This window comes from Numida meleagris, chromosome 2 (genome assembly GCF_002078875.1).
Source record: "Numida meleagris isolate 19003 breed g44 Domestic line chromosome 2, NumMel1.0, whole genome shotgun sequence".
Classification (NCBI taxonomy): domain Eukaryota; kingdom Metazoa; phylum Chordata; class Aves; order Galliformes; family Numididae; genus Numida; species Numida meleagris.
This window is the reverse complement of record NC_034410.1, coordinates 106,855,133-106,927,221: the sequence shown is the minus strand read 5'-3', so window position 1 is coordinate 106,927,221 and position 72,089 is coordinate 106,855,133. Positions and strand designations below refer to the sequence as shown.

The window sequence follows — 72,089 nt, the reverse complement described above, 5'->3', positions numbered from 1 at the left end:
AGGACAGTAAAACCTATCAACCTAGATGGTTTCTGGAGGCTGGTTGGCTACTGGATCTCCTAGATCTCACTCTTCTAATGTTGTACCAGCACCAGCTGAATCTGCTGTTTTCTGATACGCTAATAGCACAGCAGATGCCACCATCAAATTCAGTTTTGCCAAGTCTTAATAGCTCTGGGCATGGATCACAAGATCCTCCTGGTGATTTACATTTATATGTAGCTAATTTCTGAGTGCAAAAGATTAACTTAATGGACCAGTCTCAGAAACTGCACCATGCTGGTGATGCATCACACCTTTCTGTGTCCCCTTTCCCAGTCTGAAAATGTATGGGCATTTCTTCTTGGAAGCTGTTCCTGCCAGACTCCTACAGATACATGGCACAGCACTCTGGTGTTAGTAAATCTGTTGTGGCTGTAGATGTAATGAAAGTCAGCAGGCCACCGCCATCTGCTCCATTCCTGTCTGGTGAAAATCTACACCATCCTGGACATTTTTGCTATATTCAAGTGAAACAGTATGCTCAACTGTGCTAAGATGTCAAGATGACCTATTTTTCTGGATGGTGCTCCCTGGGTGGGACCAGTACTTAATACACCTACAAGAGCTGTCGATCCATCAAATTCCACAGTTGCTGAGAACCCACAGGCAATTCATACACACACAAGTCATTCACGTGCATATCTACTTCAGGTTTCTTCTCAAAAAGAGAGAACACATTCATCTCAGTAAAAATGATAGACACAATGTGTATGTGGTCAGGCACAAGGTATAAATGGTAATATCTTCTGCTGGCTCTATGCAACACAGTCCACATGACATCAGTGTCCATGGGGGTTTAGCTACATACCTAAATCCGAATGGCAATTGAGGTTCTGGCAAGCCTGATATGCCCTTCCTTTGAAATTCCCTTTCCATGAAATCATCTCAGTGTTAGGTCTGGAAATGGCTGTCACATTCACTGTGATCTAATGAGCGTTCTAGAGTCTGTGCAATTAAGATAAGAATTGCTTTTCTAGCCTGAGTGGCTGCAGCACTAGAAATATTTAGCTAGTTCTTTTGCAGATCCTGATCATAATCATGCAGGTTCATCTTTTCTCATTATGCAGCCTTATCCAGGAGCATTCTTTAGTTCATCTATAACTCAGTTTGACTTTCTTGTTAGCAGTCCTCAAATACATTTCTAAGTCATGAGCATTTTAAGTGGGGAAAGTCCAGGTGGTGGGATATTCAGATTTTGTGTAGGAGTGCCTCCAGAGTTTTCTCCTCCAGTGGGTGCACTCAGTTCACCCTCAGGAGCATTTCACAGATTGTGCAACATGGAAAATTAGGTTTTGTCCTCTAGAGTGCTGCAAGAGGTAGAATTTTGTAAATACAAGCAGATGTCTGCCCGGTGGTGTAGAGCTCTTCCTGTTGTGAAGCTCAGTGTTCATAGTATTGCTGTGATTCAAAGTGAGTGCAGTAGAAGTGCTTCTGATCAGTGTCTGAAAAGCTGTTGTTATTCAGTGGCTTCTCTCATTGTGGCAGGTCACAGCCCTCTATGCCGTAGCAGTTTACACAGAGACTGTCTGATATGTCGGGAAGTAGTTTTCTTCCCATTTTAATACTCCGCTCAGTGTTTAATATATCCACTTTGGTGATGCATTTGATTTGCAACTTCTACATTTTGCAAGACAAAGAAAAATGTGAAGTGCTCAGTAAAATAAATTGCTTTCTTGAGGTTGAATTTTCAGATATTTCTCAGGCTTCCTTCTGTTGATCCGTATTACCTCCAGTTACCTTGATCCTCCATCTGGTGGCTAGATTTTCCTGCTCAAACATTCTTCATGCTCTCCAACAAATGCTTGGAGAAGAATTGTAATTCCACACAGATTTTCACCTTGATTTTCAAATTTTTTTTCTTGATTTTTTTGCATAGGCATTAAATCATAGCTCTGGGGAATCTTCCAGATTTCAAATTTGAAGATCGACGAAGAGTTTCATAAGACTTTTCTTGGACTCCAAAAGCAAAAATCAGGGTGGAAATCATAGTTTAAAAATGAGCATTACATATTTTATTTATTTTCTTTTTTTTTTCTTGCTTCTCAGTTCTGCATACATTAAAAAAAGCAGGTGCATTTGTTTCTGTACGCTCTATTTAATTCCTTTGCCAAAACTTCAGCTGTAACAGGGAACAATAACAGTTTTAAAAGTTTTTTAATACAGTTTGACAGGTAAGACTACTAAAGCCTTTGTTCATTATTTTATATTTATGAATCAAGCTGAGATTCTACAATATCCTGTTCTAACCTGATCTATTGTTGTACTCTTATTTCCTGCTCCTGTTATCTGACTGCTGCTGGAAATTTTGCCCATAGTTGCTGATGTGTTGCCTTTGAATATAATCATGTATTGCTGACTGTTCACTCAGTTTGATTCATTTGGCGTGATAAATGGACATCTCGAGGCAGTCATCAGACTTTAATTTGACTGTAGAGATCATATCTGAAAATGACAATTTTCCTAGAGTGCCATTGGAGAGAAGCTGTAATTTCACATTTAGCTATACATTGTTGGCTGTTTATCGGTTTCTTGCAATATGAACTACCATGCTTCTTCTGGTACTTATGGCACTACTCACGTACATTATGTACTATCAGTGCTTCACAAGCTACTGAGAAAAACAGAAATGCAATGCTACGATCTGTACATGTCAAGCAATAAAATAAGTTGCTTTATATACTATTAAAACTAAAAACTCCTTTATGAGTGTTTTTCTTCTAGCATTTTTTTCCCCAAGACTCTGGAGAGCCTCAAATTTGAGAAGCTTCAAATTTACCCTTGCAAGTCTTTTCAACACAGTTACATGTAGGTCTTGTTCTGCTGTTACACTGATGAGAGAATTGTCACCAACATCTCACTTCTGATTTATAAGAGTGGAAATGTTCCATCTCCTTCCTTTTCCTATTCCTATTACTCTGCTTGGTCTTTGCTTTCCCTTGTTCCTCTTTCAGTTCATAAAACCCATCCTGATTGAGCCTTCCTGTTCTGCTTCATAGATTTGCTGGGACTAGAAAATAAGTCCATCCAAGCTGCTATATAATAGAGGCCACAGGATACTGGACTCTGCTGAGCCCAATACCTCTCATCTAGCTGAAATATACCTTTAAAGAAGCAGTTGTTTTCTTTATGAAGGCAGCAAAACAGGGACGCTCTTATTTCTCTTTCCAACCTGCCTACATTTTTCCATATTCTGTTTTCTACCTCATAGAAAATGTACTCAAAAATGATACTTTTGTTTACTGAGTATATCTGGTATATAAGAACCTTTCTTTCTGCATCTCAAAAGCCTTTCTTATTGTAAAAATCCCATAAACGAGAGCAACATCTGAATTTACTTAATTTAAAAGTGCAAAGTTTTCTTGCAGTGTTCTAACATGACAGAACAAACATGGTCGACTTTAATAAAAAAATTTCAAAAGGCCAGAATCTCTTTGCTGTTTACAAGGAAATACCTCCAGAGTACTCTTGCCTCCACTGTAAGTAAGCCCAAAAGTTCCATAGTCTACACTCTGAATAACATGGGAATGCATCATCCACTCCTCTGCTGGGACATGTAGGACTACTAGAGGACAGGAAGGAGCATACGTTTATTCTCTAACTCTACCAATCAGCACAGCAAGGCATCTTTTGTGCCATTTGATTTGTCTTAGAAATGATGTGTGTGAACTGAGACAATGCTTTGCGTGGTAATCCAACTATACTGTTGAAACTACAAGCTAGTCTCTACACAGGATATTTAAAACTTGTACCACTTCTATGAAGGTTTTGAGCCCTAAAAACATGAGCCTTTGAAATTTCACCTACCAAGTACAGTTTCTAGTACTGTAGTCCTCAAAAGTCAAAATTCTTTCCTAGGTCCACTCTACAGTACATAATGCTTCACATAGTCTTCCATTCACATGCTTATGAACCATTTTTCTGTTAAAAACATTTAGTGTTACTGATGTGAGAGAAACTTCTAGTATTTTCTATCACATTCAAAGGAATGTTCTTACAACAAATAGTTTTTTGAGTTTTTGTATATGATACCATACTCTGAAGAAAACCTTGGAATGCTCAAAATCCATAAACCTCTAGATCCACTAAGTTAATTGAAAACTACATAAATAAATAAACCAATTGTATGACCTGCTGCCACAAGCAGACAGATCTTCAGACAAAGACATGCATGGCCATACCCTTCTTTAAAAAATACGCAGTGCTGTTGGGAACTTTCACTACTCATGCTTGCCTGTCAGAAAAGCAAGGTAAAAAGAATAAATGATAATAACCAGGTACTGTATGTATTACAAGCCTCTTTAGGTAAATAACTTTCAAAGATACATACAGAACAAATTTTCTGTTGAAAACATGTTAAAGTATTTTGTAAAAGTCTTTTAAAATCATACCTCCTTTGTGAAATGTGGACTGTATTTCACAGTCGTTCAGGCCCTTACTGCAATCCCTTCTTCAGCTGTCTTGTCAGGTGGTTTAGATTTAGATATAGCGTTGAGAGACATGGTTTAGTGGGGTTATTGGTGGTAGGTGAATGGTTGGACTGGATGATCTTGTAGGTTTTTTCCAACGTTGCTAATTCTATGATTCTGTGATTCTATGGTGTGACTGAAAAGTACATGATGTGGTTATAAGAAAATCTGGAAGACAAACTGGCTCTCCATTCAGCTGGACATGTCAGAAATCCCTCTGCTAACTTGTTATAACATGTTCTTACAAAACTGCCTTGTACGTGTAGGACAAATTACTCATTTTATATTTCTTACAGCTTCTTGTGGAAAATATTTGTATTTTATTTGGAACAAAAACTCAAACACTGGTTCTGTTGTATGAAGGACTGCTGATGTCAGCGACTGGCAGTAATTCAGTCGAAGTGAGCCTGGACTGGTGAGAAAATTCCAGAATATTGTTCCAGCTACCAAAAAATGCGTTCAAAACAACATCATGTACTTTTCAGCTGCAACCTCTCCTGCCTCTCTTCCCAGTGTCAGGTAAAGGCGATAGAGAGGGTTTTTGGAAGACACAGAGTAAATATGCACTAGAGCTCCTGATAGCTCAGCTTGCCAAGTTACATACTGCACTGGTAAAAGTCCAATGATGTTCTGAGAAATAGGAAACAACACTAACTTTACCTCTGTTCTTTGGAAGTAAACAAAGATTAACTAGCTATCTGTGAACAACATGTATTTAAGTACTCTTTAAGGAAATCTTAGCTTGACTTAAATATTGCCTCTGGTGAATATCAGTCTGAGAATGAGAGCACTTTCCCTTGTGTTATTTTAATTTCTTGTTTAATTCACTTGCAGTGAATTTCCTCACCCCATAGACTGAGCACAAACTGGGCTGCTGGGCTCGCACCTGCCTCAAGCCTGGTTTGTGCAGTAGGCAGGAGGAGAGGCCTACCCTTGTGGTGATATCCCCAGGACTGAAGGCCCATCCAGGCAGCAGGATTAGCCCAGAGCACAAGGCCAGCTCACTGTCTAACTGAATATTCAGCCACATTGGCAAAGCCTTCCAGTTCAAACTGAGCCATACCCAAGGCAAAGCTTATACTGTCAGACCGAGGAACAGTTTGAAAACTCCATGCCGTTGGTGCTAGTATGGAGTGAGAATATTCATCAAGCCCCTCTGCTAATAGTTACGCTTTCTCTACTCCTCTTTTGCCCATCTCTCTCTCTCTGCTCATTTGTTAAACCCTATGGATATTGTTCAAGTGTGGTAACTTAAGCTAACCAGTGCAGTGAAGTCAAGCCCTAAAGAAGATAACCCAACTTCTGAACCACATTTAGGTGGAGCACAGCAACAACAGTAAATTTGTTCGTCCTACTTTATGTTTCCATCAACTGCCTTGATACGTAATAGCTCAAAAGTGAATTTCATTCATTGAAATGTAATGCTTGAGCTGTCTTCAAAAGATCTGTGTCAGCAGCTCCTTGTTTCAAGCCAACCTATTAAAAAGCGTTATGAATGCAATTTAATGCTTGTATGTTCAAGCCAAGCGTTTTATGGTGTTTAAAAATTAATGTGAATTGAAAAGCCTTTGATAGTGCAAACCTCAGCATTCTGGATTTCCTTTTTCTCTCCTTTACATGCACTGCCAAAATATTTGTTAACCAGCTGCAACCTTTACCCTCATTTCACTGAGTACTAAAATAGTCTGTTGTGCTGCAGACATGTTTCTCTGCTTTTAATTTGCTGTTCACGTAGAGTACAGCATGTAGTAACCAACAGCTTTTTGTGGGGCAAAGGTAACCTGTGGTCTACAGCAGAAACAGCACGAGGAAAATGTTGAGCTCATAATCCTGGGTCTAAGCAACCTCCTCTGACATTTAGGTAAACGTGACTTCAGAGTTCTGAACAACTCCTTATCATTAGTAATGTGTGGAGCTTTTTCTATCCAATCTACTTGTGTTCCCTATAAATTCTCCATACTCTTATTTAATGTATAAGCAAGTAATTTTAATGTGTCTTAAGCTAAACTGCTTCAGGCCCTCCACACAGGTATGAGAAAATGAGTTATTCTGATTTTGCCTTTGTTAGTACCACTTGGAACTTTCAAAATCCTTCCAAAAACAAGAAAAATGAGGTAGAATAATTTTCATACTATTCATTAAAAACAATGATCAGGACAAACACTAATCCAACCAAAATCCTACTGAACAGGCAAACTGCAAAAGAAAGACTTCAGGACTTAATTCTGTGACTGTAATTTGCAGTATGCAGCATCTTTTGTTTAAGGCTTTCATAAATATTAACAGCAGGACTGTAACAGGTCTTTGTGGATTAGAGGAAAACAAGAACTTCTATACCTTCCTACAAAGAGTCAAGGTCACAGCCAGAGTTTCAGAATTCAGGACAATTCCTGTATTCAACTGCCACATCCCAAAAGATCAGTAAGAAAAAAGAGCAATTGCAGTCAGGCCAAGGTTAGCCAAAGGAAACAAAAATAGGCTGCAGAATAAGAGATCTGCACCATCCTGATTAGCTTGTAGATTGGGAAGGCATTGAGCATCAGTGTACAGCAAATTCCTAATGACATTGTGTGCAAGGCTCTGCGTGGCTGAAAGCCATATTCTAGGATTTTTGTTTCAGTCTTTTTTATCTATTTTTCATAGAAAAGAAAGATAGGATACGTCTCTAAAAATATTGTCTTAAGGATATTCTGGCATTCCTAGCAAAGTGAAGAATCCCAAACCTCTGTGGATTTTAATGGCTTAACCAAGTCTGTTGATACTGGATTTAAACCTGAGGCAGAACACATCTCTGCTGCTAGAAGCACTGGAAGAGATCTGTTCTTAATCTATTTTCTGTTGTACTGAAACTTTCCATTTCCCTTGTACCTATATGCATGTGTCATTAAAAATACAATGCAGTACAGAAAATTATTTCTCTTGATGTATGCTCTCTGTGTTTACAAATTCAAACCTATATATTACACCTTAAAATTAAATGCATATTTGTATACAACAATTATAGTAATTAGTAATAAAGTGATATTTTAAATCTTCACTGTACATCTGAATTCAGCAGGTTGCCAAAGGAAAGCAAAACACAGAAAGTTAAAGAACCTTCTTTTCCATCCTTATGCCCAGATGTCAAAGAAAAGAAAGACAGATTTCCAGTGAGCTTTCATTAGGAGTATTTTTCTTAGGTATAGACATGTCAATCATCTACATTTGTAAAATGTGTGTGCTTTGAGGGAAAAAATCCTTTTGGACTGATAAAAGAATACAATTTGCAAAATTTTGAAGTTATTTTTCAAGTAATGATTTGGACTGCTTTTGAGAACAGAAGCTATGTTCTGGTATCTGTTATATGTCTATTAATACAGATTTATTTTCAGATTTTTTCAAGAACAGAAATACGGAATCCTTAGTCCAAACACAGTATGCTATTATTATGGCCAATTTCCTTAATTTCATTAAGAACATTTAGAATTCTGTAAACTAGCAATTTCTTTTTGTTATCATGTCATGTATTCACAGTACAAATGTATGCGCTAGAAGTAAAAGAAAATACTATAAAAGATTCTTAAAGAAATAACTGTATATATAAAAAATCATATATATATATATACATTTCTAACAGTTCTCCCTAGTTTATTAAGTGACTTATATTTTGTTCCTTTGGTGGAGAAAGGGATTTTGGCAGAATTTGTGAACTTTTGTCATTTTCTAGTGATCTTTAACACTGGGGAAGGGTAAACGCTGTCTAATTTCAACGATATGGGAAAGCTGCTGAATTCTTATCCTACTTCAAGGAAAGTAGTTAAGAGTCACTTAGAAATATAGTGGAAAGAGCAGAAGAGTGGAAAGTGAAAATGTCAGGTGAAAGACAACCATGTTTGAGCTAAATTCTCATCTTAACTGGGTGGACATACCTACATGGATAGATGCATAAAAGTAGTGAGCCAGGGTGTGAATCTGTCATGTTTTGTTTCCTCCATATCATACATTAATAATGAGTTAATTTGTTCTATTCTGGATGCCAAGTAAGCTACACCACACAAAAGTACTTCCAGGGCTAATGTATAGGAGTGTGTGAAATTAGAGCACATCATCTTCCCTGCAGTGAGATCTTCACACATCCTACTACCAATAGCCCTGTTTCCCATGGGTCCACTCATGCACTGACCTACCAATCAACTGCACCTTATATACAAGATCTAGAGCTGTAAAAAGTGCTTATTTCTCCTCAGGAGCCAAGGCCAGTGTCCTTACCTCCACGCAAGGCCTTGGGCCGTGCCTCTTCAGCATCGCATTGTAGATGGGCTCCTGCCGCATCACCCAAGGCACATTTCATATTGACTTCCATTGTGTTACTCAATGTACAGAGAATCATGTGTTGGGTCAAAAAAAGGAGAGATCTTTTAATTAGTCACCCTGCCTTGTCTTAGGTCTTGGTCATCAGTGTATGCCACCTACATGGATATTTTGGAGCAGCTAGTTCTTCACAGCCTCTGTCTCCTGGCTTGATTCATGGTCACCTCCCTGAACAGGCAGTCATTTAGGACTAAAAAAGACAGCTCTAGAGAGGTGTGAACTTACTGTGATTGCTTTCTGAGCTGACCCAGAGACTAGCAGGCTTAATAACCATGTCCTGCTAACACGATCGATCACACTAAGCTCATGAAATCCTGGTCTGAAGCCAGGGCAGAATGAGTACAGAGTACCTGAACAAGTCCTGTATACACAGCTAAAAATAACCACTGGGAACAACGGTGGGGAGTCACTTGTAAAATTTAATTTGGCACTTCTACTTTCTGTTCAGTAGCATGTATAGGTAGGTAATTCCTGAATAGGCACACTTTACTAAAACTGGGAGAAGAATATGGCCCATATCACAGTTTCCATATGTGGACCAATTCTCTTAAGTATTCTACTGTGTTGTAGTATATGCGTACTGCAAAGAGAAAGGGAATAGGACTTTTTTTTCTCTACTAAACAGTGGCTAGAAAAGAAGCAGGGACTTACACTGCAGCAATAAATATGCTTTCTAATGGTGAGATAGCTGGGTAAACTGCCCAGGGAGCTGTAGTGTCTTCTTCACTGGTGTTTTTTTTATCAGGACATAGCACAGCTGTCTGTCAGGAATGATTTATATATAGCTTATCCTGCCTTGGAGCAGGGGATAGACTGACTGACCTTCTCGGATCCCTTCCAGACCTGTTTTCTGTGACTCTCTATGCTAAGATCTATAGATGTGAAGTAAGCTATTACATGCTGTATTTCATTTGTATTCTAGGGGAACAACCCTTACTTTCTATAATTTAAAATTCTTTGTGAAAACAATTCTGTTTCATTAAGTATAATGACAGTTTAATACACACTTCTTTAACCTAGTTATAGTATTCTCATTCATCTATAACTCTGCTGTGCTGGGACAAAGTGTCACCCTCAGCTTTCTTTTTAATCTGCAGTTCAAAGTTCTGCCAGAGTCCAGGGTCAGGACTCTACCCATCAATAAGGTACAGGTGAAAGGTAGAGCTGATCACCTAACAGTGACGGTTGTTCACATATTGTTAGTTGAAACTGGAAATTAAAGCCAAGCCAAAATGTAAGAAAAAGCTATGGCACAGCCAAATGGGAAAGATGCAAACCACAAGATATTTTCTGCAACGATTGAGTGACGCACTGCCGTAATGGAGTGTAGCACCACTGACAATGAGGCAATACAATCCTGTTTTCCTCATGGACAACTGTGTAAGACTGAACCCAGTGATTCAACAGGTCTTCTTCAATCATTTGCCCTCACTACACAGGGTGATAGGCAAAGGCAGACTACTTGAAGATGGTATTTTCTAATGTTGCCAAAGATCTCTTGAAAGTAAACATAAATTCTGGGATATGGTGCCATAGGCAGCAATTCCAATTTATTACCTATGTCTGGTTCTAACTATTTTCAAAGAATATCGGTTAGTTTTTTTGTTTGTTTTTATGACAATTATTAGTTCCATTGACTGTTTAATAATCCTGTATCAGCTTTTCCCCACTGTTTGCAATTTAGCTTTGTAAGACAGTTAATGTGCTCTTTTCTGTTATTCTGCTCATTCTCTGAACATCTCATTCAAACAAGACCAATAAGAATCAGACTTACATCCTATTTGGGTACTGCTTTGTAAGCAGGATATCCTGGCAGATTCTTGTGTGCCACTGAGATACTTCTATTGTGCTGGCAAATTAATTGATACCACTATAATATAGTGCTTTCTGTTCAAAATCTTATCATTGCCATGCACATAAATTATGTTTGTATGCTTTCTATTAAGAGACGTAAACAAATAAATTATCCTTCACCACAAGACAGTCCCAACTGTGGTTGTTTTTTTTTTTAAGTTTGCAGATGATCTGTGAGCTGTTCGTGAAAGAGCAACGCAGGGATTATAATGATCAGAGTCATGATGACTGGAATGAGATCATTATGTTCCAAGTATTTTCAATTCTTTGAGATACACATGAATTGCTGAGCTTGGCAACAGTCTTCCCACCACAGAGCTGACAAAATTAGAGCTACAGCATGTTTTTCAGTGCTTGCTCTTACTTCTCCTTCTGCCCAAGTTTGTGGCAGGTCCTCAATTCCTGTTTTCAAATGCCAATAAGTTTTGATAACAAGTGGGAGAGAAGAGAGGCCCATTAAAGTGTGCATGTCATTTAAGGTCAGCTACCACCTGACAAAGGAGCTATAATGAGAGCACAAGCTATATGTATATTTCCAAATTGAAAAATCAGAGTCTGTTCTCTGGAAAGGGGCATGGCTTGTTTTATAACCCAACAGCTATAATATCTTCTTCCCAGCAGGTTTCCTCATTTACTCTGCTGTATAAATATAAACCTTGGTCTGTTCATGTCCCTACACCCCATCCAGGCATAAGTGTGGGAAAACTAAGATGTTCTGGGCTAAAGCCATGTCAGGAAGCATGCTAACAATTACATAACTACTGTTAATTATTTTAATTCAACAGCATGAATTAGTTATCTGACAATTTTTGTGTTAGTTTCCTGGTCCTTTGTCATTAGGTTGAGTAGATGTAGACTCAGTTTCTGCATAACACACAAATGATATGAGTGACACAGAATTTTGGATTGAAAGCATTTATAAAGGGGGCTATATTCCTCCACCAATAACAGAAGCAACCCTTCTGCTACTGTTTTCCCTCACGGGCATTGCTCCCTCTGGATCCATATCAAAGCTATGGTAGTCCGTACACCTAAGCAACAGAACCAAACCTAAGGGGAATTACAGAACTACAGGAATTTCAAACAGGCAGCATTAACAAAATCCAGTTTTTTCATTGTACAAGATCTGGTATGATTTATATCTCTCAATTTACTTGTCCTTGTGCAAACAAGATACAGGTACGCTCCAAGGACCCAACAATTTACAACCAGGCAATTTACTTAAAAGTTGCCACAAATGAGCGTCTGATGTTTAGCCAAGTACCTCAATTCATTTTCTCCATTGGACATTGTCCAAAATGTATTGTACCTGAATTTCAACAGAAATTGAAACATTACTGAGAGTATTTTTTTAATATAAAGGCTCTTGGAAGATGAACAGATTAATATAAATTTGTAGATGATTTACTATTTTAAAATAGGAAATCAGCAGGTTTCATTAACAGATATGGTGACTGACTACGTTATCTATTTCTTTATCTACTTAATGAGTAAAGACTTTGATCTTGTATTGCACCGACATGGGAAATTTGGTCCTGTGAGTCCTGTAAAGGGCAAGCTGAGGCCCTCTGAAGTGCCAACCCACACATATTTTAACATGTAATGCCACATAACAGCTTTCTTACATGTTGCAGTTCTCCCCTGCGATGTCCATATTGTTTCCCACCCAGAATTTACTGAACACTGTCATCTTCTTGCCAAGAGAAGCTGAAGCTAAAATTTGCCAAATATTTGCATTTTTTATTATTAATGTACTACTAGTAGTGTTCATATTTCCTGAACTCCCAGATTTAAGAAAAAAAACTAAACTATGATCTCCTTATTTCATTACTTTGGCTCACTGAATTGTTTTAGTTTTTTTAAAATTTGTACCAATTTTTTAACAAAAACAATAAGAAAAAAATAATTGGAGTAACAAAAATAACTTGAACAATGGAGTGATTGTTGTTGCGTCAATCAGAGGATTGCACTGTTCTCATCAGTACTCATTAGGTTTATTAGCCTCTGAAGCACGCAGAGTCAAAAAAACATGTGGCAAAGCAGTTATACTATTCTTATTAGCATTATCTTCAAGCTGAATACCTTATACTTTCATGTTTTTGTACTCCTGCATGTTTTTAATTTAACTTTCCTGTAGTCAAAAACCAGAAGAGTTTTGGAAACTGACTAATTTTCCTTCTTAGCTCTGGAATGGCAAAGATTCCTCTTGGGCTGGGTGAAGAAAATCCAGAATCAGGGACAGAAGGGTCAGAAAAAATCCCATGTTCCTGATAAAAGGTATAAGGGACAGTTATTTGTCCTTTATGCTCCTTCAAAAAAAAATACTGTAAATAACCTTGAGCAGGCTGAGGGTGACAAAGAGCAGCTGATTTCTTTAAGATGAAGCATCCTCAACATGAAAAAAAGATAATGACATGGGTGAGCTGAGGGAGTGGAAGAGCACCATGGTACTGTTATTACAAATAATGGCAGATGTAGACTACATTGAGTTATATCCTAGTGTGATTCTGTGTATATCACTTATATACTATGTTAGTAATTATTCTGGTGGTTTAAAGATAATCTGAGTTTTGATTATATTTAGGTTTTGAGATTCCTTTTTTATTGAAAAAGAAAATGTAATAACAACCAAAGACAGCACCTAGTGACAACTTCTGTATGCTGAAATAGCAGAGCTTTTCATACTCCTGACTTTTGTAATATGAGACTGAAATCAAGACACAGAACTATTTAAACGTTTATTTTTACAGCACAGCTGTCTATTGCAAAATGTTGTTTGTCCAAAAAACAAAATGTTCACTTTGAGAATGTTTCTGGTGGGAAATTATCAGGCTTATTCAAACTCAAAACACAATGTTTTAGTGTTGATTTCTTTCTACACTTCCATCTAAAATCTTAAATTCTATGTCATAGATGGGAATTCAGAGTCTGTTTCATTACAGCAGACATTACCAGAATTAAGCATATGGACATACGTAGGGAGAAGGAAGCATTTTAGAATGATCACTTTGATATTTCCAGATCAAAATTCTCTGAAAAAATGTATCTCTTGAGAGAAAATTAAAGTTTTATTATTTAGGATAAAAACATTACAGAATGTCAGAGTTTCCCGCAGGATAAAATTTGGATTTCCAGCCAGCTCAGCAGTCGCTTATGTTCTCTGGAGCACAGTTGCCCTGGAGTCTTCAGCCTTTAGCAAGAACTCTCCTGGGAGACAAGAAGCCCTCTCATTAGCTAATACTGCTACAACTCTATTTTAATTACAGATTTTAATAGAAGAAGAGATATCAGCAACAGTGCAGCTTGCTTGCAAATATATGGAGTGAATACATTTTAGATTATGAAAAGATTAAATATAGTAAGAGGAAAAAAAAAAGCAGGAACAATTTCTTCAACTCTTCACACCAAGCAGTTAAACTGCTTATGCTACCCACAAGGTAAAATCCTTTCAAGTGTATTTACTGTCAAGCTGATTTTGAAATCAGTTGACATTTGCCAAAGTGTAAGATCTTTTCTGTTACTTCAATTAAACATCTGTATTGATCTGTATTATAGAAGATTCCTCATTTTTAAACCAATATTCACCTTGCAAACTAGTTAAAAAATGTGACAAATCATAAAATAGCATCCAAGTTTAGGAAGAAACAAAAAGAAGATTGATTTAAAGGCATAGGTCAACCTATAGACTCCACCTCTGAATCCCAAAGATAGTCTTCCATTATCTCAGCTTTTGATTCTCTTTCTGATGTTCAAATGAAATGAAACGTTGTCTGGTCGCTTTTGTTAAATGAGGCCTCCAAGTTAGGAAATGGATTTTCATACTTTTCTGGTTACCTAGGCCGTGCTGACAACCTTATGCTCTAGTTCAATTCACATGCAAATATGGTGCACTTAGCAAACGGTAACAGTTGTAACCTTATAAGAGACTGTCAGACAGAATGGCATTTCCAGTTCTCAGCTCCTGAAATGTGATATAATAATGAATGTAAGGCGTTCACACATGCACACTTCTCAGTGACCATGGAATTAAAATCAAAAACAACATTGCTGCAGATTCTGATGGGTCCTTGGAGAATCTGTACCTTTTATACTTACAAATGTCATGCTTCAGGGTCTCTAGTTTCTCCAAGCACTGCTGTAGTTTCCCTGGGTGCTCTTCCCTTGGGCTAGACACCCTGTGCCATCCATTACCAATCCAGTTGGAGTTTTGCAGCTCCAGAGTCTGCTGTATGCTGCACCAAGGAGGAGCCTTCAGCAATCCCAATGGGCTTCAAAATGTTCTAAATTTCCTTTGGAAAGCAGAGGCTTGAAAAAAACAAATATGTTTCAATGTCAGAGAAAGAAAGAATTATGCCAAACCAAAGGATTTTGCAGTATAAAAAGTCTATACATCTATGTAGCCTGCATCCCCTGCTGTTTTAATGAAGGGTTGCAAAGGCATTCCTTAGCTCATTCAGTCCCAGCTACAGGGATGAAACTGGCGGTTATTGGTCTGCACACAGGCAATCTTGCTTTTGCCTTCCTTATGTTCACAAGCTGCTGTGCCTACTTGCCCCTCTCTTTCTCTGGAAAAAAATCTGTGATTTGTCAAATTGTCCCCCAAATAGTATGTTTTCTTATATATTCTAATAGGCGAATACAGTGTGTTTTGCTCTTGATTAAAGGTGCACAGATTTTCATTACACTCTTAAAAAAATACAAGTATATTTTTAAGCATTCATACTGTGGTATGGATTTTTAAGTATTCAAACACAAATGCTCTATTTTCAGTCAGTTTGTTTAGGCACCCTGCACTGTTCAAAGACGCTCTGCAAGCATTATGCTTGACAGGATATAGGAGAGGTTTGTCAGACAACAGGCACAGAAGCTAGCTAAGCTTTCACAAGCTGCTAAGCTATGTCAGATGGCCTCTGTTGTGCTAGGCCATATTGGAGGCAGGTCATGGAGACTTGAAAGCCCACCTCACTGGCAGTAAGCTGGACAGCTTAGGAAGGTGGGCTTTAAAATGAAGGACTTGGGGATGGGATCCAAAATGGCCATGCTCATGGCATTGCAAATGACTGGGGAGTAGGCCAGGCCAACCAGAACAGTGACAAATGTTCCTTAGTTGCCTCCCATGACATGAGCCAGAACGCCAGTCACTTCAAGGCTGGGGGGATCCTCTTGCATCTGTCTAGGGAAACCTGCATGCTCTGCTCCCATTTCTTCTCTGAAGTGGCAGCATACCTATGAACACAGCATGGGAAATAAACAGCGAGAATTAGAGATCTGTGTGTGGTTGCAGGGCCATGATAACATTGCAATCACAGAGACATGGTAGGACAGCTTACATGACTGGAATGCTGTCATGGACAGCTCTGTACTTTTTAGGAAAGACAGACCAGGAAGACAAGGCAGTGGAGTTGCTTTTTATGTGAGAGAGCAACTGGAATGTATTGAACTCTGTTTAGGGATGAATGATGAACGAATGTAGAGTTTATGGATTAAAATTAAGGGGAACACTAATATGGGTGACTCCACTGTGGATGTTTACTACAGGCAACCTAACAGGAGGAAGAAATGGACAAGGCCTTCTACAGGCAGCTGAGAGTAGTGTCATGATCATAGGCACTGGTTCTTAAGGGGGACTTCAAGCACACTGATATTTTCTGGAAAAACAGCACTGCCAGACGCAGTCTAGGAGGATCCTGCAATGCGTGGAAGATAACTTTGTGATGCAGGTGGTGGAGAAGCCAACAAGCTGTGCTGCTGAACCTTGTCCTTACAAACAAGAATGACTTGTTGTTAATGTGGAGGTCAGGGACAGCCTTGGATGTAGCGACCATGAGATAATGGTGTTTAGGATCTTACAAGGAAGAAACAAGGCAATGAGTAGGACTGTAACCCTGGACTTCACAAGAGCCAACTTTGAGCTCTTCAAGACCTACTTGGAGGCATTGCACTGGAAGGTAAGTGCGTCCAAAAGAGTTAGTCAGTATTCAAGTACCACTTCTTCCAAGCTCAAGATCAGTGCACCCCTGAAAGTAAGAATTCAGGCAAAAGTGGCAGGAAACCCACATGCATGAGCAAGGAGCTCATGGAAAAACATAAATGGAAGAAGTCTATGGAAAGTGGAAAAGAGGTCTGGTCACTTGGGAGGAATACAGGAACATTGCCAGGGCATGCAGGGATATGATGAGAAAGTCTGTGGCCCACCTGGAATTAAATCTGGTGAGAGAGGTCAAGGGCAATGAGAATGGCTTCTTTAAATATGTCAAGAGCAAAACGAAGTCTAGAAAAAATGTGAGTTTTCTGCTGAATGAGGTGGGTGCCCTGAAAATAGAGGATGCTGAGAAGGCAGAGTTACTGAATGCCTCCTTTTCTCCAGTCTTTACTGCTAAGACTGCCCCTTGGGAATCCCATACTCCGGAGATAAAAGAGTCTGGGGAAAGGAAGACCTCTCCTTGGTCAAGGAGGATCCCGTCAGAGATTGTCTAGGTACAGAGTCTACAGAGTCTGTAGCTGGCTGTGTTCCTCAGGGGTCAGTAGTGGGTCCAGTCTTGTTCAACACCTTCATCAGTGACCTGGATGAAGGGATGGAATGCACCCTCACCTAGTTTGCTGATAATACAAAGCTGGGAGGAGTGCTTGAGACACCAGAAGGCTGTGCTGCCATTCAGTGAGACCTGGACAGACTGGACAGTTGGGTGGAGATGATCCTTAAGAGGTTCAAGAAGGGCAAGTGCAGAGACCTACACCTGGGTAGGAATAACCGAACGCATTAGTACAGGTTAATAGTTGATCTGCTGGAAAGGAGCTCTGCATAGAAGGTCCTGGATGTCTTGGAGGACAACAGGTTGACAATGAGCCAGCAGTGCACTCTTGTGGCCAGGAAGGCTAATGGAATCCCAGGGTGCATTAAAAAGAGAATGGCCAGCAGGTCGAGGGAGGTGAACCTCCTCCTTTACTCTGCCCTGGTGAGGCCACATCTGGAATACTGTGTATAGTTCTGGGCTCCTCAGTTCGAGAAAGACAGGGAACTTCTAGAGAGAGTCCAGCAGAGGGCTACAAAGATTATTAGGGTCCTGGAGCATCTCCCTTATGAGAAAAGGCTGTGAGACCTGGGACTGTTCAGCCTGGAAAACATTGAGGAGTGATCGTATCAATGCTTATAAATATCTACCAGATGAGACTCAAGTGGATGGGGCCGGACTCTTTTCAATGGTGACTAGCAACGGAACAAGGGGCAATGGGCACAAACGGGAACATAGGAAGTTCTATATGAATGTGAGGAAGAACTTTTTTACTTTGAGAGTGACAGAGCACTGGAACAGGCTGCCCAGAGAGGTTGTGGAATCTCCTTCTGAAAACCAGGCAAGAATCTTTCCTGTGCAACCTACTGTAGGGAACTTGCTTTACCAAGAGGTTTGGACTAGATGATCTCCAGATGACCCATCCAACCCCTACAATTCTGTGATTCTGTGAAACATCAACAGCTGCATCTTTGTCCCCTGCATTGTGGAGAAAAGTTGGGGAGAGGGTAACAGAAAGAGAAGGTTGCAATGAGGATCATAATCACAGTGCAAACCTGGATATACCTGTCTTTATCTCTACCTCCAGAAACAGTGAAAAATAACTATTATTGATGCCAAACATGGCACTGGCCATACTTGTGAACTTTTGTTTTGTTTTGGTCACATCAGCCAAGATCTCTTCTGAGGTCTATGTTATGATTGATGTGTCAACCTCAAACCAGGCTTCACAGCCATTGGTTAACTCTTAAGCCATAAAATCACATGTTTTGATTTAAAAGTGATAGCCATCATGATTTGGATAATGGCAGTCTTCTAATTTAATTCCTGCATTAGAATTAGTATGATCAATTTACTGCTTTCAAATTCACATGCCCATAACATGATCATATATTTATTGTACTCCTTATCATCAAGGAAAACTAATCAACTCCTCCTATGTGAGAAAAGCACAGAAGTTTATGATGCCATTAATAAACAGCAATGAAACAGATGGGCATGGTGGACATAAAATTATCCTTATCTGACCACATCTAGTCATTTGCTCAAAAAGTGGAGTAAGTGGTACCAAGATGTCACTGGCACTAATATTTGTCATGGTAAGGAAATAATTGCTTCTTCTTGTCTCTGATTTTTATACAGATCATCTGTCTTATTGCTGAACCTGCACTGCCCTATGTACCTCTCATGCTAAGAAGCAGCAAGCTGCTCAGTCACCTCCAGTAAAGCTTGCGGGAAATCCTCTTCTGGTTTCCTCTGCTTGCCTTTTGGGGTCACTTGGATAAATGTATTTTCTGTTACTGAAGAGAAATAGCCAAACATAAAATAAAGAGAATGAACATGTGCTAAAAAGAATGAATATGTGCTGAAACAGTTCCTTTTTTACGCTTCCAGTGGTGGGTGGTTTGCATATGAAATATCTGGGACATCCTTGGACAAAGGACATGCTGAGAAAATGCTGACAGTTTTCTACTTCGTGTAGTATGTATACAAACTCCAGAAAAACAGCTAATTCTTCTACAACAGAAAAAAAAATAGCATTAATTTAGAATGAATGATCAAGGGACCAGAAATGATGGCTAAAAATAAAAACAGCATATGAAACTTGTAGCATCAACAAATATGAGATTAGAGATATTTAATGAACCTTAGATTTCCTGTTCTGGTTTCTAGTACAGTATGATCCTAAAAATTTATCTAGATCATATCTTCATTAAGCCAAATAACCTGTTTAAGAATGTCTTCCTTCACAAGCATGAACTAGGTAAGTTATTCACCTACATATAGAATCATAGAATCATTTGAGTTGGAAAGAATCTTTAAAGGTCATCAAGTTCAAACTGGATGTCTTGGAGGACAACAGGTTGACAAACTTTTTTCTTATATCCAATCTAAATCTCCCCTTTCTTAGTTTGAAACCATTTTCCTTGTCCTTTTACTACAGACCCTGCTAAAAGATCTGTCCCCCTCTTTCTTTTAGCTCCCCTTAGATACTGAAAGGCTGCTCTCAGGTCTCCCTGGAGCCTTCTATTCTCCAGGCTGAACAGCCCCAGCTCTCTCAGCCTGTCCTTGTAGGGGAGGTGTTCCCTCCCCTGGATGAGCTCCAACAGGTCCACATCTCTCCTCTACTGAAGACCCCACATCTGGATGCAGTACTCCAGGTGAGGTCTCACCAGTGCAGAGGAGATGGGCAGGATCACTTCCCTCACCCTCCTGGCCATGCTTCTTCTTATGCAGCCCATGATACAATTGACTTTCATGGCAGCGAGGGCACATTGCTGGCTCACATCCAGTTTACCATCCACCAGTACCCACAAGTCCTTTTTGGCAGGGCTGTGCTCTATCCTTACATCCCCCAGCTTGTATTGATAGTGAGGGTTGCCATGACCCAGGTGCAAGACCTTGCACTTGGATTTGTTGAACTTCATGAGGTTCTCCTGGACCCACTGCTCATGTCTGTCCAGATCATCTCTGAGGATGTTGTTCTGTCACTCTGGCATTCACTGCCTCCTCAGAGGAATAATTTCAAACGTTTAATTTTGTGAGTGTGTAGAATTGTTTTCAAGACTTGCTACCCATTACATGCCAGTGAAAGCTAAAATAACTCAGTGTAATAGTGTTGAGACATAGCCTTTGATATCAAGAAGACAAGTTTGATGAGTCTACATCCTTAGCAGTGTTATTCTGAATTCAGAATATTTCTTTTATGTAAAAAAGTCATACACACATGAAAAAAAGACTTTACTGAAGTAAAAGGAGAAAGGATACAATAATCTCGGGGAATAAAAGGGGAATAAGGAATAAAGACTCACATGAGGAAATGCTTTGTTTATATAGAGGCTACAGGGCATGACATACCCTATTCAGTTTATATTCCAGTATAATTACAACTGAAGCAACATAAAAATATGTTGATAATTAGAATTTTAGGAAACAATTTCATTGGGCAAAATCTAATCTCAAAACAGTTTGTCTCCAGTATCACTTCGTAACTACAAAGTTACTTCTAATTTACCCTTTAACACAAAGCATAGCATAATTGATGTATTCTATTAAATGGGTTGTTTTATTTTTAATGAAGAGAGGCTGCTTGCTGCTAAGGATTTTGTCGAGATTTATCCCTCATGTTATTCCACTGAAGATAGTAGATGAAATAGAGTAGTGTAAGACCATCTTGTGTCTTTGTAAATCTGATTTGATTTTTAAGTGAAGCCAATAGCAGTTCTATTGCACTGTTTTTATTTTACTGGACTGTCTTTTTTCCTCCATCATATTTTATACATTGCTAGTCTTTATAAATTGCATACTTTGATGTTAGATACATAAATTTTTGTAAGACAAATATCACAATGTATCTCTTGATGGAGGGTCAACTAGACTGTCCAGAACTAAGGAAAATCTACTAATGCAAATATGGAACAGAGCCACAGACAGTACCAGATAATGTGGGAAAATTAGTCTTCTGTTATTCTTTTCTGCTCCTGCAGCCATTCTTCTGTTTGTATTCATCCCACACCTGATATTTCTACTGAGATGCCACAATCAGTCAACTGTATGTAGGAGCTAGGAACAACCATCAACAGCATTTTCCTCATCATCTGAACAGAATTTAGAGATGGTTCTTCAGATAATTAAAGGGTAATGTACCCAACACATTGCCATGACATATGCTATAATTTGTGGTCTAATTACCACAAGGCCAGGTATGTATGTTTGCCATGAAATAACAGCTGAGCAAAAAAATAAAGGGAGGGAGGAGGGTGTTAAATATTATTATCAGGGTAATACAGCTTTGTGTTATGATAAAGATTGACCTCATGCCACCAGACTGATTTCTCATGGGTTTGGAACCTATCTAAGTGGGAAGAAAGAGAGCTCAGCACCAGAGTAATATACTGCCAAGGTACCAAAACTTTTGAGTCTTCTTACATGACTGCAGGGAAAAAAGAATATGGTAGAAACATACCTGTGACATTTAAATTACCACACTGTAACAAGTGTGCATAGCTACATAACTGCAATTATTGCTTTGGTACCATATATATAAATCCCCACAAATTTATTTGTGAAGGGGCAAAGGCCATTTATGAAGCAGAATTGTATAGCATGTTACAGAAAATTCACAGAATCACAGAATGACAGAATTGCAGGGGTTGGACTGGATATCTTATAGCTATTTCAACATACAGATCTCAAGTAATTTTCCCTGTGGTAGGTAAATTAAGTACAAGAACAAACTAATGAATTTTTGATGTACAATTAGGAAAATAGTCAAAAGATCAAACTGGTCAGATACATCTATATTGAACTGTGCTGTTGTGAAAATGCTCAGATAAAGTATAATGATAACATTCGGCCTACCTACTCATTGCATAAAAGTTCACATAGCAAGACTGAACTTCAGGCATCAAAGGCAAGAAGAATTTCTCCAAACCGTTTCCATGATCAAAGTGATATATAATAAATTATTTCCTTATACTGTTCAATATTTTTCATCTGAAAAGACTGTTGTGCAAGAGAAGGTCCTTGCAGCAATTCATGTCTATCTCATCTCTGCAACAGATGTGATTTATACAGATTACAAATCCAAACCTCAGATAAGCAAAAAAATGTAATATGTTATGACACTAATCCCACAGTACGGACAGAAGTGACCAAATCTATTGGATGATCTGCAGGATTATTGAGTATGAAATTATTTGTTGGTTTGTCTGAGGGGTTTTTTTGCATTTTTTTCATATCATTCTTCTCAGGCTGTAGAAGGCTGCTTGTGAACAAAAGAGACAATCTTCAACAGTCCAGAAAGGATACTACAAAGGCACTGGTATGTTCATTTTCAGAATATATAACTACACAGAAAAAGCAAAGCACTTAGGTTGCAATACCTACTACAAAGAGGATTAAAAAATATATAAAATTGAAGTGGTTTGTTTTTTTTTTTTTTTTTTTTTTAAAGAGGACCTCTTTCTCAAAGGAATTGGTTATCTGGACAAGAAAACAAAATACAATGGAAAGGCCTTTGAGACCAGCAGCACAGGTACGTTTGTGTTCAAACAGACTGTCATGTTACTGTTTTTCAAATTCTAGCCATGAGCATTAGAAACTGAAAGAGTTGAAGAGATTCCAGTCTTGAAGCATAGCAACATTAAGTACAAAACTAAACGTCCCATGGATATTTTGAGGAGGTTCCTAGCACAAAAAGAATAAATGGATTTCCAGACATGTAACAACAGAAATCCACTACAGAGACCTGTAACCTGTGAATATAAAAGCAGCAAAAGTGAGAAGCTCAGATACAGAAAATTTATTAAAAAAAAAAATCCCCTACATTTGCAATACCAAAATATTGTCTTTTGAGTTAATACATACTGGGAGAAAGTTTGAAACAAATACATTCATACCCTAGGGCAAGGACAGTTGCAAAGGGTAAGGTTGGCTTTTCCTTACACTTAAAAGCACAAAGTTAGCAAGGGAATAAAAACTAAAGTGACTGGCATTTCCTCTTTTAATGGCTTTGTTGAACAGCCAGCATAGGCATTTCACACTCAATAGCACAGAGCACTACTCTGTAATACTTGATTATTAATTGCTACTACAAATGGGATAACTGCATAATGCAGTCACATTTGAAAAATATTTTGTGTTTCACTCCTCATATAAATATTGCCTGAGCAATTTTTACTTCAACACTTATTTACCATAACTTCTATTTTCAGCATAACTTTGTGAAGCAGTGGAAGTTCACTAAACAAACCAACCTTTTTCCCTATACCAAACAAAAATTAACAAAAACATGCCAAAGGCAACTGCTTTTTAACTTCCATCCAGTTTCTCATTATCATTCCCCTTCTCATCTCCTCCTTCACTCAAATGCTTGGATCAGAGACTTGCTCCAAGGCTTACTTCATAGGTAAAAGGCACTTGTTCGTTTTAATGACTGTCACTCTCTCAACATGAATACAAGAAAGGCTTTACTCTTTTATTCAAATAATGGCCCAAGTATTACAAAATAAGCCTCATGTAAAGTATTTCATGCTGGGCATGTAATGAACTTGAGAATAGCAATTGTTTATAGTCCTGTCTGCAATTTCTTCTGTCTGCTGGAAGTTGTGCCAGCCAGAGAGCATACAGTTATCTAGTGAAAAGATGAAGATAAAAATCCAAAAGTGCTAGGTCTGAATCAGACCAAACCCAACATTTTTTGTCATTTTTTCATAAAATGGAGCTTGTTGGGCCCGTGGCACCTCAGTGAAAAAAACATCTCTGTCAGTTCTACTTTACATAGTTTTTCCACATTCTTAGGGCTCTGGGGAAAACCCAACTTTTCAGTTTCTCATCTGTGACAGACATGCCTGTCTCAGTTATCAAGACCTAGAGTTTTGTTTCACTAGAGAGCATCTCATCAAAGATCAAATTTAGACTAGCAGTACATTCCCTGTGCATTTATTGCTCAAATATTGTTCAGATTTCTATTTAGGATAAGTCCTCAGGAGGTAAAACTAAGGAAAGAACAGATTTAGTTTTAAATTTAACCACTATGTAGGATCTATGGTGAAACTAGAAGTTAGACTAACAGCACCAAGTACATGGAAAATGCCACTGAATATCTTGTTTTACCGTTGAGGCATTTTGTTATGGTAGTAGTGACCTACTGTGGATTAATATCAAATTAGTATAGCTGAATCATTTTTATATGTTTTGGATCTAATAGCTTAAAGAAGGATGTCAAATAATCTTGAGTTTCTGACCAAGATTTGCTGCAAGAAGCCAGATGTACTCCCCATTTTCATCCAAGAAAATGTTACAACTAGGACTATCTGATAGTTTCATTTACCAAAGCTATACCCAGGGAACTAGCCAGGTGTTCAGTGGGTTTTCTTAGAAAAGCAAATTACATACAATGTCCTCTGGTCAGGTTTCGCATGCTCTAAGGATTCCACTGACAAGGGGCTGGAGCCTGCCATCCCTGCCAGGTTATTGCTGCCCAATCCCAAACCCACATCTGAACAGCAAGTTTCCAACCTGTAGGGGTGCCTGCAGGGCACGCAGACCTGGGCTGCACCCTCACTTGGAAAGGATTTGTAAATAACACACTTCCTGGTATATTAGCAAGAGCAAAGTGGAATAAGTGGTCTGTATTCTACCAAGTGGGATTTTGCAGGCGTCTAAAAGAAGAGGTACAGATGCAATTTTATTTTCACTTCTCACTCTGCAAATCTACAGGTTTCTCCACACACGGGACAAATGGACTTGGCAACCGAGCCTGCTTTTCAACATGGTGTCAGAGTGCCTTGAATCTTTCGTCCCACCAGAAGACAAAAAAGGCATGTCCATCATTTTTAAATGCACATTGTATTTTCTCCTTTTCCGTAAGTACTGAAAACATACTATATATTTTTTCTGACATGAATGATGGTGCATCCATATTCCATTATAGAAGGACCACTGAGTGGTAAAACCATTTCTCTTCCAAAGCCAATTTCCATCCTAATGTAAAAGGGAAAATCTACCAGCTCTGAAACAGAAATGTTAATCTTAACTACCACATGTGCCCTATTACTCATTCCTTAGCTGCAAAACGTGTCCTCTTCCTCCTCCACTAGTTTTTAGATGAGACCATAACACAGAAACTTTGCCTGTACTTCATCTTTATGGAAGAAGTCAACTAACAACATTCAAAATGAATCCAGCCTACTGACTGGGATTGGGGATTCTTTCAAGTAAGTGCTACTAAGGACCTCTTCAGCCTGCCACCGGGGCCAGGGTCACAGCACCAAATCTTGTGATAACTGTCATAAAAATGTAGCTTTACCTGCAGAATGGACAGAATACTTCTGTGATCTTAGCAGGAATGTTGCAGCTTTATTAGCTGCAACATTATTATTAGCTGCTTTATTCTCTCCTCAGCACTCTCTGCGCATCCTTCAGCTGCACTGTAAACAACTCTGAATTATAAATTAAAGTTCTCTGTTTGTTTCATTTTGTGCTCCTTATAGTTCAGGTTCAAAGTCTAGCGAGAAATATAATGCATAATATTGTCTTTGCTGTGTCACAACAACTGTTTTGCTCAACCTCAGCTCCAGTTGTATGGTACTGTACCTTAGATTTCTCCTTGTCAAGGTTCTGGAGCCAGTCAGCAGAGAAGAAACATAATGTATGAAACAAATTAGAAGCTACTTCAATCTGACATCTAATGGCTAAAATATAATTCCTACAGAACTAATGTTATTGTTTAATACCATAGAAACATCCTTTTATCCACACTACTCTTTAATTGCTTATTTTCAGTGAGTTTCAGAAGTTTGCATCATGAATGTGTACTTCTGTACAAGAATCAAGCTGCTTGTACACTCACACATCACTAGATTCACCACAGGAAGATCCTGTAGCTGGCAAGTTTAGCAGGCACTCATTGAAATGTCTGTTAACTCTCTTAAATAGACTTGATTAACCTGGCAGACATAATGTGTATGATTTTGTCTCTTTTAATTCGATTCCATTATTATTTCAACCCACTTATTATGTCTCCTCATTCCACCCCAAAATGTTGTTGCCTCCCTGACACAAACCATGATGAGATGCATTTGTACTACTATACTCTACTTCAGTTTCCCTCACTTAGTTTTTCCAGAGCTGTGAGGCTACATGGGACATTACATCGAGGGAAGGATCCCATTCTGCAGATGGTGACAGGACTCTACAGCAGTGCAATGTCATGGGAGTAGAGAAGAGGGTTGTAAGGCATCATGAGGAGACAGTGTTATTTTTTTTTTCAAGCCTGCACAATAAATAACGTCATATCTGTAAATGACAGCCAGAAAAGGAGAAAAAATAAGCTTAGACTCACTCAGCAACTTTACGCTACAACATCAAGAGATGCACATGCAAAGCAATGTGTGGGATTTCCCAAAGGCAAGGAGGGGGAGAGCTGTCAGAGCTCTCCTTTTTCCTTCCAGAATTCCATTTTCTCCACTTTCCTGGTCTTTACTCTTTGCATACTAGGTCTCTTCTCTCGTTTTAATGTTGCAAAAATACTGCATAACCTCTCTCAGACATTCCTTTCAGCACTTCCCGTCTCCCTTGCTGTCACAATGGAAGAAATGCCAGTGTTTGTTTTTTTAAGGTAGAGTTTCTTAATGATATATTTTTAAAAATTCACCATTTTCAAACCTGAAAGGACAAGTAAAACAAATATGTGGGCTCTGAAAACCTCAATCACTGCTTGCATTTTAATGATTCATGATCTGCGAGATCACAGTATTTTTCAAAGTTATATGTAATAAAGGTGACCTTTTCACTTCTCAGAAAAAAAAAAAAAACAACCCTAAATAATTAATTTTCTCTCTGGTACTAACGTCCATAAACACAGTCATTATTTCTAGAGCCTTCCGACAGCAGTAAGGAAAAAGCAATACATTCAGGTCTCATGAACTTCATTCGCTGAAACTGGCCTTTCTTGGATTTGCAGTGCTCTCTTGCGGCCAGATCAGGCACCTACAATCCAACAATGTTCTACCCGAAAACCTTAATCTTTTGGCCACTATGGCCACTCTCAAAATGCAGCAAAATGCTGCAGGCTCAAAAATCTGCCAAAACAGATGGTTTTAGTGACATATGTGCTCTCTCTCTCCCCTTTTTTTTTTTTTTTTTGGTAATCGCCACTGGGCAAGTTACATAATTTGTCAGTTTATAAATATATTCTCCAAATACTTAACTATTTGAAGATTGTGTTAAAAAAAATACTTTTGTGCATGAAAGAATAATTTAGTATTACCTTTTTTTTATTTAAACAATGTTAATTTCTATCATGGATTTTTAATCTATGTTTTACAGGTGTTTGGATATATCACCAAGTATACTTGAGAAATGCGGGCTCAATGTGAAACAATAAATGCATCAAGGGTGGAGGAAATCTGCTTCATCCCACCAGTGTGTGCTCAGCCCAGATCCATCTCTGCACTTCCCCATTTCAAATGGGCACTGAGCAAGATCTGTAGACTTGCATTACCTCATGTGGGAAGGTGGGATACGGTAGTGTATGCAAGCCAGTCGTGGTAGGGCTGTAGGCAGGCCCATACTCACAGAGTTATGCTATGGTGACAACCATGTCCTTATTTCATAGCACAATATGGCTGGGGTCCATCCCCTGCTGAGCCTGCTGTCTTCTTGTCTACAGTCTTGTCCAGCTCTTTCCAACTGCCAGCTTTTCAACCAGGAGGTACCCCTTTTCTTCCCTCCCCTTTTGGGCACAGATGCCCCCAACCACTTTACTACAAAGCTCCCAGCACTGTCCTATCCCAAACTTCTCTCACCCCTTCTCAACCTGCTCACTATTCCTGGGCCTCTTAATCACCACTCCTCCCTGGGGGTCTCTTCTGCTCTGAGTTACAGCCCCTCACCCACCTAATTCAAACTCACTTACCTACAGGCCCAAAGCCCAATTCGCCCACTCTTTACAATCATAGATGGACATACAGTAAGTTTTGCAATACTAATACTAATCTTTGTCCTTTCAATCTCAGATGCAGAGAAAGGTGGGAGAAAAAAAAATCCAATAAACTCAAATGTGCACCAACATTAGAGAAATTGATGGGAAGTCCTTTCTTTGCTCCTCTGCTTTGAGGTGGTAGCTCAAGGAAGAAAATTCTTAAGGTGGTTGGTGGTGTCTTACCTGAAAACTTCACTTCCATTGTACTAAACATACACCATAAAATCTCACACATTTACACAACAATAGCAAGAACACCTCAAGTCCTCATAATCTTCCAAAGTTATTGATCCACAGGCATTCAAGGGAAGAAAAAAAATAAAACATTGTAAGTGGTTTTCAAACTGTCTTTTGATCAGTAAAAGCATTTGATTGCAAAGGTACAAATTAAGAAGAATGTCTCAATGAGACTAGACCATTTCAGTTTTTTCCAGATTCAAGCACGTGCATAGTAAGTTAGAAAACTGTAAACAAGGAAGGAAGGAAAGGAAGGAAACATTGAATCAAGAGGCAGAAAAAAACTGAACTGAAAACTGAAAATCATTTAGCATCTCTCACTGATTTGAACATTTTGCTTTACTTTTATTTCACTGGTTTTATCAGTGGTGCAAAAAGAAGTGCTAAAGGAAGGATAATACGTAGTATATTTAGTGTAGTCTTTAAGCCTGTTTCATATAAAACCTTCAAAGAGAAAATTTCAGGGAAACAATCCTCTTTCCTCTTCCTGATGCTCTTCTCTTCCCACCAAATTTAAATTGCCCTTCAAATACTTCAGAGTTCATAAATAACCTTGACATTCTTCCTCTCTGTTGCTAATTGTAACTAATTGTAGCATCACTATTGGAGAGTCACCCTTAAAAAACAAAGAAACAGAAGACTAACCTGTATGAAATTCTCATTTTTACAGACAAAGGTCAAATTATGAGGCATAAACCAGGATGAGACTTAAAATTCTTCCTTGAGATTATTATCTCTTTGGAGTACCAAACTTCTGTTTTTACAGAGCAGCTATATTTATTTCAAAGGCACTGAAATCTTCTATAAGCTTGCATAAGTTAAAAGATGTTTCAAAGTGTTCAGCGAAGAACATGAAAATATTTTCCTAAATGATTTACTAGCTAGTATGTTATAGCATCATTAAACATACTTTCTAATAAATTAAAGACTAAATATAGTTATATTTACTAGTTTGCTTTAGATGTCTTCAAATGCGATGAAATTCAAGGACTTAATCCTTATCTGCATATATGGAATAGTGCACATAAACAACAGCAAGAGGATGAGTGAAGCTGTTTAACTTTTTTCTTTTTTTTTCCTCTTAATCTTCTTGAATTATTCTCCTTCTTTCTGGAAAGCAGTAATTCCTTTTTATCCCAAAGAAACAAGGCTTATGAAATTATATTTTATGTATATATAGTGTACGTGCGTTTGTACATGTTCTGTAACTTCTGCTTATATTAAACACTATTTGAGTTGATAGTACAAGTCCTAGTGTATTTTTTTTCTAAAGCTTAAAGAAAAAATGGCATCCAGTTGGAGGAGGATGACTTACTCAGTCTCTTCACTGAGAGAATGTAGTCTGATCTCAGCTCTTACAAAATATCCAGAAATCCATTGCCAAGAGGGATGTTATGAAACTTCCAGCCATGGAAACATTGTAGTCAGAACTCACTCCTTATTTGACACCAGCAGATCAAACAGAGAAAGCAAGACTATAGAAAACCAGCCTTCACCATTTCTGCTTTCCACGGTGCTGCTTGTTATTACACAAAGGCATTGGAGGGTTAAAATACTGAAGACACCAAACCATCTTTGTTAGATTACAGCTTATTTTGATATTGTTTAAATTATAATTCCATTTTAAATTATACCTAAAATTAAAATGATGTCTTTGTGTTATTCTACTATCTCCAAACAGAAAAAGTATTGACAAACAAAAAATGTATGTTGTCAGTCGATACAGCAGTCCTGTATTACCACAGGTTTAGTCTTCGTACATGAACTTCAGGATGAAAAATCCTTTTCAACTGTCAAATTAACTTAAATTTATTTTGGCGTATAATTGTCACTACATATGTTTAATTTACGTGTACGTATGCTTGCTTGTGTCATATCTGCAACAATTCATACACTATTATCTTGGAAGAGAGCAATGAATTAATTCACTGTGAGGCTGACTTTTAAGAGAAACACGACAGGAGGGAAGGAAGCAAGCAAGGAAGGAAGGAAGGAAGGAAAGAAGGAAGGGCTCATTTTTACCATTAAAGGATAATGGAATTTCAGTATTACATTGGTTAAGCCACAGAAAAAAGTATATTGCTGACACTCAAACTTACCTTTTTAGTACAGTGGTGCATAGTACTATTTTTAGTGTGGGCCAGCAGTTTCATATCACACAGTAAAACTGTTTTGTGCTTTAATATAGTGAATGATCTTTTTGTCAATAGGTTTGTGTTCCAGTTACAAGTTTGTATCCAATTTTCTTAAAAATGGAAATAACATTTACACATACTTTGTAATTCTTCTTGATTTTATTCTTTGGTGTTCTACCAGTTCATTGTTAAAACCAAAACTGGTAGGATGGCCTTCAAATAACATTTTTTGATAAGCAGGAACATCTCAACTCTGGTAACAATACGGAATAGCTGTAAGTATCTTTAGCACTCCAAATGTGAAATTTTCAGAAATATTGCAATTCAGACATCTTGATTTTTTGTTTGTTTGATGGATAGAATGTTGTTTGTTTTTCTGTTGTCCTGTTGTTTTGTAGGGACTTTTTTGAAAGGCAAGGCAGGTGAAAGGAAACACATTAAGTTGCAGCGTAAGAAATCCTGAAGATACAAAGCACAGGGTTCAAGGAGAAACAGCCTTCTGAATTAAGTAAGAACACCACCATAGTGACAGAGTAGAGTACAGCTTCAGTGCCACTATGCACAGCCTAAAGATTGATCCCTCCCTTAATTGAAAAGGCTCTGTAAAATGTCACAAAATTGATAGAATATTCTACCAACCATAGAGGGAAATTTGTAGGCTCCAGTTTTGCTGTGACCACAATTCATCCCTTAAATCCAGTCTAACCAGTTCTTTGATGACACTGATTTTAGAGCCCCTGGCACCTAGCATGAATGGGAACAGACTTGTCAACTTTACCAATGAAATTAGTGTCTCAAAAATAAATCATGTCTATGCTTGAAACGCACAAGGCCCCTTCCTGTGAGTCCCATATCTGCCCTTTATATAAAGAGAATCAATCTTAAAACTGCAGTATCTGAGAATTACATTGCATTTCCTCAATCCCCAGGCACACTGATAGACCTCACAAAATATTGGCAGAAAATATAAATTTCAGCATGATACAACGGAAATTTAGAATAAATATTTAAAAGAGTATAAAACTGTAGTTGAGCAAAGGTATTTATCTTTAAATTTTTGTTTCTGACAACTTCAAAGTATGAGAAATTATAACCTTAGTATACTTATGTACATTACACATTTTTTTCAAGATTTGGGACAATGTTGCAGCAATAATATAAACTGATGCACACTTCTATTTTACACCTGTTGATTTTTGTGTTGGCAGAAGATATATCTGGCTTTATTTCAATCAAAGCAGAAAGGCTGACAGGGAGACAGCGAGTAAACATGAGTCTTAGTCATCACGCTTCATTGTAAACTATGGCACACAGTAAACTTTATGAGTGAATTTGACAGATTATGGATTTTAATCATGAGTGTTGTTGAGTAGCTTAGAAAGTTTTATTTCTTCATCATTCTTTTGCCATTTTTATAGCAGGATGTTTGTCTGCATTTTATATGCAAATATGTGACTGGTCAATGTGATTGATTTGTCTTTTTTTGCAATGCTGCTTAGAATGTAAAGAATTGATCTCACTGTCTCCGGAAAGCAAAAGTAGAAGGTATTCCAGGTAGCTGATTTAACAGGCAAGCTTGTAAATACTGCATTCTCTCCTTGGAAATACACATACATTTTGGAACTTTTTGATCTTTTGCTCTAATATTAAAGGATTCCAAACAGAAAGTTACTTTTCCATAGCAAATATATGGAAAATATGACAAAGTAAAATAAAATTTAAAAAAAAGCGAGTGCATCACTTCTGTGTATTTATTGGAGTGGATAAAGTATTTTATTGTGGGAATACAAGAAAGACTATTCAGAGCAGAAGCTGAGAAGCAAGATAAACAGCATGAGAAAGCAATGCTGAGAACAAGGACATCTCCAGAAGAAGAGAAAAGCAGAAGGAACAACTCATGGCTCTGATTGGATAAGCACCTGCATGCATGGTCAGAGAGTGTTTGTGGAATGTTTTGTTGACATGCAAAGGTGGGTGGGAAAGTTAAAAGAGAAAACTTGTGAATGTATATGAGGGATGTTAGAGCCTGTAATAAAGGATTGGGATCGTTCACACCTGAGTCTGTGCCTGATTGCCACAAATGGTGCCCGAACAGGCCTCACTGAACTCAAGACTGCTGAAAGGAAGCAGGGCCAGGTTTGGAAGCAGGACCAGCTGCGTGGCAATGTCATCTGTGCTGTATAGAGGTGAGCAGTGGGGTACTATGGGTGGGAAAATGTCCAAGGTACAAAAAGCAGTTTACCAGATGATGGAGGGTATTCTGCAGCAGCATCATGTGAAGTGGGATCATACTCTGAGTGACCCCCTTTTAACACTGGAGTCTATATGGGGAAGTACAAGGTGCTCACTAACAAAGGAGCAACAAGTAAATCTCGAAGCATTATGGAGAATTTTAAAGTTTCAGAATCGATCTGCATCTACCTCAGCATTAGCTAGTTTTCTTAAATGGACAAGCAAAAATGTCCCTGAGTTTCTGAAATCTGGGTTTTCTTTTGACAGGGCGGTTTGGGACAAAATTGGCATAAGACTCTGGGATGCTGCAACTACTGCAGATAAAACGGCGGCTAACCTTTAATCTATATGGCGCCAAATATCGGAAGCGCTCAAACACATTCGGCAGGGAAGTACGAGTTCTTCCGACGGTTCCCCATCGTCCCCACCCCCGCCACTGCACGTCGGTGAGGGAAGCAGCTCCTGCCCGGACCTGGTCCGCCACTCCAACCTCTTCCCACGTCGGGGAGAATTACAATCGCGGCCTCCGGAGAACGCCGCCGCCGCCGCTGCTGCGAGGCGCCCGCAGCCCCGCGGTCGCAGTCCGCTCCGGATTGCCCCTGCCCCACGGCCGCCCTCTGCAACCCCCCCGACGCTCGCCGCGCCGCCGCCGCTCCCCGTGCCGCGGCCGCCCTCCGTCCCGTCCCCGCCGCCTGCCCCTCTGCTTCTGCCGCCCGTATGTAATTTGGTTAGAGACAAGGATGGTTCTCCCCCAGGTATGTGACGAGCCACCCGAAAGGAGGCAGAATCAAGATGAGATCCTGAAATGGTCCTTCGGTTGCATTCGGCACTTGCATGCTATGTGATATGTGAGCCAAACAGACTCCCCAGATGGGAAGGAATGAGTTTCCAACTGATAAAGGATATCGGGAAGGCAGTTCTCGACTTGCGGCTAGGGTCTCCATATAAGACTGACCTACTCAGCTCAATAATGAAGAGCTACACTCTTTGCCCACGTGACTGTAAGACCCCGGCAAAATTGCTTCTGATGAGTACCCAGTATACGATATGGATGGGATATTGGAGAGAGTTGGCCCAACAAAAAGCAATTGAGAATTTGGGGAGACAGCAAGGAGACCCTTTGCAGGTGTTTGGGGCAGATGCACTGCTAGGGGAAGTTGCTTTTGCTACTACAACAGCCGAAGTGCAGCTGCCTGCTGCGGCTTTGGATCAGGCTAAGGAATTAGCCTTTAGTGCCTTTATGAAAGTCCCAGATGATGGGAAACCACAGAAATCATTTATCAGCATTAAACAAGGTCCTACTGAGCCCTATGTGCAGTTTATTGACAAGCTGAAAGATAGCCTTGACAAGCAAATCAAAAATGAGGAGGCACGAGAGATACTGTTACAAAAGCTCGCAACAGAAAATGCTAACGAGGATTGTCGAAAAGTGCTTCGCCCTTTATCTAACCCTACGCTTCTGCAAATGACAGACGCGTGCAACAAGATAGGGACTGTGCAGTACCAGTGTAACATGATGGCTTCAGCAATCGCAGCCATGAAATTGAGTTCGCAAAACTGCTTTGCGTGTGGACAGCCAGGTCATTTACACCGAGATTGTCCTAATAAAAAGGCCCCTGGGCCCCCAGTATGTTCAAGGTGTTGTAAAGGACAACGTTATGTGAAACAATGCTATTCTCACGTTGATAAAGATAGGCAATCCATGTAGGGAAACGGGGGTCAGAGTGTATGGCGGGGGCATGTGAACAACACAGCCCCAGTGCAGATATTGACACAACCGATTCCAGTGACCCTCCGTTATATGTCAGGACCCGTGGCAGCACTGGAGTGGACGTGACCGCCTCCAAACAAGTAATCCTTGACTCCATGGCAGTGTGAGCAGTGGCTACTGGGGTAAATGTTCCACTGGGAAAGGGACTGAGTGCTTTACTTTTAGAATGTTCATCAGCCACAATGCAAGGTCTTTTTGTGTTATCAGCACTCATAGATGCTGATTATTCTGGAGAGCTTAAAATTATCATTTGGACACTCATGCCCCCATGTGCAGTACCGGTGGGCCCTCATATTGCTCAACTGATTTATTTTCAGGCACGGTCGGTACCGCCTGCGCCCATGGAAAGGCGGGCTGCAGGGTTTGGATCTACAGGGACACCCCAGATATTATGGACACAAAGGGTGTCAGATCTTTGATCTACCTTAACCTGCACACTGGAACCGGGCAACCCCCCACAGAAATTTGACATTTCAGGAATCTTAGACACAGGTGCTGATGTGATTGTGATTGCACCTGGCGGTCACACTGGCCCACTACACCAGTGCACACAGCGCTTGTTGGCATAGCCTAACTGTTACTGACTTAAAATACTGTTTTTTCACCATCCCTCTGGATCCCAACGATGCTCCTAAGTTTGCTTTCTCTGTCTCTTCTGTAAACGTGTCGGCACCAACCCAGCAGTATCTTTGGGTAGTATTACCACAGGGCATGAAAAGTAGCCCCACAGTTTGTCAATGGCTTGTTGCCAGAGCCTTAACCCCTGTGAGGGAGAAACTGTCTAATGCTGTTATTTACCATTACATGGATGACATCCTTGTGGCAACCAAGTCAGCTGACAACATGCGACATGCCATGGCTGCAGTCATTAATGCCATAAAAGGCTGTGGCTTAGAGATAGCTCCAGAAAAAGTTCAAGAGAGTTCGCCATGGAAATATTTGCGATGGCAAAATACAAATCAGAATATCTTTCCATAGTGCCTTAAGCTAAATTCAGAAATTCAAACTAGTGGCGCAGCAAGCTTTGCAGGATGTTGCCACAGCTATGTCTCAGAGACAAGCTCAGCGATATGACCCTGCCCTTCCGTTTCAATTAATAGTATTGAACTCAGATTTCCAACCTTACACTTTTCTCTTTCAGTGGGATAATACTTTTGATACTGGAATGGATCTTTTTGCCTCATCAGTTTTCCAAAACGATCATTACAAAATTTGAAATGATCGCTGCTCTTACTATGCGAGAAAGACAAAGGTTATTGTTGCTGAGCGTGTCTGAACCACTGATGGTTACGTTATCTGTGTCTACAAACACGTTGCAGTGCTTGTCCCAGTGATTCATTGCCTTTTCAGGTGGCAATGGATGGATTCACTGGAGTGACATCAATACACCCACCGGGGCATAAATTGTTATAAATCCATTTTAAATTACAGGAGATCTCCACGGATGGGTCAGGGAAAACAGGTTGGTTGCTAATCATGTGGCAGGATGCACCCGGCCAATAGCAATCAGATATTCAAGCGATAAAGGGATCTCCACAAACTGTAGAACTAGATAAGCGGATAAATTAGCTAGTGTAACTGTACTCCCCAATTCATTTGAACAGGCTCGACTGCCACATGCCTTTTTTCACCAGAACGCTAAAGCACTGCAAAAATCTTACGGGCTTAGCTTGAATCAGGCACAGCAGATAAACACAGCGTGCCCTGATTGCCAACAGATAATGCCCTCTCTATCTCTGGATACCACCCTTAAAGCTATGCTAAATAAACAAATAGGGGGACTGGAGAAGACACCTCCAGCAGAAAGGCTTGCCAAAACTACATATGTATTGAACTTTTTAAATCGATGGCATGATGATGGAGGACCAGCGATAGCCCATAATTTTGTTTCAGTTAACGAGGAAAGAATGAATATTCATGGAAAAGCTACTGTACTAATAAAAAATCGGGTCAATGGGAAGGCCCATTCCCACTGATAACTTGGGGGAGAGGTTATGCTTATGTTTCCACAGGTGCAGGACCGCGATGGATTCCACCAAGGGCAGTGCGACCTCATTTGTTGGCATCACCTTCATCTGGTGCACCATCATCATGAATACTGTATGGGTACCTTCACAGCCTAAAACTAATGTGTGGGTGACACTTGCCAACACTGTCAGACAGAACACACTTTGCTTATCAATGTCATCCCCTGACTCTCCATTTACTATGTGTCTGGTAGGGCTCTCCCTTGATCAAGAGAAATGGGAACAACTGTCTAAAGCCACTAGTGCTTTCTCAGTTGTGCAACAGAGAAGGTCTGGGGAGGGAAGTGGATGGTAGATATGTGGGACCAATGGGTACCCCACTTGGCCCCAGTGTTGCTATCCCCGCAGGAGCTAGAACTTATAGGATCAGCAAAAATTGATTGGTGCGTATTTTTCAATTATTCTGGTAACGATCAATCTCTTTCATGATCGGTCAATGCTACAATGGTGGTGTATAAAAATGCGTCAGCCTGGTGTAATTACATGTCTCCAAATATTTCAAAATCAAGTAATTTACCCCTTTAGTTACCCTGAGGAGTATTTCTGATATGTGGAGATCGCACATGGCTGACCATTCCACCATATAGAAAAGGAGGGCCCTGCTCTTTGGGCAGGCTGACCTTATTGATGCCGAATCTGACTATGATCCTTGCAAAGCACCACAATTATAGTAGGATCCAAGGAAACATTCATGCTTTTGATAAAGATTGCAAAGACAAGGTTGAATTTTGGAACACAAAATCAATTGTGTTTGCATCATTCTTTACTCTGGGGGTAGCTGCTACTAAAGCATTAGTTAGTTTGATTAGATTAGGATGCTGGCTTAGCAAAAGACTAACGCAACCTTGCAAGCACTCTCAGGTCTGCTACAGGATGTAGACTCAGATAGTCATGTTATGCTGCAGAACAGAGCTGCTATTGACTTCCTGCTTCTTGCACACAGACATGGTTGTGAGGATGCTGAGGGAATGTGCTGTATGAACTTGTCGGATCACTCCACCTCCATTCATCAGAGCACTCAGCAACTGCAAGAAGGCATACAGAAGTTACACGTGGGAACTTCATGGGGGTGATTTGATGAGTGGTTTCAAGGTCTGGGCCCTTGGATTCAGAAACAAATTAAGTTAGGGCTGATGTTTCTCCTGATTTTTGTGTGCCTTTTAATCAGCATTCTTTGCATTATATCCCGTGTAAAGGTTATGATTAACAAAGAAATAAATCAAGTACTTGTTCAAATTAATGAAGACTTGGGCAATCTTGATTCAGTCAGTAATATGTTGGTGAGCAAGGATGGCAAGGTCATCAAGAAACCATGAGAGTAAGTGGCTATAGCTGTAAATATTTTCTGCAAATATTTTATTTCATAGAGAGAGCTAACCTTAGTAGTTTATTTTGTTTTGTGAGCAGGTGTTCCATTTGGGCTCTGTATAACGCACTGGCCACACAGATACAGTGTAAAAAATGGAACAAACCCTGCAGACCCTGAGAAGAATAAAAGCAGGAGAGAGTCTGTGATGGGTGAGAGAGGAAAAGCGCACTTTGAAGCAGGGGATGCCCTGCTGGTGCTACCTATCGCATCCACCGCCGGCATGTTCCTTCTCTCTCCTTTCTGGTGGTTTGCCCTTTCTCAAGGGTCAGTAAGTAATAATGCACTAGATGAGGGAGTTTCCACTTGCATTTATGGGATTATCTAAAATGGATGTCTGTGTAAGTGTGCATATGTTGACTAAAAAATTTGTGATCCTCTATGCAGCTCTTTTCTTATGTTCAGCATGTTGTCAATAGAAGCCTTGATTGAGTCACGATGATTATGTTACCAATATGATTAGTGTTATTATTTTGTAGTATATTAATAGTTTGCTAATAAACAAAAAGGGGGAACTGTGGGAATGCAAGAAAGACTATTCAGAGCACAAGCTGAGGAGCAAGATAAACAGCATGAGAAAGCAATGCTGAGAACAAGGACATCTCCAGAAGAAGAGAAAAGCAGAAGGAACAACTCATGGCTCTGATTGGATAAGCACCTGCATGCACAGTCAGGGAATGTTTGTGGAATGTTTTGTTGACATGTAAAGGCAGGTGGGAAAGTTAAAAGAGAAAACTTGTGAATGTATATGAGGGATGTTAGAACCTGTAATAAAGGATTGGGATCGTTCACATCTGAGTCTGTGCCTGATTGCCACATTTTATGAGTCACAGGTCTCTTCAGGAATATAAAACTGTATTAGAACTTTAGTAATTTTGCAGGGTTTAGAAGAAAATAATTGGTTATCAGATTCAGAAGTAATATGCTGGGAAATATATTCATGTCTCACTTTCATAACACTAAGTGTAAGTTAGCCTTGCCAACCTTTTGCCTTGACAGGAAAAAAAAAATCAATTATACAGCACACTCTGTTTCATGTTTTCTTTTGCTAGTGTGACTAGATCCTCCATTTTCTGTCAAACATTTTTTCCTTCCTTTTTCACAGGAGTTTTCTTAGAGATACAAGATAGATGCATGAATCTTTGCTAGAGTTAATAGCGAGTAGCACTGTCGATTCTTAGAGCTTAGAATAAAAAAAAAGTTAAGGAAGAACTGCTAGCCTTAGACACAGTTTGGCTGTATTTTACAAGGTTCATCAAATTTACAGCTCTGCTACAGAAGCTTAGATACACTCTCTTTCCCTTCTTCTATTTCACTCTTAGGTCTGAGAAAGACAGGATTTACCAAGTTTGTTGAGTAGTCACAGTCACATAGAAAGGACAGAATTTGGAATTCGCCCATGACTGGGTATGCTGGGACTACAAAATTCATTTCACGTAACTGAAAAGCTGAGAGACACATCAATATGAAATGAAATGATCAGCAATATGATATGCTACAGTGTTCTTTATTTTAAAATTTTACGTACAATGGTTAGTAACAAAGATAATTGACAAAATAACAGACAAATGTAAGCTCATCACAACTTAACTATGGTAATGGAGTTTACAGATCTGCTTATTTCTTTACATTTGTTCATCTCTCTCTATCTGAAGAGACTAGTTAGAACATCACTTTTCTCAACATCTCTTTTACTGCAACGTTCTTTTTATATTTTCCTCCAGTAGTGTACATGTCTGAATATTTATTTACATAATTATTGAAATTGTTCACTTTAGTACCATAAGACATCACTTTCTCCATATTTCTTTGGAGAAATATTTCTTTGGCCTAGCCCTTCGCCTTCACTTGTACTTTCTCATTGTTCCCTTTCACATCCTTCTACATTGCTCCATTTTCAATCACTGTCTTATTATACCAGTCTGTCCCCTTTACATTTTTGTCTATATTTTTCATTTGACATAAATCTATTTCATGCCCCCTATCTCCTTGAATTCAATTTTCCTTTAATTTCATTTGCATTCCATCCAGCATAATTTTACCCACCTCATTCATTTGTATTGTCATGTTCTGTTTCACCTAATCTTTTCCACAGTCCATTTTCACTTCCTTTCAGATTCTCTTTTTTCGGCTTCATTTTTGTGGAGAGAAGGAAGAAAAAAATATTTTTATACATAAGGTTATTTTAACTGTTTTAAAAAGACTTTTTGCCATTTAACTAATCTTTACCTTGGATTTTAAGCCTAAATATCAAGACTTATGTGTAAATTTCAAACCAGATGAGAATCTACAGTTTAATTTGCTGGATTTAGCAACAGTTTTAGCAGTGGATCTTAGCATGGTAAACATCATACAAATTAGAGGCAGTAAGTCAGTATTTTTTAATAGAACAGAATAAGATAGTATATGTATATATGCTTGAGCACACAAAGCTTGTTGCAAAGCCATTTCCTCTCAAAAATTCTGTAATAACGTCAGTAAGAAAAAACAGCCTTTGAGAAGAAGGTTAAGCAGAGGGATTTCTGATACTTTACAGATGCAGCATTCTTCTCCTTGAATTTCCATTTTTCTTTCTTGTTCTCCATCTTCTCTGTGCATATCAGTGCAAAGCAGTGGGTGTTACACCCCGATTTCCATGAAGTCTTCTTCTCTTTATCATTAACGCCTACATGGCAATATTAAAGGAAGGATTTTTGAGAGTTCCCTTCTCTTTTGGCATAGAGATGTTATTCTTCCTCACTATTGAATGATGTAAGTAATGTATAGTGTGATACATATACTTTATACCAATTCAGGTGAATGTCTTTTCTCACAACATTTTAAGATTAAGTAATAGATGAGGGATGAGAAAACATCTAACACAAATATTTCTAAGGCAGACTTGAAAAATAACTGAGGCAAAGATGATTCAAGGAAGAATGATGTAATTAACAATCTAACTGTAAAGGCAGTAAAAGATGGTGCTTCTACCATCGGGTCTCCCTGCACATACTCCACACACACGCGTAAGACTGTCTGTGTTACCAATACTCCTCCCAGTGTGTCTATGTTACAGATTACGAGTGACAGAAGTACCACTCTTTGGCAGGGCCAGGTGTGGGTGGACATACTTTCATCCTTTTCTTCAGTGTAGGACGGCCTTTCAGGTGGAAATCCTGACTTGAGGATTGTGACCCATAGGTTAAGAGATCCTTCTACATTCAAAGTCTGTTTTCTCTGACCATGTAAACACTTATTTTCAGATGAACATATCTGAGACTGTTCATTACAATATATTTGTGTTTTATCATTTTTTTTTTGGTGGTGTTTTGTTGGTTGAAAGGTTTTTCGGCTTTTTCAGTTTTGATTATGCTTGTTGATCAGTTCTGTAGACCTTCAGGTAAGCTTCAAGGAGCTCTGAAAGCAACTGCAAATTACTTTCAGAGATAGGGACAATGTGGCTCAATACTGCCTATCTTGTCTACAATATGGTGTTTAGTGAGCAAGTCTCCGTAACCTTTTCCTCTGTACTTGCTTTATGCTTCCAGAAAAGGGAGATTTAGGAAATTTGGAGTATAGTGACTTCTTCATTCCTGCCTTTCTATGCTTCTGTGACATTACACAGAGAAGTTATCATTTTATGAAAAGGAGATTGGTTTTAAAGACATAGCTTGATTCCCCTCAAAGTGTTTTAGCTAAGTCTATTTTAATCCATGCTGAAACTGCCAATATCTGATTATTTAGCAAAGTACTGGCCCTAGCACTGTTATTTGCATTTAGAAAGGACTTAAGGACCATAAATTTGTGTCTGACCTTGTGAGTACTCATTACATGACTCATCCAAGTTGCTTCATTTCTCAAAACCATACAATCTTTCATGGAACGGGCGATGACAGACTGTTTTCTGTCTTCCACTGTAGTGATTCTGTCTTTGCAGACTCATTAATAATCCTAAAACTAATTTTCATTTGTACGCAGCTAACAAATGTATCTAAATCAATGTCATTGAAGTCCTCTTTTCCAACAGGACTGCTTATGAGCTGTGAGGGAAGTGGTAACCCAACACAAAAGATGAACGTAACTCCTTAGATATTCTCTGCACTGGCCTAAGAGTGGAAGTTCACTAAAAGACTAATTCATTTTCAAAAACATTGACCAAACAGCCAAATTTTTATTTCCTTTTTAATATAATATTTTAAGTCATCAAATGGAGTCTATCACTGTGTCAAACAAAACTGCAATGTTAGAAGTAAACTGATAAACAAAATGCTCTTGCTACTTGAGGTGTGGAAAGATAAAGATGTAAACTTCATATTACAAGAAACAATGACTTGTCACCTGTCACTCACCAGGAAAATTGCTTTGCTAATACAATTATAATAGGTTATCCTATTCAATAAACTTAGCAATTTTTCTACAAGTTTACTTTGGGCTTCAAAAAGATTGAAGTAAAACGGTCCTCATGCATTATGAGAAGCTGAATTTAAGTAAGTAAAGACCTTAAATAAGTAAATCCTGGTTGTTTCTCTCTAATAGGACACTTAGCTGAGAGTAAACATGTTTTCTCTTGATTTCTGACTGTTTTGTCAAACTTTTCATGGAGAAGAAGCAGTTGTGGTATTTCTTCAGCTATACAGAACAGTGCCAACCCCTTCCACACCATAACTTGAGATCAGGACTTTTTTTTTTGGAGAGTGCAATACCAGAATTACAGAATGTATGTCAGATACTGCAGGAACACAGAAAGAAAAGTTTGTGTAATTATAATTTATCATGCCAGCCCAAGGTCCCAATACTTATTATACGTAGTGGCTGTGACATAGTAAAGCTAGGAAGATGCAATAGAGTATGGAGCCACACAGTCACAGAATTCATGTGTGATTATAATACAGTTTAGCTATGAATTTTCCTTTCTGGCATGAAATTCTTCTTAACACGATCTGATGAGCTGGGACAGCTTTTTCCTCTGATGAGTGCCCTAGTTTACCTTCAATCCAGTAGATGTCAGGAGCAGGCTGTAAGCTTTACAAACTGTCCTAGCAGCTGTTTTCTCAGAAGGAGAGAACCAAACTTGTTTTATCCTTCCACTCCCCACAGCTGAACATCTGACAAGAAAATTCTGCAAGGAGAACAGAAGCTGCTTTGCTCAGCTGCTACTTCCTTCACACACACACACACACACGCATTTTTAGAGAGGGAAGGTGTGATCAAGGCAGCAAGAGGTAATAAGACTCTGAGTGACAATATTTTAGCTGAATCACACCTATAAACATTCAGCCTACACATTAATCACGGACTGACATCAAGGATTCACTTCAAAATTGGATCTGACTGACTAGTGCACTTAATTTACCTACTGCACCAAACAGCTGTTCAGCTTCTGTTGAATTTGAAAGCAAATGTAATTAGTGCATGTTCACTGCTGTTTTCTCATTACATTGCCAACCCATATCATTGGAACAGTTAACTACTGCAGAGACAATGTGTTGACTTACCTGATACACTACATGATTATTCATCATTGATTCATTTTTTCTTCTTCACTAGTAATTCTGTTAACATCCCTGACAGTTCTTAGCAATGAGTCCCCTTGATCTTCTGCATTATCATGTCTTCTCAAATGCTACTCAGATTCTCCAGGTAGCTTACTTCCACAGATTTTAACAAGACATGAGGCATAACTTCAGTTGACATAGAATGTAACCGGAGAAATAACTTGATTAAGTCATTCCACGGCAGAACACATCAAAATGTGTTATCCAGACACTGCTCACCTCACCAGCCTTTATACTTCATTACTTTCTTCTTGCTCACAAAACAAGGGTCTGCTAATGGAATCTCCTTCCTTCAGCAAGTCTGAAAATTAATGCTGAGAGAATGAAAGATTATTCCATAATCGATCTTGTTCTCAATGGACCTGTTCCAGTCCTACACAATTTTTTTTTTCAATGGTTTGAGTGTGTTTTTCAGGTCACCTGTGCCTCAGCACTCCATCTCTAAAATGGAGGTAGCTGACTTCTCAGCCCTGCCTACCAGATGCTGTGTGCTCCTCTCAGATACAGTCTCTGTCCTCAGAAAGCAGCTCTATCTGGATGAAATGTAAGAATTTTAGATTTTATCAGTAACTTTCAGGCTGGTGAAGGATGAACTGCACAGTTCATCTGCTAATTCTGCATATTTTTGCAGTGCATATGCAGATCAGCTGCGCTGTGCTGGCACAAGAACACACCATACTTCCCAGAAATGCCAGATTTAGTCATAATACTGCATGTGTCCAACATTATTGCCAGGCATCTGCAGAACAATCCTAAGCTGTCCTGCTGCCTTCTCCTCTCATCACACTGCAGAAATACCTGGCTACTCTGGTAAAAGAAGGCCATCTAAGTACTTAAAGCCAATTTTAGTAATTAACACAATGTTGCATGTTTACCCGACATCATCTTCATGCATAAAAACTTGCAACAAATCTTAGAAGAAAAATAATGTAAGGAACCAAGGAAATGTAGAAAAAGTTTATGAACATTTAGGATAGATAAAGAATGGAAAATTCTTGACAAAGATGCTTAAATAAAAAGTATTTAGAGAAAAAGAAACACAAAACAACTATGATTCTCAGGGAGAATATAAAGAAATTGAAGGAGTTCTCCTAAAGCAATTCGGGAGATAAATAGTCCCATCAGCTACTGCAGCACTATGCTGGCACTTCAAGCTCAGTAAAGAAGAAATGAAAGGCTTCCTCTGGCACCTGAAAGAAACTTCACATTTTTAAAAGACTTTCCACATTCTGAGACTGATACCTGACATTTACTTGGTTTTGTCATTCTTTCTTTTCACAAATATGAGAAAAATCAGCACGTGGAATGTAGGTGATTTGGCAGTCACTGCTGACAGGGACACAGACAAAGTTGAACTTCAGGCAAAGTTACCTTTCACCTCCCACAGGAGCAGCCTCCGCAGTCTGTTCATGTCACTGAAAAATCCTGAGCATCACAGCAGAACACTATTCACCTAGACAAACAGAAAAAAAAAATGAATTACACAATTTCAAATTAGATAATTGTTTGAAATGAGTACTTTTGAGCAGCTTATATAGTCAGTGCTACTAGCCACAAAAAATATTGACTCATTTCTTAAGACTAATTGATGAAGAAACAAAACTGTAATAAAAAAAAATGGAAAAACAAAATTTTCTTAAGGGCCTTAAAGGGCACTCCTCTATACTCTGTTTATAAATGGTCTTAACTGGATTTTGTTATGGAAATTTTCTTCATGTATCTTCAGAATTTCAGCAAAGAATTTCTTAGTTATTTCAGCTAAGAGTTACGCAATAATCCGTTCATTCATCTTTCTGCTTTGCCATGAGACAGATGAATGAAACTACTGTTTCAGCTTCAGACTTTTTTTTGTGTCCCCTGCCCCAGACAAACACATCAGGAGCTAACAGGCAGTACAATGCAGATAACACAGAAGAAGGAAATGAACTATTTTAAAGATGAACATAGAGGGGGCACTTGGGAAAAAAATCCTGTGTTTTAGTATTACTATTCAGTATATTTGGAAATATTTCCGTTAACAAAGGATCAGACTAATTTCAGGAATAGGAGCCATCCCTGAATTATTAGATAAAACAGAGTCAAGGTGCAGTCTTACAGTTGTGTACACCACTCCCTTTCTAGTATATTCCCAAGCACAGTTATGGCCTCCGGGTATCAGCATCCTCCTACCTAAGGCCTAGGCATGATTTAACACTTTCCATGACTCTTTCTAATAGGCAGCTTATCTGTAGTCACACTATCTTGGGGAAAAAACTTCAGTTTACACATGCAGACATGAGTCAGCTGTGACGGTGAACCTCAAGACACTGTCTTTTTCATGTAGTAACCTACATTTATACACTTTCTCTATGGCAATGTAGTCTTCTCAAGGTTATTATCAAGTAAATTATTCATAAACGATGGTGGCAGTAATCAGTCCAGGAAAGATCTGTCTCCCTTTCAGCAGTGAAGCCAAAAGATGTAATTGACTAACAACTAAAGCATAAAAAAGAATGAGTGCATCAATCAATTCACAGTGAACTTCATACCACCTTGCAGAGAATAATTACTGAGGGAAACACTGATCCTGTTAGAAGTGCTTCTAGAGAGGAAGAACAGGAAAAGCATATAAGCAATGACAGACACTGTTGCAGAGAAAATATCAAAGATCACAGAAAAGAAAGTTAGAGAATGTCTCGGCTGACACCAGGATAACAGTTTAGCAAAAAGTTAGTTTAACCAAATATCAACCACTCTACCATAGCTATAATTAGACTTTGGGATCTGCGACAGACCAAGATCTAGCCAACATGCAGAGACAGCTGCAGATGACTCCCACCAATACCGAGGGGCAGCGTAGCAAATGAGTGAAGAAGGGTGGCTGAGTGCTGACAGTATGTCAGTGAACAGACATGGGCTGTTAACATACGGGGAAGAAAAGCTGCTATCATTTGTAATGTACTGGAGTTAAGGCAAAGGCTATACCATTACCAGAGAATATTATGAAAGCAATCTTGTGCTGTTTTGGGCACCACAATGTAAGGACAACAGAGGACACTCAAAGGAGGTCTAGAGAGCAAGATGTAGGAAGAGCAGCTGAGGTCCCTTGGTTTGTTCAGCCCAGAGCAGAGGAGCTGAGGGGAGGCCTCATGGCAGCTGCAGCTCCTCACAGGGAGTGGAGGGGCAGTGCTGAGCTCTGCTCTCTGTGACAGCGACAGGGCCCGAGGGAACGGCATGGAGCTGTGTCAGGGGAGGGTCAGAGTGAAGCTTAGGAAAAGGTTCTGCCCCAGAGGAAGGTGAGCATGGAACAGGCTGCCCAGGGCAATGGTCACAGCCCGAAGTGTTTGGAAAACACTGTTAGCTTGCTCTGTGTGGAGCCAGCAGTTGGACTCAATGATTGAGTCCCCTCCACTTGGGATAGTCCATGATTCAATGGTCTACCATTTTGGTTGCAATACAATGCCTGACTGTCCCCACCATGAAAGGGAAAGGTAGTAGTCACTCTGGGCCCCCTCCAGAGGCAGCAGCCTAACAGAGACATACTGTAAGACCAACTCCTGCAGTACACATGCTGTAATCAGCCAAAGACACTTATGGAAGTTGGTACAAAACCTGAAACACAGAGATCCCTCAGGCCTTGTAGAGCTGCTGAGGAAGGAACCAGGGAGAGCAGAAAGTCCTGACGCCCTCGTGCTCACAGAAACCAGAGTCGGCAGCTGTGCCTTTTCAGTTCTGTGGCCTTGAGCATTTTTCCAGTGGTGAAAAGCCTTCAGGAATGTCTTAGATGTTTGGGAAACCTCCCATCAGGGAACAGAGCACTGCAAAGGAGTTGCTACTTGGTAATCTTGAAGATATACCGCTTGATTTTTCTGGAACTAAAAAGGTCACTGATTGTGATGTTGAAAATGAGTTCTGGCATGCTGAAGCACTCAGCCACTGACAACTTGTTCTGTGCCTTTTGCCAGGTACCACTGCAGAAACAAATGTCTCCAGACATCAGCCTACCCTCAAAGCTATTTCAGTGATAACAGATAAAGACAGAACAGGACTTTCAGACATCAGGCCTGTAGCTGGCAACGGTTATTGTATAAGGCGATAGGAGAAGATAGTGCAGGATGTTTTTATCAAGCTTAACAGAGCCAGAAGCAGAGTACTAGTCTGAATGCAAAGAAACTGGAGCGCAGGAGAACACAGGTCTTTGCTATCAGAAATCTCTGGTGCTAGGAACTTCCAAACAGACCCTGTAAAATGGATAGACTGAGTTCTTAAAGGCAATCCAGGAAATTACAAGAATAGCCACCTACAACATTTGCCTGGGATCCTATATGCAAGCAACATATAACATTAAAGAAAGGAATGAAGAATAGGTAATACAGCTGGAGAACCAGCCTTATAACTTTATTATGTTTATGAGCAGCAGAGGTTACAGAAGGTCCTTTGGCTTTAGGATAAAACAGAGAAGTAACACTGAAATAAATCCAACATCTCTCACAGCAAAATGATGAATTTACACTGAAAGAGGGATAGTGGCTCTATGAAGTGACAGTATCTGTTCATTTGGGGACACAAAGACAAATATCCCAACTATTACCAGTGTATAACACAGAGTTGCCAAGAGTTGGATAGGCAGAAAAGAACATTCCTTTGGAAAGTTCAACTCCTTTGGACAAATAGATGTGCAATTGATAAATAAACAAAAAGAAATACTCACTGCTGCTCCAGAATGTTAACTTTTGTGGCAGATATGCCACATACATTTTTAGTACTGATTAGATGGTTCAGAAATAGAGGAGATAACTGCTGTCCCCCAGAGCACTGTACACTGCCCCATGCATTTATTACTGCTTGATGGAACCCTGGCACAGTCATGTCTCTCAGGCAGCCACGATATGAAATTGAATGTTAAAAACTAATTTTGCTTCTTACTCCTGCTACACCTAAAGGGGAGGGAATTTAACAACTTTTGCCTACTGGAAAAACAAGTAACTTTCTGCACTTTTAAAGGAAGAAAACAGAAAAAAATGAAACATTGTGTATGTATGGAGCAAGAGTGACCAAGAAGAGATATCATATAGACATATAAAGCAAGTTAAAAGGTGGGAAAATGCTGATATTGAGCCATCCAATCTAACACTAACAGAACATGCATGATGATAAGGTTTACATTTTCAGTTCCTGACAGGCAGTAACTATCTCAATCAATCAGAAAGCAAAGTAATGTGACTGGTGCGGTTGGACATACTGTAAAGGACCATGGGCATCTGTAGGAAGAGCAGAAAAGAACACTTCAACTTTTGTAAGATGTATGTGGTATGAATACCATAACTGAAACACAGACAAAGCATAGATGGAAAAATCCAGATACAGTAGTCCACCAAACAGAGCAAAGGGACAAGCAGATAACAAACAAAGGAAAGCATTTTTATTGTATTTGAAAATCCATGGTGCTGCAATGGGCTGTGGTCAAAGGTCGTGTGCTCAGTATAAATGATAATTTAGCAACATAAATTATACTCTATGTAACTCTTTGCTACCAGCAAACTTTTTAAAGAAATGCAGTAACAAGTGATGCACCACATTGTTTAGCTTGTGGACGAAGAAACATAGTCTATTGGAGAGGTGACTACCACCAAGTATCGTTAAAAATACACTTTATAAACTAAGCTTTTGAAAATGCCCATCTTAACCTTTTCATGCTTCTCTTAATAATTTGTAAAACAGGGACAAAAACACTTTATCTGCCACAAATGTTTGTTGTTTGATTAAAATGTCAGCCTGTCACAGTTATATGTAAGAATATGCATAAATACAGGTAGATACATAAATGTATTGTATATACTCATGTACATAACAAACAAATGTGCATCTGTCATACAAACAGACAGACATGCAATCCCCAGAGCAAGACTCAAATGTGATTTTATGTCTCTGTTTGATGTAGGCAACAAACAATAATCATAGAATCATAGAATCATTAAGGTTGGAAAAGACTTCTAAGATCATCCAGTCCAACACTGCATCGACTCATCAATGCCATGTCCACTAATGATGTCTCTCAGTGCTACTAATCTCCACGTTTCTTGAGCACCTCCAGGGACAGTGACTCCACCACCTCCCTGGGCAGCCTGTGCCAGTGCCTCATCACTCTTTCTGAGAAGAAATTTTTCCTACTATCCAGACTGAATCTCCACTGGTGTAACTTGAGGCCATTCCCTCTCATACTTTCGCTGTTAACAGGGAGAAGAGGCCGACCCTGCTCCAGACCCTTCACAACTTTGTTGCCCTTCTCTGGACACACTGCAGGGCCTCGATGTCTTTCTTGCAGTGAGGGGCCCAAAACTGAACACAGTACTCAAGGTGCGGCCTCACCAGAGCTAAGTACAGGGGACCGATCACCTCCCTGCACCGGCTGATACAAGCCGGGATGCCATTGGCCTTCTTGGCCACCTAGGCACACTGCTGGATCGTGTTCAACAATCACACAAAACAAATACAAATACAAATCACCAGCACATGTTACAGACCTGGTGCCTTCCTCCGTCGCCTCTGCTATCCACCGGAGGGTGATGTCCTCCCGCCCGCCCCGCGGTGGCTGCCGCAGCGCACGGCGCTGACCCGCCAGCAGGTGGCTCCTTCCCACCGCGCAACGGTGTGCGGGCCCCAGAGCTGCGCATCTTCTCTCCTTGCAGAGCGAGCAGCGTACTGCTGGATGGCTAAAGGAATGCGACGCGGAAAGCATCGCTTTTCGAAGTGTAATAGCTTTGCGGGGATGTAACACACTTGTTTAAATGAGTACTTGTCATAGTACTACACACATAAACAGAGCTGTATTTATTGGACTAGAGTCACATCTCAGATCTGCTTGAGTAGATCTGAAATAGTTCAGCTGCAGGCAGCAGAGATACTGCAGATGGGAATGACAGGGGAATTTGGCCCACTGTTAAAATATCTTCATTCAGAAACAATGTAGGAAAATTGAACTATAACCAGGTCCCTTCATGATGGGCGACACTGACTCTAGCCTGAACCCTCTTACTGTCAGTGAGGTTCCGCAGGCATCAAGGAGAGCACACAGAAGCCACCCTTATTTGAACTACCTGGTCCAAAAGGGACTGTCTTGTATATTATTAATAAAGAAAGCTTATTCACAATAAGTACTATTTATATATGTATTAAAGTAATAATAATAATAATAATAACATTGCAGATGAGCTTAGACCTCTAAGGCACCCGCTTCAAAGCTTCTTGACTTCAAGAACTTTGACAGTTCAGACTGAATCAGACTTTTGTGGTTCAATCATTGTCTCTTTAACAGGCTTGAGCTGGAATTATGAACCTGAATTAACCAAAACACAAAGGAAAACTTAGCTTTATAATATGTCCTAAAATCAAACTTGTCTTTTAGGCTCATTGAGTCTCAGAAATTCAGATCCTATTACACAACTGAACTTGATAACTCTGACTTGAAACACCTGATTTCATGAAAAACTATATATGCAGGTGTGAAACCTTTCAAATTTGAAGAATTTTAACTTCAATCCAAAAGCAAAATTTCCAAAATCCAGAGTTTTCTTCTGACTCATTGAACTTTAAGTATACAAGCCCAGAGCTCAATGTGATTTCACACCATTCCCTATCAAGTTGCTGCCATTTCTGCTGATAGTTAAGATCAGAATTTGGAAGAATTAAGTAAAACATGGAAGAAAAGTTTTCCTAAAGACGTGTTTCAAAACCATTTATTTAGGTGCATGTGTTAGGGCAATGGGAAGGAATACTATTCCCTAATTGCTTCCTTCTGCTCTGTTAATTTCAGACTTATCCCTCTCAGCCACTCAACCTAATTACAGCTGAAGTACTCCTCACCTTTTATCTTCACTAAACCCTTACTGCTTCCAAAATTTACACCACTCCTTTACTTTCCCAGGATATACCAGACGACACTGAAGTTGAAGCTTAGCTGGTATATTCCACATTCAATTGACTGTTGAAAACTGATCTCTTTTTTTTTTTCCTCCATAAAAACCATTTCATACTTTCCTCTGAAATGCAGAAAGCTTAGGATTTGAAATATCTATACAGTGAGTTACTTCTGCTTTTACCCCTCGTGGGTGAAGCCATCAGCTGCACCAGCAGCCTTCCTGAGGTACCTTTGGTATACTCCACTGGGCTGGGTACCTCTGAGGGCTCCTCTGAACCTTCAGTGGGCTCCATGGCAGGCCCAGGCAAAATGTGCTCAGCAGTGCTGTGTGTCACTCTGAGAACAGCCACCCAGCATAATTCATTTCATATTCTAATTTTTTTAATGACTTTTGCTGTGATTTATCCAGATATTTACCATTTTCTGACCCGTGGTCTTGATAATAATTGACACATGATAAGGACATGAACTCTTTAATGCAAAACCCCGAGCTGTCAATGAATTAGCTTTGGTCCCTCTTCCCTCTTTGAAAACAAAGGCAGTTCTGGCACCCTTCCATTTCCAGAAAGCTGAGTAACAAAAGTTGCTGCCCTTCTCAGAAAGCCTGACAAGAAACGGGTTTGGTGGAGCTGTCAGAAGCTGAGCCTCACAGATTATTATTTAGACACATAAACAAGCAAAAAGCAATTTCTGCTATGCGGCTGGAACTTTGGGCCTAAGCATTCTACCAGTGCAAAGCACATACCAATCTTTCAGGCAACGGATGTGCTCGGGTCGCTTCCCACCTGCTTCACAGAGCAGCAATTAGCAGCACAGTGGCATTAGCAAGACGCTTTACACCAGCTTTCAAAGCGACGACCTGCAGAAGCTGCGACAGACCAATTAACACTTGGGGGAGAAGCGCTCGGCCTGACTCTTCCGAGGTGAGCATAAGGCCTTGCCTGCTGGCACAGGGCCCTGCAGGAACATCCTAGCCGTCCGCCATCCCAGCATCTCTCCAGCTAAGTGGAACTCTCCCACCCTCTGTGGTCGACCTTTGTGTTTCCTTTCTTGCTCAGGGATGGATGCTGCACGCCTGTGAGTGCCCTCTCATCCACATTTGCCCGTAAACACGCAGAGCACCTGTTTACTCTGACTCACCCACCCCTCATGCAGACTCTCCCTTTTTTTTTGACAGCAGACCTCACTCAGGCAGTATGTGTTGCTAATATCCTTTCAGGACCATGTAATAACATGCCTTCCACCCAATTCCTAACATCCTTCAATCAGCTCGGCTCAGCCAGTGGGCTAACTGCTTAAGCTTCTGTGATTTATATAAGTGCAATTAATTTGAACTGCATCACTCCGGTGTTATGCTGGTGAAAATGCCCCGAGAGGGAGTACCTCACTGGTGAATCAGACCCTTTGCTTTTAACAAATATACAAAGGAACAGATCTCGAGCCAGTGAAAATCTGCACGGCTCCATTCATTTCAACACAGGGACTTAAAGCAGCTTGAGGCCTGAATCACAGCTCATGTAGCAGACTATTTAGATACAGACTAATGCCTCACATCCTGAAATGCAATGCTTTCCCAGAGCTGGCAGGGAACAGAGAGCTGAGAGGGGACCACAGTCACGAACGTCCCTTTCAAAAATATGCTGTGGATTTCATCATTTCTGTGGAGTGAAGGAAAGCAGCAGCTTTGCTCTCTGTGCTGTGATGAGCTGCGCTTCTCCCTCCAGCCCAGCTACAGAGCAGGTAACTGGGAAGTCCCTTTCCTTACCACTTTCCCTCTCCTTCCCCAGCCTGGGTGTGTTCCCTGCAGCCTGGAAGCCCATGTGACACCTCTCACTGTCACACACAAGGGAGACGCTGAGCAGCTGAACCTTTTTAATCAGTTCTTGAAAATGGCCAACTTTCTCTGCACTTGTTCTGGCATCCCAGAGATTAAGAAGCCATGCAGCTTGACAAAGCACTTTGTTCTGACGTGTCTTAACAGAACCAGAGGGGCTTTTTTTTTTTTTTTCACATCTCTGTTCCAACACCTGCTGCAAAAAAATGGGCTGGGGTGGGCTGTGTAGAACACAGGACACAGCCCTAGCGGCACACCGCACAGCATACCAATATGTGCCTGGGCAGGTGGAGTTAAAACGCAAAGGGGGGAGAGCGGTGGGGAGGGCAGAATGGGAGACAGTCAGCGTGGTCCATGTTAGAAATCCACCAGCACTCAGCTGTCCACATTTTCAAAATGCAAATGTTTGAAAATTAAAAAAAAAAAAAAAAAACCTATCTCAACCTATCTGTGACTAAATGCCTCCTCTGAACCAATCTAGATAACCCGAACATTCTGTGGCCCATTTGAGAAACTTTCATCCTAAATGAAATACATAACACAGATTATACCTTCATAGGATATCAAGAGGTCTTAAACATACTAATGGCGTTTTAGAGACATCACTCAGTCTGTAATTTGGGGGGGGTTTGCTTATCTGTGCTTCTTTTAACTGCTTCGGGTAATTAGGAAAATTCCCTTGGCAGTGCTCTAAGAGGACAGGCAAAAGAGTGACATAGTAATTCCCAAGGAGGGAAAGGTCGAAGTTTTGCATTTTGTAGATTCTTAAAGAGAAGAAAATATATATATCCTTCATAGGAACAGTCTGTCTGAACCAGTATGTGTATACAGCACATAAAACCTATCACCCCCTCTGAAATGTTTCCACGGGCTGCTCCCTGTGCTTGGGCTCAGCAGCAGTATCTCGCTAGCCCCTGTGCCTGGAAGGGGCAGGCTGGGGAGCACGCTGCTCGTCCCCAGCGTGTCCTGAGCGCAGATTTCAAAGGCAGCTCCCAGCCAGAGCAGCACACAGCCTGCTCCAAGCCTTGCTCTGCCGGCTAACATGTCCTCTTGCAATGCCCCCCTTTCTGCCCTTCATGGACAGTTTGTCCCATTGTAATTCTTACATCAAACATCTGGAAAAGAGACTTAAAGATAAGAAAAACTTTCAGTGCACGTGACTTGTTCGGGAAGCAAACAAAGAGAGCTCAGCTGAATCAGTAGACTGACCTTTTATTGTTAAAGCGCTATGACCAAGACATTTTTCTAGACAGAAATTCCGAGCAGCGCCGCGCACCCACTTTGCAGCAGAGCAGCGCAGCGCGTTCCGCCAGGCTGCTCTGCTCCTCTGTGCACAGCTGTCTCCAGCGGGAGGAGCTGAAACCTGAAGCAAAGCCTCCGAGCAGGGATTGGGTCCGTCCTGCGAGCAGCCCTCCCAGAAAAACAGCCTGTTTGGAAAAGTGCTTGAGAACATCCAGAAGTGATTGGAGGAGAGGAAAACCCTTCCCCCCTGCACCTGACTTGTGGGTATTTACAGCACTTTTCAAGGCGCCTCTGCAGTGCCACTACACAGCGGAGTGCATGGAGCAGACAATGCGATAGGGACCGATGCGCTCGCAGTGATAGTGTGCGCGTGTGCTGCACCGCTGCGCCGACCTAAAAGGAGAACTCTGCAAGAAGGAGAAACCCTGCGTTCAAAATGCCACGCTCCTTCCTGGTCAAGAAACATTTCAATTCATCTAAGAAGCCAAACTACAGCGAACTGGACACTCATACAGGTAACAGGACGAAATCTCCGGCCGCCGCGTCGCTTCCGAGGTCGCGTTTGTGGCGTGGCGGTGGAGAGGAGGGGTGGGATTGCTCCCCAGGCTCTGGGAGGGGGTCACTTCCCCGCTAGCTCTTTTTTCTCGTGCTTACAATGAGGGAGTACTGACAAATATGTCAACGCTGCTCGGAATGAATCACGAAGTTTGCTCATCCACTTGAACTCAGTTATTAAAAGAGGATTTGGAGTTTTCCTGTTCTGCATGTGCTGGAAATGGAATTGAAACTTCTGCACAAATCCCTCAGGAAGTTTCACTGCTTCATTGTATCAGGCTGCATAGATTTAGAAGCAGCATGCTGCCTTGAGGAGACTCTCAAACTGTAATAAATCTGTTCCAGGGCACTGGCTCTACCCATCAGTTTGTTTGTATCCAATTGTATTTCCTTAATCCGCCTTACAGGCAGATGAACATGCCGAGTGTTTGACTTACTTAGGCACTTTTCAATGCCCCAAATGTTAATTTTGCTGCCTTTTTGAAATACTTTTCAGTTCTCTTACCTTCAAATTTTCTTCTTTCTCCAGTGATTATATCCCCATACCTGTATGAAAGCTACCCGGTCCCTATCATACCACAGCCAGAGATCCTGAGCTCTGTAGCTTACAACCCCATTACTGTGTGGACTACAACCGGGCTGCTACCATCTCCTCTACCCAATGACCTCTCTCCGCTTTCTGGATACCCCTCATCTTTGGGAAGAGTCAGCCCACCTCCGCCATCCGACACCTCCTCCAAAGATCACAGCGGTTCAGAAAGTCCCATTAGCGATGAAGAAGAGAGAATCCAGTCCAAGCTTTCAGACCCTCATGCCATCGAAGCTGAAAAGTTTCAGTGCAGTTTATGCAACAAGACCTATTCCACTTTCTCTGGGTTGGCCAAACACAAGCAGCTGCACTGTGATGCCCAGTCTAGGAAATCGTTCAGCTGCAAGTACTGTGACAAGGAGTATGTCAGCCTGGGAGCACTTAAGATGCACATCAGGACCCACACTCTACCTTGCGTCTGCAAGATCTGCGGCAAGGCTTTCTCCAGACCCTGGCTACTTCAAGGACACATCAGAACCCACACTGGTAAGAGCTGCAGCCTATTGCTGCTATCGCTTTCTGATATTTTTTTTCCAAAGGTAGAACAAACAGCGCTGTTTCTTGACTAACCTGGAAATGCATGCATGAAATTTCAAATGTATCGTGAAATGGCCAAATTCTCCCTTTTTGAGGAGCGGGTGGGACAGGAGCGTGACTGTGGGTCAGATTCTGGCACAGATCAGCATTGCTGTTCTGATAAACTCTTTCCACTAGCTGAAGGTGTTGCTATAGGGATTTTATGTTAACTTTCAGGCTTTGGAAAATGATAATGTTGAGAAGGCTTCACCTGACTCTTAAATAGAAAAACAGAGAGGCAATGCATGAGAGGCTAATCCCTGACTCCTTAAGGAACTGGCAAGTTTTGCATGCACTCTCTCAAGTCCTTAAGAGTTAGAAACGCTTCATCACCAAAGCATTTTTTGTGTGTTGAGGCAAAAGCATGATTTTCAGTATAACACTGGGTACAATTTAACATCTGTACAGCTGTTTGCCACTTTTAAGCCAAAGCTCTCATCCCAAGCCATTCACACAGAGCTGAGCAGAAAAACACTCTATGAAAATACGTGAAAATATTGGGAAGAGCCCAACCCGGGGATACTGCCTGCACCTGTATGTGCAGAAGGTGTCAGCACCTTGTCTTTGGAGACTGCACTTATTAACAGATTCTGCAAAGCCTGAGTTCTGCAAGTGCAATCCACAGTGCTGAAAGTTGTTGTATCTGTGGCCTGATTAACTTTGTATTGCACATGTTTTTTACTATAGCAATTCATTTCTGTCTGTTTGCTTGTTTCTTAGGATAACAGTGAGTTTTACCTGTCCTAAGCTTGTACTACTTTTTTTAATGCTTTACTGTATTTTTGCTTGATGTTTCCTTTTTAGGAGAGAAACCGTTTTCCTGTCCTCACTGCAACAGGGCTTTCGCAGACAGATCCAATCTGAGGGCTCATCTGCAGACCCACTCAGATGTGAAGAAATACCAGTGCAAAAATTGCTCCAAGACTTTCTCCAGAATGTCTCTTCTGCACAAACACGAGGAATCTGGCTGCTGTGTAGCACACTGAGTCATGCAGTCAATGTTTACCTGGACTCAATGCATTTCTCCACTCCTGTTCTAAATGATAAGTGGAAATCCAAAGGCATTTTCTCTTCCACTTTTCAGCCAAAAAAAACAGCCAAACAAACAAACAAAACAGAAACCAACAACTTACAAAATCAAGCAAACAAAACAAAGAGGTGGAAGAACTTAAAATGTCAGTAGAAAACAGCTTTAAGTAGTTCTGTTTAGTCACACGTTCACATTCTTAAGTGTGAACTCCAAGGTATGGGGAAAGACACCATGCATGACATTTCAAGTAGATCTAAAGGAAGAAGCATTATCAGCTTTCTTTATAGATGAAGCCAAATCTATGTAGTCTTTTCTTGCTTAGAAAAGGCTGCAGAGTTACTAATACATTCCTGCCAAGCCATTTCAACCAAAGAAACAGTATTTTAATGGAACTTTTGATAAAAAATACTACCCAAGTGAATTTTACTAGACACCATTTATCTCAGGTGCCTTACAAAGTATTCCAAGTTTACCTTAGTAAATGTTTAATATTATTCATTGCTGTGTTTTTTTTAAAAGCGTTTTATTTTATTAAAGCCAAGGCCTTCACTAATGATCTAAAATGCTTTAAAGCAGGATAATTAAGAGAGGAAGATGTGTAAGAGAATGTATGAAAAATTGAAAGCCACGAATTAACCGCATGTGCCTTTAAAAAAAAAAAGACTGTAGCTTCAAACATTCCTGGTGCATGCCTGACCATCCTTCAGTATGGAATCGTTCCTCTAAACTTTGATATTTTTAAAAAACGGGAATAAGTGCAAGAGAGGGGACTCATGGGAGTTAGACAATTATTTTTTGTTAAATGCACAAAGGAAATGCAATATTTTCAGCATTACCCCTCCAAGTGCCTTTTTTATTGATGATTTTGTAAAGTATGTGGACATAATGTAAATATTTTTATTTTTATATGACTGAATGTGTTATGAATGAAAGTGAATTGTTGCCTATAGCAGCATCTATAGATAACTTGAAGAAAGCGTGAAGTGAAATTTATGGTTTTTTTTCTAGCCACTTTTTTACAATAAACATTTTTAAATAAGACTTCTGTTGTTTGTTCTAATTAAATTAAGTGACTGTGTTGGGTTTATCAGGAGTATGGAATATCTCTACAGGTCAAAATAAAGATGAAAGTGAATTCCAGCTGTGAATTCTTAGTTCACAGTATTAGAAAGAGAAATAGCCGTTTTTATTTTCAAACCTTTCAAACAATGTAAAGCATTTTTAATGAGTCACCACTATAAACATTTCTGCTTTTTTGTTACGTGTAACAGTATGAAAAAATTGTGAAATATATTTTAACAAAAACACATATTTTTTGTTGCACTTTAACAGTTGAAAAGATTCTATTAGAGCAGTCTTATTATAGTACTCTTCCTGAGATGCTGACATTAGGAAATGTGGCCCTTACCCAAAGTTCAGTAAAGTCACCGCAGCTTTAAAGCTGTTCAGCAATATTTGCAGGAAGCTCTTGTAACATAGTGTTCAAGTCACAGAACAATGTACTTTATACAGTCATTTCAGAAAGACTAAAGATATTTTACTGAAGTATCTACACAGCAGAACTGTCAAGTGAATGTATTATGACTGTGTATGAGCTAGTCGATCACGGGAAATAATTATTCAGTAGTAAAAATCAGAAATACTGTTCTTCAGATGATTTGACTAAGGACTCCATGATCGGAACTACATAAAAGCATTATGACTTCAACAAGCCAATAGCAGCATTTTCAACTTTTAACAAAGCACAAAGCTAGAAAGCAAATAAACACTAGCTGGCATACAACTTCCAGAACACTATGGTACATTATTCAGGAGCAGAATGCCAGCATTTTAATGACATTACAGTAGGACATACACAAGGAGTGGATTTCTTGGGAAAGATCACTTGCATTGAGGGTCCTCCTGCAGAGACCTGCGGAGTGCCTCAGTAGAACTGTGCTGGAAGATCTTGGGCAGTAGGTGCATAACAGAAGCTTTGTGACTTTTCTCTGTGGGAACCACTGTACTGAAAAGTCAGCTCAGATGAAGCTTCTCGTATCCTCCAAGCATATTCTAACAAAATTTCTGTGTTATAAGAACAATTCACTGGGACTTGTCAGATTTTATTTTCAGGAAACGGCTTGAGAGTTCAAGAAAGATAGAATTAGTGGGAATTTGCGAGGTGACTTTTCAAAATGAACATATGAAGGCATCAAATACCTTTGAAAAGTTTCATGTGGTTACTGTATTGATTTGCACTTCCATGTTAGTCACTTTGAAGTTCTTAGGCTCCAGCAGCAATTTGTGCACCTTTCTCTTCCCAGAGTGAAGTTTAGCAGTGTATAAGTAAAGCTCTGGCAGTCAACAGCTATTTGTACTCTCAAAGTTCTAGGTTTGATTTCCTGCAGCTATTTACCTCATGTAATAAAGGCTTCTCCATTGTTTTAATTCACACTTTAAATTCTCTACGCTCATAGTAAATGAAATAGCATAAGAGATTGACTTCTTGAATGAATGGAAATGCTACTGTTGTCCTTAAGGGAAATCAGATGAAGACTTCATCAAAATACAGTATGCTAAACCAAACACAAGTGGAACTGGTCTGATTTGGAGATGACAATTAAGATATGCTACTTTGCATGCCTGTAACACCTGTACTCATAAAACACAAAGATGGGAAAGGCTAGAAGCTCTTCTGGCTCATCTCTCTAATTGAAACAGTGCTCTATCACAGATTTCTAGCTCTCTGTCCAGTTGCAGCATAAACTTCCCAGGCAGCTGAATTTCTCTGCTTTTCCTGTGAGACTGCTTTGTATGTGCTGTTGTAACATTCTTCCAAAGCATTTTCCATTAGTAGTTTTACCTCATTACTCCAGAAATGCCCTTCTTTACATATGCAAGCTATTTATCAGTGTAAATTGAATTCTGTTCTCAGCTGCTGGATGATAACTCCTTTGATTTTCTTGAAATGTGACTGAAAAGCTCCCTCCATGGTGAATCTACCCACTGAATCTCTTTGACTGTAGCTACATTTCTTGCAAGATATACTGATCTTACTATCCAAACCTTTCTTAGGAAAACACGCTCCCTACACCCCTAATGTCTTCACCACTCCTTTCTGAACTCCCTTTACACTTTCATTTTCTACAACACCATTAAACTTAATACTTTTAAGTGAGAAGTTAAGCTATCGAAAGGCAAGTCTCTACTCAAAGGCATCTGCATGAAAGCAACCTATGCACAATGTGATTCCAATCTTCTTTTAGCTATTGGCTAATTAGTTGTTTAAAATCAGTAGATCCTGGGAAGGTACTTTCGCCTGGAGGTTACTCTAAATACTCTAAATATATGCCTGCTTGGTTGTACAATGGTCTATCATAGAGAATGAGGGCTAGACTATTCCTTTAGTATGTTCTGGCAATTTATTTTTGCCTTCTGAGTATATTTTGAATGTGTGGAGGAGAGTCAAACCTCTACAGCATATATGCAGTTACATGTCAAATGTGTGAGCTTCTCAAGGCTGAGGGCAATCACTGATTCACTTCGCTTTCCACTTTTCTCCTTCCTTGCTATCATTTGGGCGTGCTTTTCACCTCAGAGGATGCAGGATGAGGTAATATGTGCATCAAAGGAAGACATAACAAAGTATGTTTTTGTGCTCAAAGCACTGCAATTATCCTACAAACTAATATGAAGTCCGGAAAAGCGTCTTATGCACTCACCAGAGGGTTAAAATAAATGCCTCTCAGAGTAAGGCATCATGAAATCTGTCTTCTGTGTTTTCTCTCTTATTTGGATTATTATAGTTGCAGTTATCTTTAAAGAAGCTCAGGGCCTATTTCTCTAAACTCCATGAAATCATATAAGAAAGAACCCTAAAGGTCACGTAGTTGCAATTAAAGAAAGGAAGGACAGTAGGAAACCTGATAATTTAATTGTCTTATCCCCCAAGTGATTTCCCTTGCCGCAAAACCAAGTCAATATTTCATCTTATGATTGTGTTTGTTCCAATGTTCAATCACCGTTATGGTAAAAAAAGATTTTTTTAATGTTTAAATAGAATTCCCTGTATTTCACATGGTGCCTGTTGCCTCTTGTCCTGTCACTGGGCACCACAAAGAGACTGGCTCAGACTTCTGTGCTCCCACTTACCAGATATGTACATACAAATTGCTTGTTTTATCCTTTCTTCTCAAAACCATTAATTCTTTCCTAGTTTCTACAAAGTCATTATGAACTTTGAAGGGTGTGGAGGATGAGTCTATGCCTTTTAAAGAGAGGGAAGGGTATCCTGTCCTGTTACACAGGGCAGTGTAACAGTACCTCAGGTAAGTACATGATGTGGGTTTATGCCAGGAATGCTTATCTTGTTTCAGAGGCATATCCTTTTTGAGTCACCGTGTGAAAGTATCTTAATGTCTTTGCAAAGACTTTGCAAAGTCTTTGAGGCCATGGTGCAGCCAGATCACATCCTTACGCTGTTGTCCCATCTGAGGGAAACATAATCAAACCAGGCTAGAGATTTATAAAAGAAGAAACATGGTGGTGGAGTTTTACTTGTTAGTTTTTTTAGCCACTTTGTTCCTCTCCTCTGCAAAACTTCAGGAACGCCATCCAAGCCAACATTTCTTTTTGCATTTTTATTATTCTATTTCACTCAGTATTTTGGATACTAAAACATAAAGAACTGCTCCTTAATGGCCTTCCTTCTCTTGTTTTCCCCATGTTTCTGTAAGACAAAAGCTGCAATTTTGCCCTCCAGTTGTTTTCTGTTACATCTGTCTCTTCTCTCCATGTTGCCTGGGCATTGAAAATATGCTGTCTCTTTTCTTTGTTCCTTCCTGCTTTATATGCACCACCAGAAGTTTGTCCAGTGTATGTGTTTGGTAGCCTGAAGGTGGGTGAAAATCATAGTTGGGCAGTCCTTGCCAAAAGGGAGTAAATGCCCTTTTGTATCTGTCACTTATGCAAGCATATTTTACACTACTTTTCTTCAAAGAAGACACTGAAAACAGAACAATCAGAGCAATTTCATGCCCTCCATCATCTTTTAGTAGTCTCCACCCTGTAAGCTTGGAAGAGCAGCAGTGGTACATACAGACTTCCATATGTTCTCTTCATATAGGTGGACATGCAGCTGACCAGCCTACACATTCAAACTTACAAACCATTTCACTGCAATTCTAATTTGGGAAATCTCCTACAGAACAACCCACAGAAAGATCTCTCATTTTGTTGCTAGAAGAGCCATCCCTCAGTTAAAGAAGTAGTTTTAAATGCAAAGACAAAGGTGCTTTCTAGCAGGACAAATCTTATTGAAGTAAAAGCTATTTGTTCATCCACTCAGCATAGGAAAGACTGAGATCACTACTCTTCATGCCTGGATCAGAATATTTTCCCTGGAATTTTAGCTTCATATTACTTACAGTATGAAACAGAGTCTTTTGTCTAGAGAAAGAAGTCTACAGAAAGTCATTCTGCACCTCGCCAAGCCTCTATATTCTCCCTGTTTCCTATGTTTTTGTCTTTTCTGTTATTGCTTTCTCTGCCTTACATTGGAAACATCTCCTTCACAGATATGGCTGGCAGTGGGTTAGAGTCCACTGCCTCTGGTTCTTTTAATACTTGATAGATGCTGACATTGCCACTTCCTCTAATTAGACCTAGACTTGGGTCTGAAAAATAAATATGTGTCACGTGCTGGGCCTACAGATCCATCAAATGGCAACAGCTCCTGACCAACACCTTTTCATATCTTCAAAGGCATGAGCAGGGAACACAGGAGCTTGGCTCTAACAAGTCCTTCACAGAGAATAGCCTGCATCTCACTGAGTCCTGTGGGTTCCCAGCACCTGCTGAACATCAGAGTGTGAAGTCACAGACATCTGTTAAGTTGCTAATAAGAAGCAGTTAAAGTATAAAGTTGCACTGCAATTAGCTCAGATTTTGCACATGTCCCTAAACCAAAGTAAATTCCTTTGAATGTAACCTGCCCTCTCATGTGGGCTAGCAGATTATCCACAGCTGACAATGAATAAAGAGTTAGAAGAATGAAAACTGACAGTTATTAAGTCACTATAGCAAAAATGGAACGAATAGCCAAAAGTATAAAGTAATAGTGTTATGCACAAGAAAGACTAACAACAGACCTCTCCATCCCTGTAGAAGCTGCATCATACTGAGCATTAAATCATAATTATTTTACATTTTAAAATGTTGCAGAAAAAATATTTTGGAAGAGAGTTCACCACAATTTATAGTGAAGCATTCATCCGTAATACATGAAACCAGGCCAGGTTGTTATGTCCCGGGGAAATTAAAAAAAGAATCTTGTGACTCGTGACAGACGTTTTGGTGGTGTTTGTGAAACATCTTGGCACGTCAGCCCAGTCCTTAACTAGTTCTGACTGGACAAGGCCCACACTCCCAACCAGTCAGGATTTTCTGACAGTCATGTCTTACTGAGCAAAAATCACATTTTTTGGAAAAAGGCTTTTAGTTTTTAGGTATTTTCAAGGAATTGCTTCACTCCTGTTCTCCATCTGCCTTTTCCTTCATGTTAGCAGAACACTGGGACAATAGTGGTTTAGTGATCACAGCAGAGAACTATGACTGAGGGCTGGTACTGAATATTTGAACCCAAATACCCTAAGAGGTGTGTCATATTGGTGGGACAAAAGGGATTCTGGGAACAAAAGGAAGAAAAACTATTAAAATGTCTGCCTTCCTGGGGCAGGCATGGCATTTAATAGGCATTTACCAGCAATAAATATCAATTACAAATTTTCTTCCAGGTCAGGCTTCTGTAACAGGAGAACCTCAGTAGTTCAGTTCTGTTAAGCTTTGAGAGGAGGTTTTGGCTCCAGCTAACGCTGCAGATGATAAATCAGGTAAGTCAGACTGCTGTTCTTATTGATACAAAGTAGAGCATGATGAAAGGACATAGTAGATTTTTTTTTTATTTTTATGCAAATATAAACTATGAAAACAGGAACATCCAAAATGATGCGAAGTTATATATCTGCAAAATGAATTTAATTAAATGCAAAGAATTAAAATTGGGAAAATATTTTAAGAAAAAAAACAGCTACAATTTTGCTTAATTCTCTTATGAAACTAAAACATTTAACCAAAAATTGTGTTTCCATTTTTGGTCAGCTTTTTAGACCAGGGATATTGCTATTCTGACTCGGTGTATTTTCCAATTTTGGTGAATAAAAAAGTATTCTTATTTTTTAGAAAGTTTAGTTTGAACCCAGAAGGCACCGCAGAGAGCTGATCTATCTTGAAAATCATGAAAATGTTCTCTTACAGTTTTTTATGTCTACATCTGTCATTCTGGTGGTAAGAATTCTATTCACCAGCTATCCTGAGGTTGCCCAATACAGTGAACTTTGCATTTGCCACTGTCAGAAACAGTATTTCAAATCAACCAGGACATTTGATAACTGAAATTGCAATTTTCAATAAGTTTTTGTTGTAATACAATCCCACATACAGCATCACATACATAATTTGTTTCAGTTTACAGTGTTAGAGAGGAAGTGGAGCCAGGGCTCTGTAAACCTGGGCATCTTGATCTTCCTAAAACATGGACCTGTTTGGAACATTATGGGTCCCTTCTTCAGGCAGATTTTTTTTCCTGCTGTACAGTCACACAGGCTGGAGAGGAACCAGAATCATCTGTAATGAGCTCTTGCATGTTCCTGCATTGCTGCAGTTTGTATGTCAGGTTGCTGTGCTAACAATAACAAGCGTATAATTCTGAGCGTTTGTGGTAAGCTTTGAGGCTGTTTTATTTTAACATTTTTCTCTATGTTTTTCATTCTGTAATTGTACCTTATTTTCTTCCTATTTAGGCTGAGTTCAAGTGATTTTTGAAATCTTAATTCCTCAGCAATTTTCTGATAACTGCAGGCACATTAAATCTGAGCTCCCATATATTTGAGAAGCTTTTTCTGTGCATCTTTGGTAAATGCCTTTCCATCTTGTTTATATCTGCCTATTTTAATCAAAAAGTAAGAATTTCACAAATGTTTCATGAACACAACTTGAAATTTTATTTGCACTTTGAGATGTCATACACAAGAGTAGAAGCAGCGCACATACAAGGTTTGCTGTTGCATGTTGATAGTGTAAGTAGAAGCACACGTTATTAGCTTCTTATCTCACTAATAAAGAGGAAGGATCTGTTCTATAGCATTCCCCAAAACAGAAAAAAAAATGGCACATAATCATAGAATCATTAAGGTTGGAAAAAACAAAAGACCTTTATGATCATCTAGTCCAACCATCAGCCCATCCCACCATGCCCACAAATTCATGTTCCTCAGTGCCACATGTACATGTTTCCAGAACACCTCCAAGGACGATGACTACATCACCTCCCTGGGCAGCCTATTCCAATGCTTCACCACTCTTTCTGAGAAGAAATTTTTCCTAACATCCAACATGAACCTCCCCTGGTGAGCACACATCACATCCTGCAGTGCCCACGTGGGCGATGAGACACCAAGTGATGCTGAAAACCCCTACAGGAGGTCCATACTGCTCTCCTCTCCACACACAGAAGTACACCAACTTCACAACTTTCACTTTTTTAGAATTTGTAAGTGGTTTTACAACAGGATAAACATATACAAGCCCCTTCCTGCACTGCACACATGGCACAGAGATGGGACACTCGCTCATGTGTGATTTTGGTTCCTCTCTATAAACAGGAAATAGCTTTTAGGTCTTTTAGTCCAGATTAATTTTCTCTTACTACTATCACTTTGTTCATTCTTACATCTGAAGTTTTACTGTGGTTCCCATAAAGGAAGTTGTTTTCTGAGAAAGATCTTAGAATTTGGTATTATACATTTTTTTTTAGGGGCCCACAACTAAAGTTTTAAGATACAGATTACATACACAAATGTGCACTGCATCCAAGTTTCCATGTAGTTCCTTATTTTGAAAGGAGGAAGTAATATTGTGAAGAGGTGCCACGTAAAATTAAATGATGCATTTATGTTACTTCGTCATATTGGTCCATATATTTCCTACGACAAGTTAAACCACCCAGGAACAGGACTGCCTTCTCCCTTGAAATAATGCCACTTTTTTGAACGTTAATGCTCACTGTGTTGAAAAAGATTGTTCTTTAGATGTCCCCTGTAGGTTAATGTCCTGGTAGTGGTGCCTAAATGCTGCTTGGAGGCTTCACACTCTGACCTGGTGCAGCTGGGAAGAAAGGGGCAAGTAGTCAGCCAGGAATCCAAGAGCCAGCCTTCCCTACAAGAGACTTTGATGATGTAACCATGCAGCAAACTATTCTAGCATACATGCAGTTCATGTTGACAGCATGCTCTGCAGCAGAGCTTCTCCTAATTGCACTTGAAGGCCAATATTGCTATAATGAGACTTTAGCTTTGTGAGTTACAGAGGTGCTGTAAGAAAAAAAAAAAGAAAAAAGAGGAAAGAAAGAAAGAAAGCAACACTACACTCTTGGCATAAGTTTCTGACATTGACCTGATCTGAGTCTCAAAACAGTGCATCTTACACATCATCTTACTCCCAGGATTGTGCCTAAAGTATAGCCCAGACATTAATGTTTAAGTGATAGGATTTGGAGATGACGTGTGATGAGATATAGGGATGGGAAAGTATATGTTTTAATGGCAGAAGAAGAGTTGAAACCAGTCCTTCTCACTGTGAGACTACAGCAAATTTACTAGCATTAATCCATTTGCTTCCATCTTATTTTCTTCTTGCCTGCTTTTAGCGAGAAAGAATAATGTCCATGTCTCATAACACCTCAGTAATAGTTCAGCAGGATTGCTGTGAACTTTCTGGGCTGGACCAGGACTGATTAGCTGCAGATTTTGATGTATGAAACTCAGCTGACAAGCCAGGCTTGCAGAGTCTGCACTGCTGCAGTTTCTGTTGAAGAATTTTAAATGATCATTTCTGTTGCTCTTTGAGGAGGAAACAAATAAATCAATTGATCTGGAAAATTGAAGTGAAACGCAATTTTTAAAAATTAGATCTTCTGCCTTTTTTTTATATAGTTAGACATGCATGTAATAAACTGAGTTAGATATGTTGCTTTTTTTAAGCGATTTGAACCTCCCTTATGCTTATGTAAAAATGAACCTTTTCAGGTGATCATAGACTACTTCACTGACGTAAATGGCGGCTTTCCTGTTTTAAATTCCAAGTTGTAAAAAGAGAGTTGCACTGTCAATCAGCCAGCAAATGGTGCTGCACTGGCCCTTCCACAAAAACAAACAATGGGTAATAAATGACTTTATGGTAGGATTGAATTTAAAACAAGAAAACCCTTATCAGTGCAATATGTTTTCTGGTCCACTAAAACTCTTCTATTTTAATCTGTTCCAGCTCTGTTATATTTCCCATTTTCTAGATTACAGCAAGTCCTTCTAAACATAAATGTGTATGCATATATACGTACAAATGTGGGTATGTATATAAAAATGTATATGTAAGAAACATTTTCTGTACTTAGGCAAAGATAGAATTTGAGCAAAATTACACCCTAAATGATACAATTTCTTTGAGCAGTACTACATGAGACATTCCAATTCTCTTTTCTATTCCAAATTCTCAATTTTCATTAAAAAACTGAAGTGAATCTCACATTCCTATAGTTGTCCAGAAATAATAACAAGAAGCAAACAAGCAAATACATAAGGCAAAAAAACACAACAGAATTTTGATGGTAAATGTGACACCAATACACTTCTAGTCACTTTCAAACCGCCAAGCAACATACTGCCAAGACCAGTCTCAGAGATAGGCAGCTCAAGTGGTATACTGGCACAGCTTCACTCAGAGAGGTTTCTATGAGTACTTAAGGAGATGATAAATGTTAGCAGAGGAACCAGTTTTCTGGCTGACCAAATCATGGACGGAAAGCATGGGAGAACACCATAGTGAAGATTTTTAATATTTGTTGAGTGGCATTTTACTTTGGTGTTGCTAGCAGCAAGATTGAAAACAAAAAAAATGATGGAACATCATCTTTTTTAGCAGGTAGAAATGGAGCGCTGGAGTTCAAGAGCATCCAAAATGTCTCTCAAAGCTAACAGATATGTCTGAAACCCAACTGAATGTTAGCTGCATTGCAACAAATACTTGAGCCTCTTGGATCCTACTGGATAGCAATTGTAAAAATTAAAGAAAATTCCACTGAGAATGGCATCTCTTAGGAAGACATCTGAGATTCTCAGTACCGTAAAAATCTTAATATTTCCACTCTCCCTTTCTATTCAGTTCCTGCCTTTGAGCCATAAAAAGCATGGTGCAATGACCCAGCCCATGGACTGGCTTCCAGAGCCAAGAAGCCAATATGGTACAGGCTGGCTAACAGACCTAAAGGGAATGCACTGTTTTAATTTATTCAGACAACATGTTTTCCTACAGTTGGCAACATCTGGAAAAGAGACCCTGGCACATAGCTCAGACTATTCAAGATTTTTTCTTTATTCTTATGCAATACTGTTGATTTTATTTACTGAGTCTTTTCTCTGACTCTTTAAAGGCAGTACTTGAGTATAATTTTTTTTGCGTAGGTTTGCCATGTACCTGTACCATCCCTTCTTCTCCAGCAGAAATTATTTTGGGACACAATTGCGGTTTTAAATTTGAATTTCTCCTGTCTATTTTAGCAATCTCATCAGAATAAAATAAAGAGCCAGGAATCTTCCTGCGCACATGCATATGACACTTCTGCTTGTTCAGGAAATTTGATGCATTCAGGAAACACTGGTCTTACCAGATATGAGCAATACAGCTATGCAGAACATTCACAGCATCACATCAGACCTATTGCATAAATACAAACCTGACCTGTGTCTAAGTGAGAACTCAGTTGCATCTCCAAAGTTTCATACTTTTATACCTTCAGAAGCCCTCTGGAATATCAATCTTTCTCCTGCACAAATGCTCTGAAAAAATGAATTCTGTATGTGCCGGACAGCACAGTGGAGAATTCCACCTTTTTAGGCAGATGAAGGTGAAAGATAAGACACTGTCTACATATATATGCAAAGGATATGCAGTACAAACCCAATCCTCCTTCTTCCACACCTCAGCCCAGGAGCTGCAGATAGATTATAACCCTTCACCCTGTACTGCACACAATCAGTGCTCAGGTCCCAAGTGCAGGGCTGGTTTTATGCAGGAGTTTTCAAAGCGCCTGGTTCCTGTGAATAGATAGTCTTCTCTTTTTTGGCTCCCCACTAAGTAATACCTGCAGAATATGTCTGACAAACATTTGAAAGGTCAGGGGCCAATGGCTAACAGGAAAGCTGGTCCTTATGGCTCTATACACAAGATAGGGTGAGTGCATTTCCCAGCGTGTCCTGCAGTCCTGGTCTGTTGGTGTACATCTGGTTACACTGCACTACAAAATACTGGGGAGCAACCTTACTTTCCATAAGGGAAGCTAGGGCAAGGTACATTTCAGTAGGTCACATACTCTGATGTGAGGAACAACCAATACTGTAATGTGTGACTCTGTTCCAGAATCTAGGTCAAATCATGAAATCCTTTTTTTTTCTTTAATATTATATATATTTTCCATAAGCCAAAGGTCAAAAATACTTCTGTCAAGAAGGTGCATTACACAGGCAGCATGGAAATGGCAACACATCAGATGTAGGTCAGTGGAAAGAAAAGACCGTAGGACATCTTAATGTGTCTTTGTGGCTTGCCTTCCAGGCTGTTCTGTTCCACAGGTTGCTCTTTCTCTCAAAGTTTACATGGAAAACTCACAGGACACTAGACTTGTACATAATTGCAGTCAGTGGCTCAAAGGCAAAAGTTTTCCACCCCTGTACTGACATTTTAAAAAGGGACAGCATTACAGAGACTTTCAGAAAAAATACAAGCTTAGATGCTGCCCTTTTTAAAATCTAGCCTGCACACATTGACTTGAGAAGCAAGTTTGGAAAGTGCCACCAAAGAGGTCATACTGTAAATCCAGGTTGAAATCCCTGCCTGGTAGAATACAGAATTAAATCATTCTCCCTGGCCCATGCCTGGACTGCTGTGCTATGATATGAGTCATGATCCATCCTGCTCTCTCCCCTTTTCACACCTGCATGCCTTGTAGACTGGTGGTTAGATCACTTGGAGGTGCAAAACTGGTTCAAATCCCACCAGGTGGAGTGATGCCTAAAGCAGGAAGTTCCTGGGGCTAGCCAGGCAGTGCATGACTCAGTGAAAGAGGATGACTCTTGAAGATTCTGTGAATGCTGTCTTATGCCTTCTTACCTTCTATTGCAGGGATCTCCAAAAACATAATTTAAATCTATTAAGCATATTATCACATATATTAAACCTAAACTTCTGGGAGCAAGTAAAAACCAGAACAGATTGCCCAGAGAGGCTGTGGAGTCTCTATTCTTGCAGACACTCAAAACCCAACCTGAACTGGCTGACACTGTTTGAGTAGTGAGTTGGACAAGACAATCTCCAGAGGTGTCTTCCAACCACAAGAATTCTGCAATTCTGCAATTTTGGGAAAAAAAAAAAAAAAAAAACAACAAAAAAAGGGAGAGGTGTTATATTTCCATGTGAATAAAAAGCATTGGAGAAAAACGAAGTTATTTTGGATCTGACAAGTGAAATGCATTTCTTGTTTTAGCTGTAGAATTATAAATTCAGTTATTATTATTATTCAGGTCTTAATTCCAGTTAGTGAACCCTCTTAAATTCAGAGCTTGTTTTGATTCAGTTGAGCTACAGTAGCATTGATGGATTTGTGGCACCACTGTGACTGGGATGTGAAATCATGTGCTTTCCCCTCACATGCAGATGCATTTCAGCAATGATTAATGATGTATTTTCTTCTTTGGCAGCCATTCACAGAGGTCTTTGCAAGGCGTGATTTTTTTTTATTATTGTCATCATACTGAAGTCCCAATTAAGTGATATTTACCAAGGAAACTGGGTACAAATTTGCCTGATGTGTGTCAAAGATGAGCTAATTACATGTTTTAACAATCTGGATTCAAGAAATCTCATAAATAAAGGATTTCCAACTGAGATTTATATAAGTTTCCTAAAGTCTTGAATTGTTTTTCCTTGAAACATTTACCTCAGTCGATCTTTATCAGTCTATACCTGTACATACATGAATATCTACATGCAAGGGCACATGTTTACAACAACTTGCTGAGGCTTTCCACAGTTGAAGTAGTTTTTGCTTATTCATGAGTACACTTAAGGGCTGAAAAATCTTTTCTACATGACAGATTTTGTCCTAATAATAACTACAGTATATCATTCAAAAAAAATCAACATTTGGACAGTCATTTCTGAAATATAGCTTAATGCTTTCCCAAAGTGTCATTGACTTTTTTTTATAGCAATAGATACTATTTTATTTGGGTGAAAAAAATGACAAGTTCTTAGGCAATCTTTCATGAGATATATCAATGAGAAGACTGAAAATCCCATAAACAGCTGTACTTTCTTCTTTCTATTGGTCATTGCCAAGTTTCTTAATGTCAGATCCTCCATACCCTAGAAAAAAAAAAACATAATGTTAGGTAAAATAAAAATTAGGAATAGATAGCAAGTTGGATGTTAAAATACAGGCTCTTATGATTAAAAATATATTGCCATGTTTTATTTGTATAGGCTTATGATTTATGTATGGCAAAAACCTTTGCAAGATGCTGATTATGCTGATTTGAGTACATGAGGAAAATTCCCCATTCATTTTCTCCTTTACTGTGGGACACAATTTATTTAAACATTTGCAGTGGAGCAGCAAGCATGTTTGTCAGCAGCAAGGAAGTACTTTCATTAAATGAATCACAAATTTTGCTGCAGATATTACTTCTTGCATCAGGGCTTTTCTCT

General features: G+C 39.6%; 2 protein-coding genes and 1 long non-coding RNA gene across 3 annotated transcripts; 2 read left to right on the top strand and 1 right to left on the bottom strand.

The window, feature by feature from the left end:
* On the top strand, window positions 32,510-36,579 carry LOC110394869 (endogenous retrovirus group K member 8 Gag polyprotein-like). Its single transcript, XM_021388925.1, has 2 exons — window positions 32,510-32,769; window positions 33,083-36,579. The coding sequence occupies exon 2, from the start codon at window positions 33,621-33,623 to the stop codon at window positions 34,521-34,523; it is 903 nt and encodes a 300-aa protein (XP_021244600.1). The 5' UTR covers window positions 32,510-32,769; window positions 33,083-33,620; the 3' UTR covers window positions 34,524-36,579.
* On the bottom strand, window positions 41,637-50,102 carry LOC110394339. The gene is made up of 4 exons (XR_002435561.1): window positions 50,017-50,102; window positions 44,885-44,966; window positions 43,733-43,827; window positions 41,637-43,077 (listed from the first exon to the last, which is right to left on the bottom strand). It is a non-coding gene; the product is annotated as an uncharacterized LOC110394339 (long non-coding RNA).
* SNAI2 (snail family transcriptional repressor 2) lies at window positions 54,695-58,277 on the top strand. Its single transcript, XM_021388589.1, has 3 exons — window positions 54,695-55,001; window positions 55,571-56,116; window positions 57,011-58,277. The coding sequence occupies exons 1-3, from the start codon at window positions 54,923-54,925 to the stop codon at window positions 57,190-57,192; spliced, it is 807 nt and encodes a 268-aa protein (XP_021244264.1). The 5' UTR covers window positions 54,695-54,922; the 3' UTR covers window positions 57,193-58,277.

Bases quoted from the DNA above. Each gene is read 5' to 3' on its own strand.
- LOC110394869 (XM_021388925.1), top strand. From the start codon at position 33,621: ATGGTCCTTCGGTTGCATTCGGCACTTGCATGCTATGTGATATGTGAG.
- SNAI2 (XM_021388589.1), top strand. From the start codon at position 54,923: ATGCCACGCTCCTTCCTGGTCAAGAAACATTTCAATTCATCTAAGAAG. The intron at 55,002-55,570 runs GTAACAGGACGA...TTCTTTCTCCAG, and splicing joins CGAACTGGACACTCATACAG to TGATTATATCCCCATACCTG. The intron at 56,117-57,010 runs GTAAGAGCTGCA...TTTCCTTTTTAG, and splicing joins ACACATCAGAACCCACACTG to GAGAGAAACCGTTTTCCTGT.